Genomic DNA, 72,089 nt, shown 5'->3' with positions numbered 1-72,089 from the left:
GTTGATGACTTGTCATACATACTAGAAAGAGTAGCCATAAGACCCTTTATGGTCTTTCCTTTTGCAATATTAAATGCAACATCAGGGGTAACATCAATCGAATAACTTTGAGAGCTTATCTATCAAGAAAAATCCAATCTTTATTCTTCATGCCCTCTAGTTTGTTTCTTGAGAGAGGTTGATACAACGTTTTATAATACAAATAATCATGGATCTGTATCTTCTAAAAGCTAAAGTCCTCACTATCAAACTTCTCAAAACCATTTCTCCCACTCAAATCTGACTTCTTTTGGATTGTTTATAAAAATTTTAAGAATTAATAGAAATCATCTTCATTGCTCTTGATTTGAGAAGTTACACAAAATTTCTTATAATCATATTTGTGAGAAACAAAACAAATGTGGAATAATAACACACAAAATTGATAACAAAGTTCGGCTAATTATACCTACGCCCCTGGACTACTGAAAATATATTATTGATAAAGGAGAAAATATAAAAATTATGTATTTATAAACAATTAACTCACTATCCAAATATACCTAGAAAATAAAATATTATTTTCTAAACTTGTCTTTTCTCTCTCTTTTTCTTTGTCATAGTTGGAATTGTATTTTGTAGTTATAGCATGGTGTTATTTATACATGCATGTAAAGTTTCTATTCCTCTCATTTTTGTTTTCCTATTTTTCCTCAACAAAGTAATGTGCGCTTCCACGAATTTTTGTTTTACATGATCAAGTCCAACATAACATAGACTGAGCAAAATTAAGTTTGAATTTAGGTTTTGTGTTTATTGGATAATGATGCGTATCTCAACTACAACTTGAACTTGTAATTCAAATGATTTCAAATGTATCTTGTTAGTTTTATTTTGTTATCATTAGTTGTTTATTACATAACAGATATGCTATTTATTGTTATCATTAGCTTAATGAATAGATTTTTGGTAATAACCTTCCTAGAACTTAGGATTAACTCTTTGTATAAATATTATCCATCGAATCCATTATCAATGCATGTGAAACACAACAATCAATTCCTCTATAGCCTTCTTCAGATACATACTATACACACCACAATGAGCACAATATCCTTCATTTAGTTTGAAGGAGGAATTCCTCTGCAATATCATAGTACATGGTTAGAAAAAAATAATAATAATAATAATGGTATCATTACTTGAGCCAAAATTGCATTCACAAGTAGGATGAAGCTGAGGAATTTTGGTTCTTTCAAGTGGAAATGATAACAGTTTTAAGGCTATGAGGTAATATCCGAATAAATCGGAAATTTTAGTATCGCATTGTTTAACACATTCTATATGTTGAGAAGGGTCAAGGATATACTTCCTATCAAACTCTTATACACTTTCTCTTATTAGTTAGAATTTATTGAATACTATAAGAATACAAGAAAGATTCATTAAATAGGACATGGGTCCTACACTTATTTTGTTATTATTAATAAATTTTAACCAATAAAAAGAAAAATGATTAGCAGAGTGTGTAGTTCTAATGTTTTAAACCATGATAAGCGTAACTGCACTTTGCAAATGTCAGTAGTGTGCTAACTTCCATGCATTGCTTCATTGTTCTTTGAGCAAACCAAAATATGAAGAAAATGAACTTTTACACACTTTTACCATCAACTAATTGTCCTTTTTGAAGCTGTGTTGGAGTGTTACATCTTACAAAATCGAAATGGAATGACAATTGACAAGATTGTGGTAACCATATCAAGAGTGACATGATTGATTTCTGGGTATTCTTTTTGTCCTAACTTACATCTTATGCTTCATATTCTATTTTGACATCCTATGAAATGATAGAAATGTAGTTTGGACTGTACAGCTAGCCTATTTCAGTTTATATGAATTGCTCATGAACATTGATTCCTAAATGAAGAACAGGAGAGACACTAATGATGATAATTGATTTCTGAGATCCAGTGGTTGATGTGATCAACATTGGAAGGAGGAGTGCTAGTCTTGGGAAGAGAAAATGGCCATTGAGGTTGGAGAAGCGTGAAGTTTCCACCCTGAGAACTTGAAGATGATGGTGATGATTTGTTGAAGTAGCCTGCTAAGCATCATTTCCCATTCTGGTTCAAGGAATTGGATGAAGCAAGTTGAGAATGCACCCCTAGTTTCAGGCTCAATCCTGAACCAAAAAATTTTCCATCACCCATGTTCTCACTACTTGATCCTTGTCCACTTATAGATGAAATTGCAGCGGCTATAACAGAACAAAGACTTGTGTCTGTGCTTATTGCTTTGGTTAGTATTTCTGCCAAAGGCTCTTGGTTCTTAAAGCATTGTTGGTAGAAATGTTCTTGAAATTGATTTCCCATATTGAATGGATTGATGTAAGTTTTGCCAATAGGAACAGTAGTGCCACTTTTAGAAAGTCCCTTGCGCCAAAACGATAGTGGAATGTTGGATTCTGAGGAGCAAAAGTTTGGACTTAATGATGGGATTCTTGGGGTTGAAGCAAAGCTTGAAGGTAGGCAATGGACATGAGTTGATGAGGATGGAGCAGAAGTCATGTCTAGAGTGATTGTTGGGAGAAAATGTGAGGAAGGGGTTCGTAACAAGGCTTGGTTTGCTCTTGGACGTTGGTCTAAAAGGCCCAAATTTAAACCACTGAACAGTGTAGGAGAATTTGCATGAGATGCAAAATTGTGATCTGTATGTTGGGATATTGAACAACCTGACAACAACATGGAAACAGCAGCAGAAGTGGTGGAAGCCATAGCTGTGGCTGAAGCTGGAAGTGAGTGGTTGTGAGTTCCTTCATATGTGGTGGTTAAGATGGACATGTCCTCAGCACATCTTTGCACCTGTGGTAATACATCCAGTTTTGAGTATTCTAACCCCGCTGTATATCTAAACAGAAATGCTACCAATACTCGTTCTAAAACTCTTTATTATTAACCAAAATTTATTAAAAATCACAAATATTATAAGTTACGTATTTTATTTAATGAATTTCTCTTCTATTTTAGTGATAAAATTCACCAAAATTTATGATTTTTAACAAATAGTAGAGAGATTAGTAGTAAGAAAATGTTAGAGAGAATAACATATCTTAATCAACTTCTTCAATATTGTCTATAATTAAATCAAGGCTTTGATTAGATTAACTTCTCTGTAACACTTACATGACAAGTAAATAAAAAAGGTAAAAATGAATCCAGTTTCTTTCGTAAGCTAAAATCAACTTGTTAGTGTTTGGAAAAGTTAAGTGAGAAGATTTCTATAAAAATTAAGTGCTTAGGTTAATTTTAGTTTAAATAAAAAGCTCAAATTATTTTGCCTTCTTATTTTATTGTTTGATAAGTATTTGCAGAAAAGTTTATTTCAAACATTTTTTTATCTCAAACATATTGATGCATACATGTTTCCTAACCGGGCATGCTGGAGCAAGTGTGCAACGATAGTATGCTCTTGGACATGGATTTCCTTTTGCTATCTTTCGTCCATATTTCCTCCACTGGCATCCATCATGCATCTGTTTGAAAGGCATAACAATTGTTATTTCACAAGCAAAAAGACTACAAAAGGAACTGAGTTTTGAGACTACAATTTTTACATAAACCAAGAAAACACTAGAATGATGGTGATATGATGTATTAGTAGACAGTAGTGGTAATAGAATTTTTCATAAGCACTAACCGTGGGAGTATCACATCTAGCTTTCACACAAACTCTAGCCTTCTTGGTGGGGGGTGTTAGTTCTGAAATTTCATCACCTCCATCTTTGGTCCTTATTAATTTATTTGTTGAATCTTCTTCCTTTAGTCCTTCTGAAGTGTTCATGGGGATCATATCAGATAACTGTTCCTTTGAAGACGCACTTTTGAAGTCTAAACTAAGGGTAAGGTTGGCTTGCAAATCTTCATTTTCTTTTTGTTTGCTATACTTATCAGTTATTTCATCCTTTTTAGGCTCTCTTGGACTTCTTCCAAGACAAAGTGACACAAGTTTAGGTTCCTCCTCTTCATCAAGGGGAGCAGCTGAATCTTCCCCACCTTTCTTGGAAGCTTCTCTTTGAAGGATGTCAAAAAAACGAAGTTGAAGAGAGTGGTATTCCTTTTCAACTTTTTCTAGCATCATCTTCAATCTTTCATTCTCTTCTTTCATCTTACCCATCTCAGCTTTAGCATAATTAAGTTTATCTTCCTATATTTTGAAAACAAGTGCATAAAACTATTAGTCAGTTCACATTTCAAAGACACCTATAAGCTTGAAATTAGAATAAAAGATTCCTTCTTATTTCTTATTTATGCGTCATATTTTATGTCAAGGCCAAACTACAAAGTAGTTTCCTATTCGTATTGATAAAGGACGAGAGATCCACATCACATAAATGATGCCAATGTTTCCTGAGAAATAGCAAACTGAAAGAGCTATTCAATTGAAGTGGAAAAGTCAGTTCGTTACTTCTGTGGTTTAATTTGGTGCAGAAATTAAAAAGATATTCTTCAGAAACTGTCAATCAAAACCATTCATGGAAGCCAAAATAAAGTTTAGAGCTGCAACTTATACCTTACTACCCTTTCCACTACAAAAGTCCTCTTGTGAGCGAATGGAAGCACCTCCCTTATCTTCTATCTCTTGACCGCAAAATTTAGACAATTTCAACATGGCTTCCATCACTATTTTTCACTAGACCTACTACAATCTCATGTACTAAGTACTACTACTACACATACCCTTTTATTTATATAAACCAATCAGCACTCTGCTAGAATTGGAATAAACAAATGTCAACACCAATGCTAAGCTCATGTTTGGGACTTTTTTATTGCAATGATTAAATTTTATAATATGGCCTCGGAAGGCTAAGTCATCAATGAGTTTGAAGCGAAGAAGAAAACTGAATTTTGGCACAAGTTGTATATGTATATACTCATTTCGTTTCAAATAACTGAATTTTAGCATTTGAAAAAATTTAAAAATAGTTAATGTTCTCGTTACTTTTTAATAATATTAATTTTTTTAAAATATCTCTTCATAAATCTTTACACTACCATAATTAAAAATAATATATTTATTGAAAGAGTAAAACTATTTTAATAAAATTGTATTAAAAGTGATATATTTCTTTAAGCTTGACTTACATGTAAAATTCCTAAGTTGCAATATTTTGGAATGGAGGAGTAGTAGGTGTGTTATTAATCCATGGTTGAAGGTTTGTACATATCAGAAGAAGCAGCATGGCTATGCAGTCAAAGTTGCCACATGTAACGGGTTGGCCATGGGCGCATGGCGACCAGTCTCTTGAGTCTGTCAATAGTTTGAGGTTTGCTACACTTCCACGTTGGTTGTACTTGATTTCACTGCTGAGGGATGTCCAATGCCACTGAATTGCTTTCCATGAATGCATGTCATGTATTACTTTTGAATTCAATTAAAATTCTTTTATACACAAAAAAATATATTATAATTTAACTATAAATTGTGGTAGGATTCTTAATTTTTTTTATAAATCACATGTATTATTCGATCTTTATAATTAAGGGTTTCTAAAAGTCAATAAAGTTCTTAGTTTAAGCCTACTTCAAAAAAAATTTATATTAATATTTATATAATTTTTTTTACAGTTTACAATTTAAAAATCATTTTTTGTATTCTTAAAAACTCACTCTAAAAAGTTAGTTTCTAAAAACACATAATATAATTATTTTTTCAAAATTCATCTCTAAAACATTTTTATTTTTTTATTGAAAGATATTATTATTAATTATAAAAAAGTCTCACTTTAAGATTTGTTTTAAGTCTAACAATATGTTAAGTCAATACTAGTTACATCAATGCAACAAAGTTCTCCCACCAAGCAGTATTGTATACTCAACTCAATCTGATCGAATATATTGAAATGATTCCACCCTATTTTAGAACTGACAAAATTGACCCAATTTAATCAAATAGATGGAGCCCATGAAGTCTGGGCCATATTATTTTGGTTTAAATTTACTTTGATGTTTATAGTTTTATGATTGCAAGTTTGGTTCCCAAATTTTTTAATGTAATTGTAGTCTCTCTAATTTTAAAAAATAATAAGTAATGTTAATCTACCCAATGACATGTAATAAAATAAAGAATGTTAATGTGCATGTGAATGATAGTGCCCAAAAGTTATTTAGTCAGGTTAGTTTTCATGTAAAGAACATTTTTTTTCAATTAAAATTTACAATCTATTAAAAAATTGAAAATTTTAAAACTACTATTCTCCTACATGTTTGGGAAACTACATCCTATCTAACAGTATTATTCATAGACACATCAACATTTTTTTATTAATTTTGAATAAAATGTTAATGAGTAGACTAACATTACTTAACTTTAAAAACTATAAGCAAATTTGCAATAAAAATTTTCAGGATCAAAATTACACATTTGCAAAATTATAAGACCAAAAGTTGTGACACTTTGTACCTTGCATACCATAATACATAATATATTATAAACTGAAATACCTCAAATATAATATATAAAACTCAAAATCCATACAAGTAAAAAGAATCATATTTTTACCTAAACTAGACTTACCAAAAATAACAAATTACAACGAAATAAAAATTAAATTACTCAAAGTAAATAGCATGAATCAAATTCTAATTTGTCATAATTAATTTCCCACAGGAACTCATAGGGACCTCAAATCATATAATTTCAATCTAAAACATAAAATTAATCATCCATTTAAATAATTCGTGCAATTAATTATGAGTAAGAAAAATAAGGAATAAAACAGAAACATTAGGAAAAATCTGTGACACCCTTTACCCCGCATATCATAACACAAATAATAAAATTTGAATAACACAATCTTTCATAATTGAAATACCAAATGTGTTTAGATAGAGAGTACCACATCCATGACTTAAACAAATAACTTAATCAACGGAAATTATAAAGATATAATGCTAAGGTTTTCAAAATAATAAGAATAACATCCTAATCTAATCCTATATGCCCCGATGTCACATGTCCTATCAGAGCAAAGCCCAACATTAAAGCCTAAGCTTCATCACCGACATCCTCAGCCTCATGCTGATAATCACCTGTATAATAATCAAGGAAAACAACACAAAATAAAAGGGAGTGAGAAATATCTTACTTTGGCTCACGGTGTAGGAATACACACCGGATAGCCAAACACAAACAAGACATGTATATGTGCATAGCACAGATAGATTAACAACAATATCACATTCCACTATCAAAGGCATAAAAATCACTTTAACATATAACATTAAAATGTACATGTAATGGACACGAACTACATATTATCATGCATGTGGCGCCAGTAACACATATCACATGGCGTATTACCGCGCCAGCAATACACGAGAGTAGTCTAGGAGTACATGACGGGTCACACCCTCTACGCACTCTCACTAGAAAGACATACTACCAAGATCTAGTCGAGATAGCTAAGTCGTGCAAGATACATCCCATGCACACAATAGGTGAGACCGGGACTTCCAAACCGAGCTATCCCCAAGGACTAATCCCCAAGCTTTTACACAAGGGGGCCTTCCCTGGCGGTGTAATCCATATCATACCCTTAAAACATTTATGCAAATGATGCATGTAAATCAAGACTCTATGCATTCTCATATCACATTATCATGTCTCATTATCATATCACATCGTCATGTCTCATTATCATATCACCTCATCATGTCTCATTATCATATAACCTCGTCATGTCTCATTATCATATCACATCATCATGTCTCATTATCATATAACATGATATCTCATGTCTCATATTCACTTTTCACATTATCTCATCATATTCACACAGTCTCCATAGAGCACTTTAATTTATATCAAAACTTGTCTATTTGTGAAATTAAACACATATTCGTACATCTCATCCAACAAGGCATACAACAGAACAATCAGAAAGCAAAACAGAAAATATTCATATTTTGCCTGTTTCTCATAGGGTTCTAATTCATACAATAAACATTTAAAACAATACAATTTACTCATATAATTGCCTCTTCAAACAATCTCCTCTTACCTGGATAAGCAAAAGACTAAGCTAGAGTGGAATCTGGTTGATTTCCTTCTCATGGTTCTCCTTGGTCTTTAGAGAGTGTGTCCAGAAGCAGTGCCAGAGTCTACTATTTATAGATGTCAAAAGTGGCTAGAATGGCCCGTTTCGAATCTAGAATGCCCCGTTCTGGATCCTTTCATCATGTGTTAAATTCAAATCTAGAATGACCCGTTCTTAAAGCAGAACGGCCCGTTCCCAACTAGGGTTTTAGGCATTTTTAGTAGTTTGAAACAGTCCGTTCTAGTTTGGGAACGGTCCGTTCTAGGCTACTAAATCACCCTTATTTTAGTAATTTGGAACGGTCCGTTCTAGTTTGGGAACAACCCGTTCTGGGCTACTAAATCACCCTTATTGGGCTTTGAGCCTTCATATAATTTGTGAAAATTGGGGTGTTACAAAATCTCTCATACATAAACACACAACATACATAAGATTGATGGTCAATCCCACTACCTGGCATACAAACTCATTCAGATGACGTGTGCCCAGTTCTGGGACGATTTCCTAAAGTTAGTGAAAAACACACATAAGGGGGGTTGAATGTGTATGGACGAAGGATTTTAAAAACGTTTTCACAAAGGGACTTCTTTTCCGTCTGAAAATAATATTTCAAGTACTTAGAGACTGTGCAAGATTGTTTAAAAGAAACTTTATGTCTAAAGATCTATCGTCTACTCGGAAATAGTTTCTTAAGTTAAGAAAATATAATTTCGTTTGAATATTGTTTAGAAAATAAGTAGTAGACGAAATTTTTCAGTGTGATATATTAATATAAAATTTCGTTTGTAAGACAAGTAAACAATGCACAGAGTTTTATACTGGTTCACTCGTTCTGAGCTACGTCTAGTCTTCTTCAACTGAAGGGTTTCACTAATCACAACGGATTACAAGTATCCTTAACCATTTCTGATTCGTCAACTTCACTCGTCGACACTAGTATTCTTAAACCACTTTTGGTTCTCCAAGTATTCTCAACCACTTCTGGTTCGTTAACTTCACTTGTTGACGCTAGTATTCTTAAACCACTTCTGGTTCTCCAAGTATTCTTTTACTAGCCTCTTCAGGCTTTACAAACAATGGGTGTTTTTGAGTGTGTATGTGACTCTCACAGAGAGGATAGTATGGTTTCTACACTCACTAAGGTATTCAACCTTAGTTTTACAAGGATATGTGTTTAGAGTGTGTATGTAACTCTCGTAAAGAGGATGGGGTATTTTCTACACTCACTAAGATAAACTATCTTAGTTTTACACTGATATTCAAATCTGAACAAGAAGAGATATAAGTTTGTTTTGACGCTTGCTTTTACTTATTGCTCGTTGCTTCTCTCCTTTTTCTTCTCTTCTTAGGTCTTGATATTTATAGCCTAGTGATAAATCTGCCTGTTGTTTGAATTTGAATGTGTCTGTTGTGGCTCAGCTTCCCGTTGGTGCAGATAGTTGTTCGTTCATGGCTACACAGATCTTTTTCATTTAATTCGTTTGATTTTGCATTAAATGCTTGTTTGTCGAATATGTGTTCCGTGAAGTCCTTTGCGTAATTTGTTCTCTTTTATTTCTGAGTTCAATCATGACCTAGGTATATTCGTCCTTTTTCTGTCATTGTAGCTGCGGAGGCGTTGCCTTTTTCTGAAAAGTAGATGTATTTGCCTTGACACACGCAGCTTTGACTTGTGGATTCGTGCTCTTCTATTTTTCTTCTCATATCACATTTTTTATGACTTTGTGTACTCTTCTCGTGAATGTGGATGATATGTGATGTTCCTCGTTGTGAATAGTAGATTTTAGACGCTTTTCAACATTCTTCGTTTGCGTTTGGAATCTGAGTCTTCGTCTAAGAATTAGACTTTGACTTTTTCATCTCGTTTGATTAGTTGTGAATATGGATGACTTTTATTCCGTCTGGAATATTTCTTTATCCTGTGTTATCCAACGACTGATACTTGTTTTGTTGACCTTTGTGTAATTGACCATTGAGCTTCATCTGATGTTTATTTGGTGCTAAGCCAACTTTGTCGTGGTCTAGTTTTGCTCTTTATTTGATATTTGTTTTGCCTTTGCGTCTGATTTCTTATGTTGCTTTCTGGGTTGTCCTTGACACATCTTTGTCTGATAATTGTTATCGTCTGGCGCTTATTTGGCTTGGTTTGTTTGATCCTTGTTTTAGTTTTGCCTATTTCTTATATTTATCTAAAATACTACTACACAGGTTAGTAATAACAATTGTATTATATTTGTCATATTTAAAACTTCGTTGGGAATTGTTTCGTCTGACTTGACATTTCCTTCCTGCTTCTATTCTCCGAGCTCTAAAGTGTACATGTGAAAATAAAGGTCAAAAAAGAGTCTGATCAAAAAATTCCTCGTTTTTTAAAAAAACCTAACCTCCCTATAACCTTTTAGTTAAAACATATCAACCACAATTATCTTGAAGATCCCTTCCTTTATTAATAAAATATTATACTTTCCTTTAATAAAATATCATATATTATATTATAAAATATATTACATAATTAAAATAAATATTAAATAGTCCCAATTAATATAATAAAAATATCAAAATCATTAATAAAATACTTATATTATCTTTTATGAAAAAATGAGGTGTTACATATAAAGTTAAAAAGTTTTGGTGTAATTTTTTTCTTCTAAATTAATTATAAGGACATTTTAGAAAAAAAATCTATTTAGTCATTTTATTTAATATTTATTTTGTAAATTATATTAAGAGTCTAATAAATGGTAGACATTGACAATGTAAAATAGTTTTAAATATCAACTAATGACAAACTACGTATTAGTAGAATTTTTTAGATTATTATTGTAGAAGTCAATAAATATACCATACATAGAGATTTATGATTAGATGCTAGTGTAAAACTATTTTATATAATCAATGGATATGTTTTTTCTTCTCTTATATTATTTTTTTTATCATACAATTATAAGTTTTTCTTATATTAATCAGTGAGATCGATGCTTAATAGAAAGTGTGATTTAAATGCGCATTTATTATTGAGTATTAGATGATTGATAATGGACTTTAATAATACCATTGATAAGTATTTGAAATTTATGATTTCGTTTATTGATTAATTTACATTCATTTATTCCTTCCTTGGCTATAATTTTTTTTTATGTTTTAGATTTTTTTTTGTTCCAATTTTTTTTTTATGTTTTCTCCATCATTTAAAATTAGACTAGTTATCAAACTAATTAAGATATTAATTCAAGATTTAATGATTTAATCGTGATTGAACCGAAATTAATAATAATTAAATAATAAATAAAATACTATTAAATAAACATAATATCATAATTTTATAAAATTAAAATTAAAATAAAACATTATTTCATATTTTTTATCTTTTAAAATGCATGTAAAAGTGTAAATATAATATTTTAATTTAAATTTTAATAAAAATATAAAAATATATATTAACAATTTTATATTTAGAATAGAAAAATTAAAATTAATATAATATAAAATATAAAAATAAAATATCATGATATAAAAATTATAAATTAATACAAATGATTAAACTATATCTTTATATGAAAATTATTAAAAATAATAAATAACAAGATTTGCTCTACTTTATAATTTTTATTAAATATATTTATTTATTTATTTATCATAAAAAATTATTTTTTAAAAGAAAAAAATCAATTGAAACCAGTTTTTTGGACTAGTTTTTACCCATTTTGAGTTAATCCATCTAATTTTTGACCATCTCTTTTACACATTGATTTTGTAGTTCTTTCAAACCCATAAATTGACCAATTTTCAGTATGATTGGTGAGTTCAGTTTTGACAACACAGTGCTAACTAAACTTGCCTATATTTTAGAAAAATATATTATATGTTAAAATAAAATAAATTAATACAACATTTTTAATTATATAAAATTAATTTCATATATACTTTATTTATATGATGATGTGACCTTTAAAAAAATAAAATTAAAAATTATATATATATATGTCTATATAATTATTACATGTGATTTTAATTATAAGTAATGAATTAAATTTTTATTTGGTCCTAATTAAATTTTTAATTATTTAGAGTTTAATTTGTTTTTACCCCTTATTTATTGTTAATATTATTTACAATGTATTTATTACTTATATGATAATCACTTAAAGTAAAAATTACATTTAAAATAAAGCTTGAATTTATGATTAAATTAATTGAAGTAATTATATTAATTATTTTTCTTAATTTGATGATTTGTCATATGTTGCTTATAATTAGGAATGAAAGTACTAATTAAGTGAGGTAAGTTAAATAAATTTAGAGTATGTTTAAATAAATTTCTTTATAAATATTTTTAGGAAAGATAAAGAAATGGAAAGAAAATATAAAATAAGTTTTTTCTTAAATTTAAATTGACTTATATGCATAAACTAATTTTTATAAGCTCTGTCATGTTATCTTATCTAAAATATTGTTTTTAATTTATGTGTTAACTAATTTTAATTTATAGAGAAACTTATTTTATATTATACTTAAATATGCTTTTAATATCTGCAAAATAGATGAGTTTTTAGTTTGTTCCTGTAAAATTTTTTCTTTATTTTTTATTTTTTAAATTTAAAATTATTGTTTTAGTCTCTATTATTATGTATTATTTTTAACTAGTTTTTTTATTAAGATGTTGTGTGACCCTCTTAAGTGTTACTTATTATAACTATTAGTGATACCATATTAATGTCAATACTTTTAAAAAAAAATTATAAATCTTTAAAATAAATGTTTTATATAGCTTAAAATCTTCGTTAAAGACCAAAAATAATGATTTTAGATTTTAGAATGATAAAAAAAAAAAAAATTACGGCAACTAAAACCAAAATTTACTCATAATATTTTACAAGAAATAAAAATAATGTCTACAAATTTTATAAGGTTGAAAAACAAAAAAAATTACAAAAATCAAAATCAAAATCTCTCATTTTGTGATCATTAAAAATATATTTAAGTCTTATTTTATTCTTGTGGATACTTCTCAAAATAATGAATATCTTACCTATACCTTTGTATCTGTACTAACCGAGTTTCCAACAATTGGCCAAAGCAATGGTCGTGAAACATCTTGCATGCCAACATGATTAGCTGCAAAGAGAGCCAGTGAATCCACTTTAACACGGTTTTCTTAGTGTTACAACTCACAAATACATTTGCAACCCGTAGATTCCAATTAAAGGAGCAAGGTCTTCGGTCAATATGCAACATAAGATGATAGATGTATATGTTAGGTTAAGTCAATCATTTTAAATTATATATGGCTCAACCTACCCCCAAAATGTTTGTCCAGGGGTTATTACCCTTTAGATTAAGGCTTATATTGTGAAACTGAGGTGGTTAAATCCAAGAAAAAAATTCACTAATAAATCATAAACAAATCATATAAATTAACTAAACTCCATATTTTAACTCAAAAATTAAGATATTAAATTTATTAATCTTTCTCACTTATATATTATTTAATATATTCAAAATTTATTCAATTTAAATTTTTCATTACAAGAAAATTATCATATATACACACCTTATAGTGATATTATACATGTTATTAAAAAAATTTACCTACACAATAAATATAATACATGTTGTATATTGTTAAAAAGTGTAGGTATAAGTTATAGTGACACACAAAATATGTTGTTAAATCTCATTCAAAATTAACACTAAAATTATGTGTAATTATATGTCAATTAGATATATACCTACATATATTATACCTCTAGTGACACTTTTTATGTGTCATTATATGTAACATTTCTTATAGTGTTTTATTCACGCTTCTACACCTATAACATGTTAATAATACAATAATGTATTGTATTGTTACAATTTGTTAACATCACTTTTGCATAAGAAAAAAATAGACATGTTTACATATTTTTTGATTTTCAGTTCTAAATAATTAAGTATACTAGATAGATCATTCAGCCACCAGAAATCGGCTAAACCAGCACTAGTACAAAAGAGGTGTATTACGTCGGACATTTTAAGCTTTTTACGTCAGAAAACGTACCGACGTAGAAGTGGGAGACGTAAATTTTACGTTGGATCTTCAAAACCGACGTAAATTTACGTCAGACATTAAGACATCCGACGTAAAAAAGTAGGAAAAAAAACAAAAAAAAACATAAAAATGCCAGCAGAACGCCCCGTTCTCCAAGCAGAACAGAACAGGCAGTTCTGCTTGCAGAACAAGCCGTTCTGATTGCAGAACAAGCCATTCTGCTTCGTATAACAACCCAAAAGAAAACGTCCACTACCTATACAAATAGAACAACCAAAAAATCAAATAAAACAGATAGCCAGAATAGCAATGCGAAGTAGAAAAGTGCTAACTAAACCTTGATTCATACCTGAGAAGCAACAACAATGTGCAAATGAGTAACAAAGAGTTCATCCCTCTACAAAAAATAAAAAAACGATTCAGTAACAAAGGAGAGGGAGAGGATTTAGAGAGAAAAAAATGAAAAGTGATGAAGAGTGAATGGGCGCGGTGTGCCTCGCGCTCTCTTATTCAAATTTGCATCCTTTTTTACGTCGGACCTGGTAGGGTCCGACGTAAAAAGTCCAATCTACGTCAGATGCAACTCACCTCCGACGTAGATTGGACTTTTTACGTCGGACCTTACCAGGTCCGACGTAAAAAAGTTCGCAAAAATTACAAAAATGCCACCGCGTTTTTTTTTACGTCGGATTTTAGTATTTCTGACGTAAAAGGGATGATGTAATATGCTAATTTTCCACTAGTGCAGGGTCCTTCGACACCCCAAAAATCAAAGAAATCAGGCAACCCATCGGCACCCTCAGCAGCTGAAGATTCATGCATGCAGTCCTTCGACACCCTCGGTAGCCGAAGGGTTCATCCTATCCTTTGGCACCCTCATACAACCCTTCGGCATTCTCGGTAGACAAAGGGATCATGTCATCCCTCGATACCTTCGGTAACCAAAAGGATTGATAGATCAACCCTTTCGGAAGTCAATAAGGTCGAATGACATATGAACATGGAAACTCTAGTTATTCTAACCAAGATGATTAGGATTTATCATGAGTACATAATCAATTATTGACATATTACTTAATTGGTAATCTTAACTTACAACTCATCGAGATTAAGGCTCAATAATATTGGTATAAATAATTTGTATCTTGAGGTGAAGTTATTATTCATGATTCTATGTTGAGTAATTTATTTTAGTGTCAGAGTGTCTTTTATAAAGTGTGAGTGTTAGAGTTAACATATTTTCGCTCAATTACATTAAGTATTTAATTTGTATCAACAAAAGTTTCGTATAGTAAGAGTGGGTGAATTAATTTTTCATAAAATTATGATGTGAGCCAGGATTTGAAATTCCGTGATTAAAGAATATATTGATGATATTTGTTTATTTAAAACCTTTTTTAAACTGGAAGATGACCAGCTGAATTATATTGCACAAATTTACACACATACCGGCAAGAAGGGATCCACGTTTGTCATTGAGAGAATAAATACCTTTACTAACTTTTTGATATTCAGCTTTTTCATATACACATTATAATAAAGTGTTCCCACTATTCTCCGTATTTTTATTTTGTAAAACTAAATCCGGTCAATATATTAATTTTTAAGTATTTTTATAGTATATATAATATTAAATTTAGTTAAGTAAAGTTAATAAAGAAGTGAAAATTGACTGAAGTTCATATTATACTAGTGTTTTAAAAAATAAGTCAAAATTTTGATAAGAAATAAATGATTAAATAATTATTTGATTATTTATAGATATATAGAAAGATACTTTTAAAAGTATTTTTTTGTCACCAAATATTTTTAAAATAAGAACTTTCATAAAAATAATAATTGTGATTTATATTGATATTTAAAAAAAAAAATTATATATTTAATGCTAAAAAGTTTATCTACCACTATCAGTACATAAAAATAAAATAATGATTAAATCTGTTAGTGCATGCTGGCCTGGTGTCACTACTGTGAATCAATGGTGTGTATCAGGAAATAGATACTGACCATAATTATTTATTATAGGCTGACCTTTTGGCTTTGGAATTTTATCTTGCAAATTTTGGACAGTGGTAAATGTCATGTCTATCTATAACATATGAAGCCCTAAATATACCTTAAAGGTAGCAAATTAACGGATGTGTTAGAGCCTAAAGATAAATAAGACTTTAAATAAATTTTGAAAGATTTTTTAAATAAAAAAGATATATGTTAAATATTTTTGCCATATTTTTTTAAATAGATTATTTATACAAAGTATTATTAACTTCATTGATGATTAATCTTTGTCAGAAAATCCACAGGTTATCTTTAATAGAGTCACTCCTCCTAATCACATTTCTTTTTATCATGTATAAATCTTCTTTGTCAACATGTGTGACTTTTTTAATTTATAAAATCTAATTGTATTTTTTTTTTGTTGATAAATCTAAAATTTAAACTTTAGTAATCTTAGAACTTGTTTGAATACAAATTAAGCATACTTTTAAGAATTTTTTTACTAAAAATATATAAAACAAGAGTCAAAAAACTTTGAAAAGTATTTTTATACTTGTTTCAAACATGTTATTACTCTTAAGCCAACTTAGGGCATCAGATTTTTTTTTTAAATTGGACTTTAAATATTCACTTATTCAATCATCAACTATTTTACTCTTTCCGTTATATGTGCAAAACTCTATATCAAGTTTTATATAAAGTCTTACTCAGAACTTCAAACAAATATTACTGGTCAATTGGTCAATCAGCCCGGAGTATCTTAAAACTTTCCACTGGTGAAAAAAAAAATACATCTCTATGTATTTATAAGCTTATATACATTTTCTAAATGTTTTCGTATACTTTAATTTTTTGTATGCCTTACCTAATCAATTAGCTCACTCACATATGACTATCATAAAACAACAATCAATTTGAGGAAAATCTTTTATGGTGGTGCAATTGCGTCATTCTATAGAGACCCTTAATATTGTTAATTGGCTTACAGCGACTTCTAATCCAAGTTGAGCTCAGTTTAGCAAAATAGGTCAATGGTTTGGATTAGCCTTTGAATCGAGTGAGTAGCCAAGTAGGTTAAACTGTGATTAATTTGGGTTTTATGCATGATCTCATTTGACATTTATTATCTATGGTGATATATGCATGTTGAAAAGTCACAAACTTTAATTTTCTTTTGGGTAAACAAAGTAATAATTAATCTTTGCCTTTACTAGGTACTGCTATGATCTTAGCTAATTACAATAAATGTTACATATAGTGACATACAAAAAGTATCACTATAAATATAATATATGTAGTATATATCTATTTGGCATATAGCTATACACAATTTTAGTGTTGATTTTAAATAAAATTTAACAATATATTTTGTGTGTCACTATAATTTATATCCACACTTTTTAACAATATACTAACATATATTATATTTATTGTGTAGGTAAAAGTAATTTTTAGTAACACATATTATGTCACTATAAGATGTGTGTTACTATATGATAATTTTCTTATAGTGACTCATTATAATTTTATATATACTAATAATGCACTTGTTTCTAGATAAGGCTAAAGATTAAGGATAAAACCTACAATTTCTCAATTGTAATCGGTATTATTCTACGATCATAATTAAAGATTTGATTCAATAATATACAAATATATTTAACATAAATCTCATTAATATATTTATATATATTATTAAAATGAAATTTTAGTTTTAATTAGAAAATATCACCGATACATTAAAAATCTGTCTAAATTTTGTTGCGAAGGGATACAGATATAGATAAGAACACGATATGTACTCTTTTTATAGCATGAATTCAAACCTTTTGACCGATAGTTCAACTTTATCGATTATTCCTCTCCTTAAAAATCTATTGACAGTGACATTAGGTAAATTAATTTGAATTATCTTTTCGGCAAATCTTTCTACAAGTTCTCTTCAGCTTAAAAAAAAAAAAAAAAAAAAAGTTAGCCAGTCTAACAAGTAAATCGATGAATCCCGCAGTATAATTGACCAATGTTATTGAAAAATAACTAAATCCATATTATGATTCACCAATCTCATAATATATTATATAGTCAAAAATTTGTCTCACTACAAGAAAAGCTGAATAAGCGGCGGAAAATAAGCGTCGCTATTTTAAGATTTAGCGTCAGCTTTTCCGACGCTAAACTTAAAATAAATTTAAATTAAATATTTTAGGTTTAGAGTCGGAAAAGCCGACGCTATTATTTAAATATAGCATCGGCTTTTCCGACGCTAAACTTAAAATATTTAATTTAAATTTATTTTAAGTTTAGCGTCGGAAAAGCCGACGCTATTCTTTAAATATAGCATCGGTTTTTCTCACACTAATTTAATTTAAATTTAAATTAAGTTAGTGTCGGAAAAGCCGACGCTATATTTAAATAATAGCGTTGGCTTTTCCGACGCAAAATTTAAAATAAATTTAAATTAAAATTTATTTTAAGTTTAGCGTCAGAAAAGCCGACGCTATATTTAAATCATATACGTGCTTTCAGAGAGATAAAAATAATTTTTCCAATGTTATATACGCATAATGTGTTCTAGTACACTTGGTTATCAAGTTCACTTAAGACCTCAAGGTTCACGGATCGAGTCCCAGGAATGTTAAAAATACGAACGAATAAATGATAAGCGAGAAAAAGAAGATAAAGAAAAAAAAAAATTTGTGTCAACATAGTGTCGGCTTAACCGACAATAAAAAATTAAAATAAATAAATTTGTTAGTGACGGCTTAGTCAACACAAAAAAAATTGTGTCGACTTATTTAGCGTCGGCCAAAAACCGACGAATAACCGACAATATTGCGTCGACTTTTATGATTTAGAGTCGGCTTTTGACCGACTCTAAATTGAAACATTCTTGTAGTGTCTCCTAACTCTCTCTCTCTCTCTCTATATATATATATATAAATATATAAAAGTTACTAGCAAGAAAATACTTGTTAATGTGAAAACATGAGAACAATCAACAACAATTTTTAGATTAAAATAAATAATTTAGATTAAAATATGTTATTACAAACTAGTATTATCGTAGTTTTCTTTATTATTGTTGTCTTCATTCCCATTATTGCAATTGTCACCACCTCCACCTCTATCGCATTGTTGCCACATGACCACCGTCACCACGATTCTTGCCACCACTACCTTGTTGCTTCCATTATCATTATCACTATTGTCATCGTTGTTACTATCACTACCACCACTATCATTATCGTGGTTACCATCATTGTGATTATAACGGCAATAATATAGAAAAAAAGACTATGATGGCAACAATATGTGGTAATTTTATATATAATTTTTTAATCCTAAACTATTTATTTTAATGTAAAAGTTGTTATTAGTTGTTTTCATGTTCTCATATTAGTCGGTGTTCTCACTTGAGCTGTCTCATACATACATATATATGTGTGTGTGTGTGTGTAGAGGAAGGATTAAATTACTCTAAGACTAACTGATCATGATAAAGTTATTTTCACTGAATAACTCATGTTGTGTGTTGAATTTCAATAATTCAACTGTTAAATTAAAATTTTTAATGCATAAATCAAATCTATAAATTTTTAAAATATTTAAAATAATTTGATACTTTGTTTCATTAATTCAAATTGACAGATAATTATAAAATATTTTATACATTGATTTGAATTTATATAACAAAGTATTATATGATTTTCAAATGTTTTAAAAATTTATAAACTTGATCTATACATTAAGAACTTTTAATTTAATAATTAGATTGTTAAAATTCATATACCATGAGTTATTAAGTAACTTTACCATAAGTTACTATTGGAGTAATTTGGTTCATCTTCATATGTGTGTGTATATACACACACTAATATAAGAACTAAAGACCATTTGTTACTATTACCTTTGCTTAATTTATGACCATTAAATTTTTAATATATGGTTAGGACTTCATTTTGAAACGTTGAAGCAAAATGTTCTCATCTCTCGTCGCTTCATTCATGGAATAACCTTAAGATAGTGTTTTGAGCTCCAATGATTTTCCATTGTATAAGTACTTCTAAATAGTAAAATAAGCATTATAATGTAATAGAAAAATCTTATAGATCCAATTACAAATGTGTTAATGCATTATTAAGTCATGGAAGGGAGTAGGCTAGATTAAAGCATAATAATTATTCACAACAATGAGCACCCGTCTTTTAATGATGACAATCCTGTGAATAAAGTTCAATGGATAACAACAAAATTAGTTGTTGAGTAAAGTACACCAAAATTATTTATCTTGTGGAATAGTTTCGATTCATATTCTTATGGCAGTGTAACTTTTAAATTGTGGTAAATACAATAGGTTGAGGTTATTTGGATACAAACGAGTTTCACATCATTAGAACAAGAATTCCAATAGAGGCATATATAAGTTTCTCCATATAATGAAAAATTAGATTAAAGTACTTCTTAATGAACCAAATGACTATAATTTGTGGAGGTGGTGATCAGAAATCACCTTATTAGTGTCGCAACCCGGATTTTTTCGATCTCGCGACTAATGGTTTAGACATCCTTTTAAAAAGTTTCATCAATTAAGGAATGCCCGGACACCAGACTAATCCTTAATTAATGGTTTTGAAATATGGTTCATGGAGTCGCCACCAATGTTTTACTCAAAACATTGGAAAAAGAAAAGGTTTTTCTTTAAAAAAAGAATCCAATAATGGCCTTGATAACCAGAATTGAGTTCGGGGGTTGGTTACGTGTAGGGAAGGTATTAAGCACCCCTACAACGCCCTTAATTGGTACCCTATGATGAAGTTAGTATTATAAATGATAATAATAAAAATATTAAATCCCCTTTTATTAATGATTATTTACATGCTTTAATTTATACAATTAATCTTAAATGTCTACATGATTATTTTTATTATAACAATATTAATTACAGATAAGAAATAAATAAATAAAAAGGGAGGGAAAAAGATTAATGAAATACCTCTTGAATGAGCTCTATTAAATCTTCAAAACAGGAAGATTTTAGGTGCTTTGTGGCAACTTTTCACACTACAATGCCTCACAAAAATCCCAAGAAATACAAAAGAGAGGGGAAGAGAGAAAAAGAGAGAAATTTCGTGCTCTAAGGAGTCTGGAAGAAATTTTTGGAGTCCTGAGAAATGAGCCCCAGCTGTCTATTTATAGACTTCAGAAAAGGTCCAGAACGGCCTGTTCCAAAATCAGAACGGCCCGTTCTGGATATGGCCGTTGTGGGTTAAATTTGTAACTGGAACGGCCCGTTCTGAAACTGGAACGGCCCGTTCCAGAGACATAATTAACACATACTTGGCTGTGTTGGAACGGGCGTTCCGGACAAGGTTCTTTAGGCTTGTTTTATAACTTGGAACGACCCGTTCCAGTTATAGGTTTAGCCCTCTTTTGAAGAGTTTGGAACGGCCCGTTCCAATCTTGGAACGACCCGTTCCAATCTTGGAACGACCCGTTCCAAATTAAGGTTGAGGGCTCTTTTAAAAACTTGGAACGGCCCGTTCCAAATTGGGAACGGCCCAATCCAAATTGGGAACGACCCATTCCGGTTTTCGGAACAGCCCGTTCCAGTCTTTTAAAATTAGCTTAATGGGCCTTCTAAAGTCCTATCTTGCCGTTTGCATGCTTCAGGAGCTCCTTCCCTTCGTAACAAAGGTCCATTCCCTTGTTTGTATGCCCCTGAACGAAATTGGGTGTCTACAGCTGCCCCTCTTTACTTGTCCTTTGGAATAGTAATGTGTTGCTTTTCCAAGGGCAAGAAAAGACGTAGACATTTCGTCCGGGTCTTCTCTTCGTCTCTTTAGTTCTTCTGCGTTGTTTCCCTTGTGATAATGTGTAGCTTCTTTCGCTCTGAGGTTAGGTAACCCTCTTCGATCTTGTACTAGTTTTGAGGATCTAGCAACCCTTTCACTAAGGTTAGGTAACCCATTTTGTACTATTTTTGAGGATCTAGCAACCCTTTCACTAAGGTCAGATAACCCACTTTGTACTAGTTTTGGGGATCTAGCAACCCTTTCACTAAGGTCAGGTAACCCACTTTGTACTAGTTTTGTGGATCTAGCAACCCTTTCACTAAGGTCAGGTAACCCACTTTGTACTAGTTTTGAGGATCTAGCAACCCTTTCACTAAGGTCAGGTAACCCACTTTGTACTAGTTTTGGGGATCTAGCAACCCTTTCACTAAGGTCAAGTAACCCACTTTGTACTAGTTTTGAGGATCTAGCAACCTTTTCACTAAGGTCAAGTAACCCACTTTGTGCTAGTTTTGGGGATCTAGCAACCCTTTCACTAAAGTCAGGTAACCCACTTTGTACTAGTTTTGGGGATCTAGCAACCCTTTCACTAAGGTCAGGTAACCCATTTTGTACTAGTTTTGGGGATCTAGCAACCCTTTCACTAAGGTCAGGTAACCCACTTTCTTCTTGTACTTGATGTCTTCTTGTTGGTGTTGTTGGATGAAAGACTGCCCCCAAGTGGACGGGCAGGAGATGTTTGATGTGCCCCTGTGTTGGTGGGCAGAGAAGTGGATGACTGGCAGGGATTCCAATGTTGCCCCTGCCACTTGAGTATTGTGATGCCTCTCCAGGCGCAATGCTGAGTCCTTTTGATGATTGATTATTTGATTGTTGGTGGACGGTTGTGGAATGAAAGACTGCCCCTGGGTAGGAAATGTTTGTTGTTGTTCTTGTCGAGGTAAGTATTGTGATGCCTCTCCAGGCGCCTGCTTATGGTAAGTTTCTTTTTCTGAATTTCATTTTTGTCTAGCTTCGACTTTTTTCAACACATACGAAGCTTGCCTTTTTTGTCTATGGCTAGTCATTGTAAGGGATTTACTTGACCTTGTATGATCTCTGTTGTGAGGGGAAAGTTATGCTCCGTCACACGTGGCTCCCATCTGGATTGCTTTCTTTATAGATTTTATTCATGATGCATGCATGGATTAAAATGTTTGCAGCCTACTGCCCTTTTGGATAATTCCCTTTTTATTTCAAGTGCGCGCTTTTCTGTATGCCATACATATGCATTTAAGATTTTTAGAAATCTATTGGTATCAAGTGGCTTCTCATTACCCTTTTTTTTTTTTGAAGATTCGCACATAACTTTTGCTTGCTTTAGAGGCCTATATAGGATTGTCTCATTTATTTAACTGCCTTTTTGCTGGGTTGTTTTGATTTTTCTCTTTTATACCAAAACACGTCATTTAAAGATAAAGGTTGAAAGAACTGAGAAAAATGGAATTTTATTGCCAATTAGAAAATTTCAAGGAGGGTTACAAGAGGAGGTTTTGAAACACTGACTGAGGTTGGACGGTGTCTGGGCTTGAGTGATCATGACTTTAAGAAACGAAGCTTGGCATCCTCCTAGTCGTCTGATTAGCACCGCTTCAAGTAATTTCTTGACTTCTATAGAGGGTGATAGGGCTTCTAGGTCATCAGTTCGTCTTGCTTTAACGCTTTTTTTTTTTTGCGCTTAAGCATAGAACTTCTTCACGGCATCAGAGTTTACTAGGTAAGCGAGTTCTTCACCATCCATGTTAGTGAGGATCAACGCTCCTCCAGAAAAGGCTCGCTTGACCACGTATGGGCCTTCATAGTTCGGTGTCCATTTCCCTATTTTATCCTTCTGTGCTGGTAGAAGTTTCCTGAGTACTAGGTCCCCCTCTTCAAATGGTCGTGGTTGGACTCTCTTGTCGAAGGCTCTCTTGATTCTCCTTTGATATGTTTGCCCGTAACAAATGGTGTCTAACCTTTTCTCTTCTATGAGATTTAGTTGGTCAAATCTGGTTTGAACCCATTCAGTTTCTGGGAGCTTTGCCTCCGTGAGTAATCTCAAAGAAGGAATTTCCACTTCGATAGGCAAGACTGCTTCCATCCCGTATACTAAGGAAAAAGGGGTAACGCCCGTCGATGTGCAAACGGATGTTCTGTACCCATGCAATGCGTAAGGTAGCATCTCATGCCAATCTTTATGTGTAACGACCATTTTTTGAATGATCTTTTTGATATTCTTCTTGGTTGCCTCAACTGCCCCATTCATTTTTGGCATATAAGGGGAGGAGTTATGATGTTGAATCTTGAAAGAGTCACATAATTCGGTCATCATCTTGTTGTTGAGGTTGGACCCATTATCCGTTATAATTTTGTCAGGTATTCCATAACGACATATTATGTTTTTTCTGACGAAATTGACTACCACTTTACGGGTTACATGTGCGTATGATGTGGCTTCAACCCATTTAGTGAAGTAATCAATAGCTACAAGAATGAATCTATGTCCATTTGAGGCTTTGGGTTCAATGGGTCCAATGACGTCCATGCCCCACATCGAGAAAGGTCAGGGCGAGGCCATTACATTGAGCTCGCTTGGTGGGACTTGGATATTATCAGCATATATCTGACATTTGTGGCACTTCCTAGCATACGAGATGCAATCCTTCTCCATAGTGGACCAAAAGTATCATGCCCTCATGATTTTTCTGGCCATGACCTGTCTAGCTATATGGGTACCGAAGGTTCCTTCGTGGACTTCTTTCATTAACAATCGAGACTCCTTCTGACCAATACATCTTAATAGGATGGAATCAAAACTCTTTTTGTACAGGATTTTCTCGTGTAGTACGAATCCAATAGCCCTTCGTCTGATTGTTTTCTTGTCGTTGTCAGATGCCCCGACTGGGTATTTCCCTTCTTTGATGTATTGATGGATGTCAAAATACCAAGGATGGCCATCTTCCTTTTCCTCCAGTGTATAACAATGAGCTTGTGTCTCATGTCGTCTGATTTTGATGACCGGTATTTCACATCCCTCTTTTATAGCAAACATGGATGATAGCGTGGCCAGTGCATCTGCTAACTGATTCCCCTGTCTCGGGGTATGCTCGAAGTTAATGGATTCAAATTGGGACATCAGATCCTGAACATATGCTCGATAGGGGATTAATTTGTAGTCCTTCGTTTCCCATTCATCCCGTAGCTGGTATATCACCAAAGCCGAGTCGCCGTAGACTTCTAGTTTGGTGACTTCGTTATCAAGCGCAGCCTATAGACCCAATATACAAGCTTCGTATTCAGCCATGTTGTTGGTGCATTCGAAGTCCAACCTTGCCGTCACAGGGATATGTTTTCCTTGGGACGATATCAGTATGGCTCTTATTCCGTGCCCCATTATATTGGAGGCCCCATCGAAGAACATTGACCAGGATTCATTTTGACTTTGCTGCTCTAGCTCATCCTCCAAGGTCAATATTCCTTCATCGGGGAACTCCTCCTTGATCATGTGTTCATCCTTGGTTGGTCCGTTTACTAAGTGATCGGCCAGGACACTGCCTTTGATTGCCTTTTGCGGGACATATACAATATCATATTCTGATAGCAAAACCTGCCATCTGGCAATTCTCCCAACCAGAACAGACTTTTCAAGTAGGTACTTGATAGGATCCATTTTGGATATTAACTGGGTAGTATGTCTCAGCATGTACTGTCTTAGCCGCTGGGTGGCCCACACCAAGGCGCAACATGTTTTCCCCAAAGGAGAATACCGAGTTTCGTAATCGGTAAACTTCTTGCTCAAGTAATAGATAACTCTTTCTTGATTACCATTCTTGTTTAACTGTCCTAGCATACATCCCATGGAATCTTCCAAGACCGTGAGGTATAGGATGAGAGGTTCTCCTTCAATAGGAGGCATCAATATTGGTGGATTGATGAGACATTGCTTAATCTTATCGAAAGCGATTTGGCATTCCTCATTCCATTCCATGGGTTGATTCTTTCGGAGCAGCTTAAAGATGGGAGCGCATGTGTCTGTCAACTGAGATATGAAACGAGCTATATAATTCACCCTACCAAGAAATCCCCTGACTTTCTTTTCTGTCCTAGGGGGCGGCATTTCTATTATGGCTTTGGCTTTGTCTGGATCCACTTCTATCCCCTTTTCACTGACGATGAACCCAAGGAGTTTTCCTGATTGGACTCCAAAAGTACATTTAGTAGGATTTAGCTTTAATTTGTACTTACGAAGCCGATTGAACAGTTTTCTTAGGCGGATAAGATGATCATTTCCATCTTTTGACTCAGCAATCATGTCATCTACATACACCTCTACCTCCTTGTGGATCATGTCATGAAATAGGGTTACCATTGCTCTCTGATAGGTTGCCCCTGCGTTTCTCAAACCGAAAGGCATCACCCGGTAACAGAAGATGCCCCAAGGAGTGATGAAAGAAGTCTTCTCTTGATCTTCGATGGCCATCTTGATCTGGTTATATCCTGAATATCCGTCCATAAATGAGAAAATAGTGTTCGTAGATGTGTTATCTACGAGCACGTCAATGTGTGGTAGTGGGAAGTCGTCTTTAGGACTAGCTCGATTTAGATCTCGATAGTCCACACAAACTCGCATCTTCCCGTTCTTCTTCAGTACGGGCACTATGTTCGCAAGCCACTCAGGATACCGAGATACAACCAAAAACCCAACATCTAGTTGTTTTTTGGACTTCTTCCTTTATTTTGAGGGACCACTCTGGTTTGATCCTTCGAAGTTTCTGCTTTACTAGAGGAATCCCGCTTTTTATGGGCAATTTGTGTTCAACAATTTCGCGGTCTAATCCTGGCATTTCGTGATAAGACCAAGCGAAGACATCGACATATTCCTTCAAGAGGTCGATTAATTGATTCCTGACCTCCTTTGTCATCCTCGTGCCGATTGATATTTCCTTTCTATCCTCTTCTTGCCCTAGATTAATCTGCTCAACTTCCTCTTGATAGGGTTGGATTATACAATTCTCTTGGTCCATCAACCTTTGCATTTCGGGGGATAGATTCTCTTCATGCTCGAGCGATACATCACACAAGTTTAGATTTTTCTCAACTTCGTTTCCTTCGGCCATGTTCACTAGGTTCTGTATAATTTTAATGCATGGATGACTAAAGGAAGAAAATAGAGAGAGAAAATAGGATAGACACAACTTCTAAATGACGTATTTTATTATAAAAGAAACAAATTCATTACAGCCCTTTATTGTGGAAAACCCACAACCTTGGGCAGAGTTATGGGTTAAAAAAGCAGTGAAATAATAAAACTCATGATGATAGAAAACATGAATCCCTAATGGACATCCCTATTCAGGCGGTCTTCCAACAGCACCGTTTCACGACCTTTAATCTTCATGCTTGGGGAGCGGTTGCTTGTCGATACTAGGCGTGTTCGTGTCAAATTTTAACCACCCGGCGTTAATTAGGCCTTGGACTCGAAGCTTCAAGGCCTTGCATCGCTCCACAGAATGTCCTGGGGAGCCCGAGTGATAATCGCAACGCTCCTCGGGGTTGTACCATGGAGGGAAAGGGGGGCTGAATTGCTTTGACGGCAGGACTCGTACCAACATGGAAGCCTCTAAGAGTTGAGGTAACAGCGCCACATAGGTGGTAGGAATTTTATCCACCGGCTTCTCTTTCCACGACTCGGTCTGTGTCGCGCCTCTACTCTTTGGAGGGGTGGTGGCTATGGTGACTGCATTGAGCCCATCCTCCTTCTTCTTTCCATAGGACTTCTTGTAGTCGTAACTCCATGGAGCCTTTCCTATTTTACCGCTCTTCAAACCCTGCTCCACCCTTTCGCCTATGGTGACTATTTCAGCAGAAAGGGTCGAGGTATTCCCTATCATCTTATCATAATAGGGGCCAGTTAAAGAGTTGATGAACAAGGTCACCATCTCCTTATCAGAAAGCGAGGGCTCTACTTGTGCGACTAGCTCCCTCCACCTCTGTGCATAAGCTTTGATAGGTTCATCCCCCTTCTTGCTTAACCCTTGCAAATCAGACCTGTCGGGGACGAGATCAATATTGTACTTGTATCGTTGCAAGAAAGCGTCAGCAAGCTGCTTCCATGTCTGGATCCTTCCTCCCTCCAGTTGCATGTAACAATTGAGGGCCACATCCGATAAACTCTCCTGAAAGAAGTGTATCAGGAGCTTCTCGTTGTCCACATGGGCAGCCATCTTTCGGCAGTACATCGTTAGATGCATTTTGGGGCAGCTGGATCCCGTACACTTTTGGAAGTCAGGACTTTTGAACTTGGGCGGGAATTGGATATCCTGTACCAAGCACATTTTAGCGCCCTCCTGGATGTCAAAGCTATGACCTTCCACCGCTCTTAACCTCTCTTCCAAAGCATTTAGGTGATCCTTGGACGCGTCTCCTACGTGACTAGCGTTGTTGTCATCATGTTGGAGCTTGCTCATGCTTTCGCACATTCGAGCCATTTTCTCCTTAAGTTGCTTAAGCTCTTCATTCAGCTCGCGGTTCCTTTCCATTAGTGCCTCCATAGCTTGTCTTTTTTGGATCCTCGTGAGTACGGAGCGTTGAGAAGCCACCTTCGAGGGATAACAATGGATTTCTATAGAGACCCTTAATATTGTTAATTGGCTTACAGCGACAAGTTGAGCTCAGTTTAGCAAAATAGGTCAATGGTTTGGATTAGCCTTTGAATTGAGTGAGTAGCCAAGTAGGTTAAACTGTGATTAATTTGGGTTTTATGCATGATCTCATTTGACATTTATTATCTATGGTGATATATGCATGTTGAAAAGTCACAAACTTTTAATTTTCTTTTGGGTAAACAAAGTAATAATTAATCTTTGCCTTTACTAGGTACTGCTATGATCTTAGCTAATTACAATAAATGTTACATATAGTGACATACAAAAAGTATCACTATAAATATAATATATATAGGTATATATCTATTTGACATATAGTTATACACAATTTTAGTGTTGATTTTAAATAAAATTTAACAATATATTTTGTGTGTTACTATAACTTATATCCACACTTTTAACAATATACTAACATATATTATATTTATTGTGTAGGTAAAAGTAATTTTTAGTGACACATATTATGTCACTATAGGATATGTGTTACTATATGATAATTTTCTTATAGTGACTCATTATAATTTTATATATACTAATAATGCACTTGTTTCTAGATAAGGCTAAAGATTAAGGATAAAACCTACAATTTCTCAATTGTAATCGGTATTATTCTACGATCATAATTAAAGATTTGATTCAATAATATACAAATATATTTAACATAAATCTCATTAATATATTTATATATATTATTAAAATGAAATTTTAGTTTTAATTAGAAAATATCACCGATACATTAAAAATCTGTCTAAATTTTGTTGCGAAGGGATACAGATATAGATAAGAACACGAGATGTACTCTTTTTATAGCATGAATTCAAACCTTTTGACCGATAGTTCAACTTTATCGATTATTCCTCTCCTTAAAAATCTATTGACAGTGACATTAGGTAAATTAATTTGAATTATCTTTTCGGCAAATCTTTCTACAAGTTCTCTTCAGCTTAAAAAAAAAAAAAAAAAAAAAGTTAGCCAGTCTAACAAGTAAATCGATGAATCCCGCAGTATAATTGACCAATGTTATTGAAAAATAACTAAATCCATATTATGAATCACCAATCTCATAATATATTATATAGTCAAAAATTTGTCTCACTACAAGAAAAGCTGAATAAGCGGCGGAAAATAAGCGTCGCTATTTTAAGATTTAGTGTCAGCTTTTCCGACGCTAAACTTAAAATAAATTTAAATTAAATACTTTAAGTAGCGTCGGAAAAGCCGACGCTATTATTTAAATATAGCATCGGCTTTTCCGACGCTAAACTTAAAATATTTAATTTAAATTTATTTTAAGTTTAGCGTCGGAAAAGCCGACACTATTCTTTAAATATAGCATCGGCTTTTCTCACACTAATTTAATTTAAATTTAAATTAAGTTAGTGTCGGAAAAGCCGACGCTATATTTAAATAATAGCGTCGGCTTTTCCGACGCTAAACTTAAAATAAATTTAAATTAAATTTATTTTAAGTTTAGCGTCAGAAAAGCCGACACTATATTTAAATCATATACGTGCTTTCAGAGAGATAAAAATAATTTTTCCAATGTTATATACGCATAATGTGTTCTAGTACACTTGGTTATCAAGTTCACTTAAGACCTCAAGGTTCACAGATCGAGTCCCAGGAATGTTAAAAATACGAAAGAATAAATGATAAGCGAGAAAAAGAAGATAAAGAAAAAAAAAATTTGTGTCAACATAGTGTCAGCTTAACCGACAATAAAAAATTAAAATAAATAAATTTGTTAGTGACGGCTTAGTCGACACAAAAAAAATTGTGTCGACTTATTTAGCGTCGGCCAAAAACCGACGAATAACCGACAATATTGTGTTGGCTTTTATGATTTAGAGTCGGCTTTTGGCCGACTCTAAATTGAAACATTCTTGTAGTGTCTCCTAACTCTCTCTCTCTCTCTCTCTCTCTCTCTATATATATATATATATATATATATATATATATATAAATATATAAAAGTTACTAGCAAGAAAATACTTGTTAATGTGAAAACATGAGAACAATCAGCAACAATTTTTAGATTAAAATAAATAATTTAGATTAAAATATGTTATTACAAACTAGTATTATCGTAGTTTTCTTTATTATTGTTGTCTTCATTCCCATTATTGCAATTGTCACCACCTCCACCTCCATCGCATTGTTGCCACATGACCACCGTCACCACTATTCTTGCCACCACTACCTTGTTGCTTCCATTATCATTACCACTATTGTCATCGTTGTTACTATCACTACCACCACTATCATTATCGTGGTTACCATCATTGTGATTATAACGGCAATAATATAGAAAAAAAAAGACTATGATGGCAACAATATGTGGTAATTTTATATATAATTTTTTAATCCTAAACTATTTATTTTAATGTAAAAGTTGTTATTAGTTGTTTTCATGTTCTCATATTAGTCGGTGTTCTCACTTGAGCTGTCTCATACATACATATATATGTGTGTGTGTGTGTGTAGAGGAAGGATTAAATTACTCTAAGACTAACTGATCATGATAAAGTTATTTTCACTGAATAACTCATGTTGTGTGTTGAATTTCAATAATTCAACTGTTAAATTAAAATTTTTAATGCATAGATCAAATCTATAAATTTTTAAAATATTTAAAATAATTTGATACTTTGTTTCATTAATTCAAATTGACAGATAATTATAAAATATTTTATACATTGATTTGAATTTATATAACAAAGTATTATATGATTTTCAAATGTTTTAAAAATTTATAAACTTGATCTATACATTAAGAACTTTTAATTTAATAATTAGATTGTTAAAATTCATATACCATGAGTTATTAAGTAACTTTACCATAAGTTACTATTGGAGTAATTTGGTTCATCTTCATATGTGTGTGTATATACACACACTAATATAAGAACTAAAGACCATTTGTTACTACTACCTTTGCTTAATTTATGACCATTAAATTTTTAATATATGGTTAGGACTTCATTTTGAAACGTTGAAGCAAAATGTTCTCATCTCTCGTCGCTTCATTCATGGAATAACCTTAAGATAGTGTTTTGAGTTCCAATGATCTTCCATTGTATAAGTACTTCTAAATAGTAAAATAAGCATTATAATGTAATAGAAAAATCTTATAGATCCAGTTACAAATGTGTTAATGCATTATTAAGTCATGGAAGGGTGTAGGCTAGATTAAAGCACAATAATTATTCACAACAATGAGCACCCGTCTTTTAATGATGACAATCCTGTGAATAAAGTTCAATGGATAACAACAAAATTAGTTGTTGAGTAAAGTACACCAAAATTATTTATCTTGTGGAATAGTTTCGATTCATATTCTTATGGCAGTGTAACTTTTAAATTTTGGTAAATACAAGGTTGAGGTTATGATGTGATTCCTCTTGGAAGCACATGAACTCTTCAAGCCTTCACGGAGTTCCTTGGAAGATGCTTCAAGGAATGGAGTTTCCACAAGGCCCAAGGTGACCTAAGCTAGCGTGTAGCCAAGTCCCAAAGAAGAACAAGATCCTAACTCTATAAGGAGAAGCACTCAAGGAGGGTAGAGTAGGATGCAAAGTGACTTCGGAAGTGATGAAATTCAAAGAAGAATATCTCATCAATATATGATCCAAAGTGCTACAATATCCGGCCATGGGAAGATTTAAAGGAGAAATTAGGTTAAGGGTTTAAGTTGGGTTCACCTAGAGTTAAGTAAAACCATGGTATGGTTAACTTAACACTACTAGAAAAATTAATATTTGTGACGAATTTTGTGACGGAAAAAATAGCATCGCTAATAGTGACGGATTTTGTGAGGGAATTTTAAGTTTTGTGACGGACTAGAATTTATTGACTTTTGTGACGGATTTTGTGACGGAATATATTCCGTCTCTAAAAATCCGTCACAAATTTCGTCACTGAATAAAAAAAAAAAAATTTGTGACGGATTTTGTGACGGAAAAATTTTCGTCTCTAAAAATCCGTCACAAATTTCATCGCTAAATAAAAAAAAAATTTGTGACGGATTTTGTGACGGAATGAACTTCGTCTCTAAAAAATCCGTCACAAATTTCGTCACTAAAATGAAACAATTTAGTGACGAATTTTTCCCTCTCAAAATTCTGTCACAAATAGGTTAAAATATTTTGTGAAAAATTTGTGACAAATTGTTTCCTCTCAAAATATTAAATTTTATTTATGAAACTTTTATATTTAAGAATTATGCATAATTAAAGAAAATATGTTAAATTTTTTTTAAGAAAATAATAAAATTAAAAATATTTTATTTCATTAAAGGACTAAAAAAATTATGAAATTCATTTAATTAAATAAAAAATTGTCAATTTTGAACATAAGAAACTAAGACATTCATTAAAAATATTTAAAAAAAAAACTTGTGAAATTAAAAAAAAAATATTAATTTAATTTTGGCTTAATTACATTTTTGATCCCTCAAGTATTGTAATTGTGCAATTTTGATCCCTAAGATTTTAATTGGATAATTTTAGTCCCTAAAGGATTGTAATTGTGCAATTTTAGTCGTTTAATTTTTAATTGAACAATTATAGTCCCTCAAAAATTATAATTGTGCAATTTGAATCTCTCCCATTAAAAATTTAATAATTTTAAAATTTTAATATATATATATATAATAATAATTTAAAATTATACAATTATTTGCTTATTTAAGTTAACATATACTATAATTTTTATTAATGTAACAAATGATATATATTTATTATTACTAAATAAATAAAATTTATATATTATTAATATTTTAATATTGCTAATAAATTAATATCAATAATATTTTTAGTATATTTATAGATAAATTGATAATTTGATAAATATAACTTAGTATATATTAATATACTTTTACAAAAATATAAATATAGTAGATAAGATATGTATATTTATATTTTTGTAAAAGTATATTAATATATAATAAGTTATATTTATCAAATTATTAGTTTATGTATAAATATACTAATAATATTATTGATATTAATTTATGAATAATATTATAAAAATATTATATATATATATATATATATATATATATATTTTTTATGTATTTATTAATAATAAATATATATCATTTGTGTGACACCCTCTACCCCACATACCATAACACAAATAACAAAAATTGAATAACATAATATTTTTCATAATTGAAATACCAAACATGTTTAATTCAAATCAAAACTCATGTATTTGTGGAATTAAATAGATATTCATACATGTCATGCAACAAGGAATACAACAGAACAATCAAAAAGCAAAATATAAACTTGCATAGTTTGTTTGTTTTTCTCAGGGTTCTCTTAAGAACCTACATAGTATTCTAATCCATACAATAAACATCTTACTCATATAATTGTCTCTTACAATTGCATTCTCTTATGGTGTGTTTTGCTGAAGAATTTTACAAATTCAAGGAATTTTAAATTCTTGGTATTTGAATTACTTTGATTTCAATTTCTATCATTCTTAAAATATTTTGTTTGGATAATTAAGTCAATTCAAATATCTCAAATTTTAAATTATTAGGTTAGATATGATAATTTGATTCCATCATGATAAAATTAATTTTAAAAATATATTTATATGTTGAGATTTTTAAAATAAATATTAGCTAATTTTTAAATATTTAATAATTTTAAAAATTAATATAAGATAATATTTACTAGAAAATCTTGTTTTTAATTTTAATGTGTGCAAAATATTTTCATATGACAAAGAAAAAGTTTCCAAGACAATAAATTTCAAACAAATAGTCAATTTATCTGCTAGAATTGAGGATTTAGACAATTTTATAATTTGCCACACAATCTATTATATTTTTCATTTATTTCATTCATTGTCAATATAAATTTAATTATAACATTATTTCCAATTAAATTATTTTGATTTTCACTATTTTTTTCTTAAATTGTTATATGCATTATAATTTGTCACATACTATATTATATATTTTCATTTATAGTAAAAAATATGAATTTAAATTTTAACAAAAATATTCTTTTTTAGAATTTGTTTGACCTTTCTAGATTTGTTTTGATTTCAATTTCAATGTTTACTTAAATGAGTGATGAGTATCCTCGATTTCCATATTTCTTTTAGAATTAGGCTATAAATATAACAAAAAATTTAGAATTAGATTGATTTTCTGGATTTTATCTTCTGAATTTATTTATCTTGATTTCATTTTCAATTTTTATATAATCGGGTGATAAATATGAATAAAAAATTATATATAGTTAGCTTTAATTTTTCTAAATTTATGTGTTGTTATATATATATATATATATATATATATGTATTAATTTCTTTTTTTTATATATTTTAAATTTCACAATGAAGATAAAAACATATTTAACAATTACTTTGATCTCTTGACTTGATTATGTGAATTTAATTTATTTAATTGAATGATCAATATTAAAATATTTTAAGAACTAACTCTAATCTTTTCAAATCCTCGGTTGTTATTTGAGAATAATAATCAATACTAACAGAGAGTTGTTATATGGTATACTTAAGAGTGATTTTTTTTTTAAATCTGTTGATCTAGATTGTGTTTGAGAGAAGGCATTTAAGTAGCTTATTAAGTTATTTTAACTAGTTTACAAGCTAATTCGATTAAATAAGCTTGTTTAGTATGGGTGTTTATAATTTATTTTTATAAATTAATTGAAATAACTCAGTTTGTAAGTCTTTTTTTTATTCTTTTTACTTTTTTATCCTTATTATTTTTTTGAAATTATTTTTTATTCTTTTTAATTTAAAAACTACTTTATCTTTCCTGTCATTTTCTCATCCTCGTTATAAGAATTATTTCTTGACATTTTATAATTATCAATTATCCTACAAAAAACTTCCAATTCAATTAGCTAGTTCACAAACTTATAATTTTTCAGTTCTTAACTAATAAGTTTTCAGTTCTTAACTAATAATTTTTCAGTTCTTAACTAATAAGTTCTTAACTTATAATTTAAAAACTTCCTGTCATTTGAATTATGGGCCTAATTGCAAAACTAATCAAATTTCTGTTTCTGGACAGTTTGACCTTCGCTCGGTTTTTTGGCTCTATCTAGAGCTACAGGACTCCGAATTGAGCAATCTTGGTGGCGTTGGAAAGTTAAGAGAAAAAACTACAAATGTCTCACTAATGTGCATCTCCTAATTCGAAGCCTAAGATGGTCAAAATGGAGCCCGAAAATGACCCACGGAATCTGGAAACGTTTTGGGCCTTGTTTTGCAATGTTCAAATCAGTTTGGGCCCAATTTGACCCAAGCCTTCTAGAAGGGCAAAAGGGTAATTTAAGAAACCCTAAAAGAGGGGAGAAGGGAGCCCTCTTCAACGAAAATAATTTCCCTCGCGCGCGCCCCTGAAGCTGAAACCCTAAAAAGTCTCGCGCGCCCCTGGGATAAGCTCATGACCTTCCGCGGGCACCACATCCGGCCTTACGGGGTGGGAGACTAGTGCTTCCCGCTTCTACTGCAAGAAGGTTCTCGAATCCTACACTGAAGTCTCCGACATCGACGCCATCATCGAGCAATCCAACGAACCCCTCCCCGCCGCCTCCACCACCCTCATAAGCCTGTCAGTCTTTCTCCTCTTCCTTGCCAATGCTCTGTAACGTTTTTCCTTTATTGTTTATCGTTCTCTTATTGTAGGGACTCTGCCTCCGTTCCCATCGAAGCGACGCCGGAAGAAACGAGGAAGCAGCAGAAGCATCCTCATGCATTTTTGCGTTTAGTTGTTTCACTCATTCTTCAATGCTTTTTAAGTGTTGTCCTTTTTATTCTAGTAAATTACACTAATTTTCCTGCATTTCGTGTTCCTCAGATTTCATGGTAACCTCTGCTTTTTTTAATGTTACCCTGCTTTTTAACGTTTATGGATGTCACCGTCATTTTTTCAAACAACTTAAGAGAGTTATTATAAGGGTAAAGAAAAGGTTTATTTGCAATTTTGTGAATTTCAAGGGATAATGGTGTAATTTATTTTTTTGAATTTAAGCAGGCGGTGGATACAGCAGTTCGAATTTTGAAAGAAGGAGGAATGGATGCCATAAAATTGGAAGGAGGGTCTCCTTCGAGAATTTTTGCAGCAAAGGCTATTGTTGAAGCTGGAATAGCTGTAATGGGCCATGTAGGCCTTACTCCCCAGGCCATTAGTGTTTTGGGGGGGTTTAGACCTCAAGGAAAGAATGTTGCTAGTGTTGTCAAGGTGTGTGTCTTGATGCACCTATTTGGTGTTTAATCCATTTTATTGTTGTCTTTTAACTGAAGGAAATGAATTTGTGTAGGTTGTATAGACCGCATTGGCTTTGCAAGAAGCAGGGTGCTTTGCTGTTGTTCTGGAATGTGTGCCTGCACCTGTTGCTACCGCAGCAACAGCAGCCCTTCAAATTCCTACTATTGGAATTGGGGCTGGACCATTTTGCAGTGGACAGGTCAGTTGGCCTGATTGCTCTTTTGGCTAAAGGATGAGTGCGGCCTACATTGGTGGCAGTGGCACCAATTTTGTATAGCTAAATATGCATGATCATTGTTTTATTTGTTTCATCAAATTGTTGTTTTGGACTTTCTGTTTCGTGATTAATTGTTTCTCTTGAATGATATTGCCACTTTCATATGTATGCGTGTAGAAATTATTGAGTTTTGAGAATATTTTAAGATTGGTCTTGAGTCTCTTTAGTCTTTACTGCTTATAGCAAGGGATGGAATTCTAATGTGGTTACCCCTTAGTCATTATTCAGATAATTGAACAAAGCATTGCTTGTGAGTTTCAATTCTACTTTACACTTGTTCTTCTGGTGAAGAGACGAAAGAAATCTTTTCTAGGTAAAGCTTAAAGCAGAAGATTTCTAATTTAGTTTCATTGTTCGTGCAGGTTCTGGTTTACCATGATCTGCTTGGTATGCTTCAACACCCCCACCATGCAAAGGTATTTGTAGCATACCTTAACCTTGTTCTTCTTTCAAACATCGTAGGATTCATTGCTAATTTTGAGGTGATGTATCTTTTTCAGGTTACTCTAAAATTCTATGTTAGTCTGACTACATTCCCTCAAGCTTTTTTGATAAAGTTTGGCATCATATTGTCATCAATATGGTGCTTTTTGGTCTTGCTATTTAATTTTTTTAGATATCTGATTTACCATTAAAAATATTAATGAGCAATAGTTACAATTCCAGAATGATAAATCAGGAGTTAATAACAAGCCTGCTTTGGTTCCCCCTGTCAAGCTCTTTTGCTTGTGGAATTGTTATTGACATTAGGTTAAATATAAACATTGATTTATTAGTTGCTTCTCTTCAGAGAGTAGCAGATGAGAGGACAGCTAAAGCCACAGAACTTGAGCAGAAGGTGGCACTTCTTGAGGTACATGAATAAATAGTTAACGTTTTTTCCTTTTTGAATGTGAAGGCTGATTAGTGATTACTATTCTGAAAGAAAAATCTGCTAAAATGTTTTTGGTAACATCTATTATCAGGTTGAATGTGCAACTTTAAATCAAGAACTACAAGACATGGAAGCCCGTGTGCGCCGGGAACAAAAAAAGTCACCAGAAGAGGCAAATCAAGTAAAACAGGTATTTAAACAGATTATTGAGAAGAAAGTAGGCCATTTTTTTAACTTTATTAGGTTTCCTTATATTTCATACTGTCTACAAAGTTTATCGATAAGTGTATAGCATATTTAGAGTCAATGTCGTTTGTTGTTTATTGCCACCAATTCAAAGCACTTTCGATTTTCTGTATAAATATAACTAGAGCACATATTTTGATTATTTTCTATCTTTTATGCATATTAAATGTCACTGTTTAGAAGTAGACCGTTCCCATTATTGATACGTTTGGTTTCTCTATTTCAGGCTGAAATGCAAAAAATGAGAGTTGAAATGGCTGCCATGAAGAGGGATGCTGAGCATTACTCACGTCAGGTAATAATTATGTGTTCCTTTAATATTCTCTTGAATAAAATTTAAATTCACCAGTTGGATATAGAAATAAATAAAACCTCCGTGTTTCTTTGTGGGAAAAACTTAGACTTAATGGTCATACTGCTGCATTTCCAGTGAAATTTTCAAGTAACGTCCTCGTGTACTACATCATTTTCTGTACTTTTTATCATATAAGCTGTCTTGTTTCTAATTTTGGGGTTAAATAACAGTAAAAACACTTGGTAAAACCATTTCTTTGCCTAAATGTGTGCCTTGTGGATTTTGATCTCTAAATGATGAAAAGTATCATGGCTATGGATATACTCCAATGAAGCTTTATTGTCATAGTTACACTGATAGAGGTCATTCATTATTTTTCATGTGTTGTTTTGCCGATTAAGCACATCATTAATCTTGGGAACTCCTCTTGATGTCTGTATTGTTCTTTTATCTTCATTTTAAATGATATCATGCATTTTCATAAAAAAGACTTGATATTTTTGTTTTGATTGATATTGTTTCAATAATAGTCTCTGGTAATCGATTACAATAAATGGGTAATCGATTACCAGAGAACCTTTTAATAAATAACTTTCGAACATATGATTTCCATTGTCTGGTAATCGATTACATGTATAGGTAATCGATTACCAGAGTTTTAAAACAATAGTTTTCTCAAATTCAGTAATCAAATAGTTAGCGAGGGATTCATCCCAGTTAGTGACGGATAAAATCCCTCTCAAATAGCGAGGGATTTAATCCCTCTCAAATAGCGAGGGATTTTACATACCTCTCAATCCCTCTCAAATAGCGAGGGATTTTACATACCTCTCAATCCCTCTCAAATTGCGAGGGATTTAATCCCTCACAAATTGCGATGGATTTTTATTAATTTCTAAACATTTATTGTTACAAATTTGTGACGGAAATTATATTGTTTGTGACGCCTTAATTCCGTCACTAATTGTGACGGGGAAAATAATCCGTCACTAAATATTTTGTGACGCCAAATTTTGTGACGGAATCATTTCCGTCACAAATTCCGTCACTAACTTTTTTGTGACGGATTTTATGAAGTTTAGTGACGGATTTTTTCCCTCTCTAATTTTAATTTTTCTAGTAGTGTAACTCTAGGCGCCAAAATTTGAATTCTAAAATTCAAATTTTGGTGCCAACCGGCCTCCCCCTCCATGTGCACTTATTTGGATGTGATTTAGTATCCATTTGAGTTGCATTTCGGTCACACCATGTGCATGTGTGCACATGGCCGAAATGCACCTTCAAATGTCATACTAATGACATTCAAATGAAGTGAACATGTGACCTAAATTAACCCTAAATCTTAATAACCATGAAATGAAATTCCTATGCTATATGGCCGAAAATACAAGGCCCAAAAGAAATACAAGGCACCAAGGCCCAACCCTATACTAACCCTAATCTACTTGGGCTTGAGTCAAAGCCCAACAAAACAAAGTGGTGGGCTTTCCATGGGCTTGGGCCCACTCTTCATGCATCCTCCTTGTCATAGCCCTAGTAGTTGGGCCCTTAGCCCATGGGCTTCCTCCATCATCCCCTCCCTCTTGAAGAGGATTTGTCCTCAAATCCAATGCATCCTCCTCATGGGTAGCTAGTCCTGTAAACAAAGAGAGATCAGAAACATTGAAACTAGAACTAACACCATACTCAGAAGGGAGATCTAGGACATAGGATTTGGAAGGGTCCATCTCCTTTAGGACTAAGCTTTGACTTTCTTTTGGAAGGAAACCTATCCTTCCGAAGATGGAGCCAAACCCAGTCACCTTCCTTGAAGATAACTTCCTTCCTACCCTTATTATTGTATTTTTGATATTTTTCTGTTTGGGATTGAATATGATCTCTAACCTTCTCATGCAATTTCTTGACAAACTCAGCCCTAGATGTCCCTTCTTTATGAATAAAGGAAGCAACATCGGGTAGGGGTAATAAATCTAAGGGAGTAAGAGGATTAAAGCCATAAACAATCTCAAAAGGAGACATGTTAGTGGTCTTGTGAACCACTCTATTATAGGCAAACTCCACATGAGGGAGGTAGTCATCCCATGACTTTTTATTGCCCTTGAGGATTGCCCTCAACATAGTCCCTAGAGACCTATTTACTACCTCAGTTTGCCCATCAGTTTGGGGATGACATGTGGTAGAAAATAGAAGTTTAGTTCATAACCTTGCCCAAAGAGTTTTCCAAAAGTGGCTTAGGAACTTAACATCTCTATCTGAGACTATAGTCTTAGGTAACCCATGTAGTCTCACAATTTCTTGAAAGAATAATTTAGCAATGTGACTTGCATCATCCACTTTGTGGCATGGAATAAAGTGTGCCATTTTGCTAAAATGGTCCACTACCACAAATATGGAATCCTTTCCTCTTTGGGTTCGAGGCAATCCAAGGATAAAATCCATGGAAATATCAACCCAAGGAGAAGAGGATATAGGCAATGGGGTATATAGCCCATGAGGTTTAGTGGTAGACTTTGCTTGTAAACAAGCAATGCAACTACTACAAAACCGTTGGACATCTCTCTTCATATGAGGCCAAAAGAATTTCTCTCTCAAAAGTGAAAGAGTCTTCTCAATTCCAAAATGCCCCATGAGCCCACCCTCATGGCTCTCCCTAACCAAAAGTTTTCTAATAGATCCTTGGGGTATACAAAGTTTGTTTTCTTTAAAAAGGAACCCCTCAGAAATATAGTAACCTTGGTAAGGTTTTTGAATACATAAAGAATAAAAGTTAGCAAAATCAAGGTCTTTCTCATACAACTCCTTGATGTCATCAAACCCTAGTATTTGAGAACCTAGGGTGTTCAATAAAACATGTCTTCTAGACAAAGCATCAGCTACTACATTTGTAGAGCCTTTTTTATATTTGATGACATAAGGAAATTGTTCTAAATACTCAACCCATTTTGCATGCCTCTTATTTAATTTATGTTGACCCTTCAAATATTTAAGTGATTCATGATCACTATGTATGACAAATTCCTTGGTTACAAGATAATGTTCCCAAGTTTGAAGGGCACGAACTAAAGCATATAACTCCTTGTCATAGGTGGGGTACACTACTAGAAAAATTAATATTTGTGACGAATTTTGTGACGGAAAAAATAGCATCGCTAATAGTGACGGATTTTGTGAGGGAATTTTAAGTTTTGTGACGGACTAGAATTTATTGACTTTTGTGACGGATTTTGTGACGGAATATATTCCGTCTCTAAAAATCCGTCACAAATTTCGTCACTGAATCAAAAAAAAAAAATTTGTGACGGATTTTGTGACGGAAAAATTTTCGTCTCTAAAAATCCGTCACAAATTTCATCGCTAAATAAAAAAAAAATTTTGTGACGGAATGAACTTCGTCTCTAAAAAATCCGTCACAAATTTCGTCACTAAAATGAAACAATTTAGTGACGGATTTTTCCCTCCCAAAATTCCGTCACAAATAGGTTAAAATATTTTGTGAAAAATTTGTGACAAATTGTTTCCTCTCAAAATATTAAATTTTATTTATGAAACTTTTATATTTAAGAATTATGCATAATTAAAGAAAATATGTTAAATTTTTTTTAAGAAAATAATAAAATTAAAAATATTTTATTTCATTAAAGGACTAAAAAAATTATGAAATTCATTTAATTAAATAAAAAATTGTCAATTTTGAACATAAGAAACTAACACATTCATTAAAAAATATTTTAAAAAAAACTTGTGAAATTAAAAAAAAAAATATTAATTTAATTTTGGCTTAATTACATTTTTGATCCCTCAAGTATTGTAATTGTGCAATTTTGATCCCTAAGATTTTAATTGGATAATTTTAGTCCCTAAAGGATTGTAATTGTGCAATTTTAGTCGTTTAATTTTTAATTGAACAATTATAGTCCCTCAAAAATCATAATTGTGGAATTTGAATCTCTCCCATTAAAAATTTAATAATTTTAAAATTTTAATATATATATATATATAATAATAATAATTTAAAATTATACAATTATTTGCTTATTTAAGTTAACATATACTATAATTTTTATTAATGTAACAAATGATATATATTTATTATTACTAAATAAATAAAATTTATATATTATTAATAATTTAATATTGCTAATAAATTAATATCAATAATATTTTTAGTATATTTATAGATAAATTGATAATTTGATAAATATAACTTAGTATATATTAATATACTTTTACAAAAATATAAATATAGTAGATAAGATATGTATATTTATATTTTTGTAAAAGTATATTAATATATAATAAGTTATATTTATCAAATTATTAGTTTATGTATAAATATACTAATAATATTATTGATATTAATTTATGAATAATATTATAAAAATATAATATATATATATATATATATATTTATGTATTTATTAATAATAAATATATATCATTTGTGTGACACCCTCTACCCCACATACCATAACACAAATAACAAAAATTGAATAACATAATATTTTTCATAATTGAAATATCAAACATGTTTAATTCAAATCAAAACTCATGTATTTGTGGAATTAAATAGATATTCATATATGTCATGCAACAAGGAATACAACAGAACAATCAAAAAGCAAAATATAAACTTGCATAGTTTGTTTGTTTCTCTCAGGGTTCTCATAGTACTCTAATCCATACAATAAACATCTTACTCATATAATTGTCTCTTACAATTGCATTCTCTTATGGTGTGTTTGGATGAAGAATTTTACAAATTCAAAGAATTTTAAATTCTTAGTATTTGAATTACTTTGATTTCAATTTCTATCATTCTTAAAATATTTTGTTTGGATAATTAAGTCAATTCAAATATCTCAAATTTTAAATTATTAGGTTAGATATGATAATTTGATTCCATCATGATAAAATTAATTTTAAAAATATATTTATATGTTGAGATTTTTAAAATAAATTTTATAAAAATAAATATTAGCTAATTTTTAAATATTTAATAATTTTAAAAATTAATATAAGATAATATTTACTAGAAAATCTTGTTTTTAATTTTAATGTGTGCAAAATATTTTCATATGACAAAGAAAAAGTTTTCAAGACAATAAATTTCAAACAAATAGTCAATTTATCTGCTAGAATTGAGGATTTAGACAATTTTAAAATTTACCACACAATCTATTATATTTTTCATTTATTTCATTCATTGTCAATATAAATTTAATTATAACATTATTTCCAATTAAATTATTTTGATTTTCACTATTTTTTTCTTAAATTGTTATATGCATTATAATTTGTCACATACTATATTATATATTTTCATTTATAGTAAAAAATATGAATTTAAATTTTAACAAAAATATTCTTTTTTAGAATTTGTTTGACCTTTCTATATTTGTTTTGATTTCAATTTCAATGTTTACTTAAATGAGTGATGAGTATCCTCGATTTCCATATTTCTTTTAGAATTAGGCTATAAATATAACAAAAAATTTAGAATTAGATTGATTTTCTGGATTTTATCTTCTGAATTTATTTATCTTGATTTCATTTTCAATTTTTATATAATCGGGTGATAAATATGAATAAAAAATTATATATAGTTAGCTTTAATTTTTCTAAATTTATGTGTTGTTATATATATATATATATATTAATTTCTTTTTTTTTATATTTTAAATTTCACAATGAAGATAAAAACATATTTAACAATTACTTTGATCTCTTGACTTGATTATGTGAATTTAATTTATTTAATTGAATGATCAATATTAAAATATTTTAAGAACTAACTCTAATCTTTTCAAATCACTCGGTTGTTATTTGAGAATAATAATCAATACTACCAGAGAGTTGTTATATGGTATACTTAAGAGTGATTTTTTTTTTTAAATCTGTTGATCTAGATTGTGTTTGAGAGAAGACATTTAAGTAGCTTATTAAGTTATTTTAACTAGTTTACAAGCTAATTCGATTAAATAAGCTTGTTTAGTATGGGTGTTTATAATTTATTTTTATAAATTAATTGAAATAACTCAGTTTGTAAGTCTTTTTTTTATTCTTTTTACTTTTTTATCCTTATTATTTTTTTGAAATTATTTTTTATTCTTTTTAATTTAAAAACTACTTTATCTTTCCTGTCATTTTCTCATCCTCGTTATAAGAATTATTTCTTGACATTTTATAATTATCAATTATCCTACAAAAAACTTCCAATTCAATTAGCTAGTTCACAAACTTATAATTTTTCAGTTCTTAACTAATAAGTTTTCAGTTCTTAACTAATAATTTTTCAGTTCTTAACTAATAAGTTCTTAACTTATAATTTAAAAACTTCCTGTCATTTGAATTATGGGCCTAATTGCAAAACTAATCAAATTTCTATTTCTGGACAGTTTGACCTTCGCTCGGTTTTTTGGCTCTATCTGGAGCTACAGGACTCCGAATTGAGCAATCTTGGTGGCGTTGGAAAGTTAAGAGAAAAAGCTACAAATGTCTCACTAATGTGCATCTCCTAATTCGAAGCCTAAGATGGTCAAAATGGAGCCCGAAAATGACTCACGGAATCTGGAAACGTTTTGGGCCTTGTTTTGCAATGTTCAAATCAGTTTGGGCCCAATTTGACCCAAGCCTTCTAGAAGGGCAAAAGGGTAATTTAAGAAACCCTAAAAGAGGGGAGAAGGGAGCCCTCTTCAACGAAAATAATTTCCCTCGCGCGCGCCCCTGAAGCTGAAACCCTAAAACGAGGAAGAAACGAGGAAGCAACGAGGAAGCAGCAGAAGCGAGAGGAGGCGCTCCACGCCGCCAGCCTCCGAGTCCCCCGCCGCTCCACGACACCACTATCCCCATCACGCTCGACGAGATGCTCGTCCACTGCCGCGCCGTCGCGCGTGGAGCTATAACGCCCCTTCTCGTCGACGACGGTTTTTTGGCACCTAAGAATCCGGTTCCAATCAGGTCATCCTCATGCATTTTTGCGTTTAGTTGTTTCACTCATTCTTCAATGCTTTTTAAGTGTTGTCCTTTTTATTCTAGTAAATTACACTAATTTTCCTGCATTTCGTGTTCCTCAGATTTCGTGTTCCTGGAATAGCTGTAATGGGCCATGTAGGCCTTACTCCCCAGGCCATTAGTGTTTTGGGGGGGTTTAGACCTCAAGGAAAGAATGTTGCTAGTGCTGTCAAGGTGTGTGTCTTGATGCACCTATTTGGTGTTTAATCCATTTTATTGTTGTCTTTTAACTGAAGGAAATGAATTTGTGTATCATCCTTATTTGATTTTCAATTATTAATATTTTTCGTTTTCTTATTTATTAATGCTATACTTATCTTATACCTTCCTTTTCCTTTCTTAAAATTCTGACAGATTGCTAGTAAGCTTGAGGTCCTTCCATGATTGCTTTGTGCAAGGTTGTGACGGTTCCGTTCTCATTGCTGGTTCTGGCACTGAGAAAACAGCATTTGCAAACCTTGGTTTAAGAGGTTATGAAGTCATTGATGATGCAAAGACACAGCTCGAAGCTGCATGCCCTGGTGTTGTGTCTTGTGCTGACATCCTTGCTCTTGCTGCTCGTGATTCCGTTGTGCTAGTAATTAACTCAGATTATATTGCAATGTTTGAATCTCATATACTTTTATGTAATGAGTTTATAAATAAGAATTTCTCTATATTTTTGCATGGCAGAGTGGTGGACTTAGTTGGCAGGTGCCTACTGGACGCAGAGATGGACGCATATCACAGGCTTCCGATGTAAATAACTTGCCAGCTCCTTTTGACTCTGTTGATGTTCAAAAACAGAAGTTCGCAGCAAAGGGTCTAAACACCCAAGACCTCGTCACCCTTGTTGGTAATTAATTACTTTAGACATATAAGTTTGTTTAAACACGTCAAATCAATAAATTAATTAATCATCATTAGAATTCCAAATAAAACTCGTGTGGTCACGTACGTAGTATCACTTTGCCTTGTACGTGACAGCTCAGTTCTAACTGGATAATGGCAAAATGCAAATAGAATGACTATTACATCAACTTCATTGTTGACTTTTTCACGTCACTTTTTTATTGCAATTTGTTACGTAACGATCATTATAGAATAATTTTTTCCGTGTTATTTTTCTATCATTATCAAGCGATGTGATGACATTTTGTAGGTGCTTGTGAAATTCAAAACTCAACACTCAAATTAATTAAGTTGAACTAATTGACAAACAAGTTTAGAGTGTCGAATTAACGAATTTATTTTGGTGAATATATATATAGGTGCACATACTATTGGTACTACAGCATGCCAATTCTTCAGTAACAGATTGTACAACTTCACTGCAAATGGCCCTGACCCTTCAATCGATGCTTCATTTCTTCCTCAACTACAAGCACTATGCCCACAAAACAGTGGTGCTACCAACCGAGTTGCACTAGATAGCTTCCTGGCTCTGTTTCGTGTGGGATATGAAGAAGCCATCAAGTATGGTGGCAGAGTAATACTTGGTGATCGCCCTGTACAGGTTGGATGAGATTTTCTTTTCAAAGCATTGGAGATATATTGGATTGTACTAAATTAATGGAGACTCTGGTGCATGAACAAGATCGGTAAGTCCAAGCACTTAGTTTAATTTGCAGTTTCATTTATTACTTCTGTTACCCAACAACTGCTTCCCTTATCCTTTAAAGAAAGTTTTGCTTAACACTTGTCACCCCAGTAGTATGTTTCTTCTAGGAGAGGGGTCCTGGTTGGATGTTGGATATGTTTATGGTCCTTACTTCTTCATATCCTAGCCATTCTGATTATCTAAATCCAAATATCATGGAGGCTTGGACTTCTTACTCTGAGTGCATTCTTTATTTTAGAGCATATTATATGGAAAAACCTTTGAATTGATCGTACTGAGCAGATATATTTTGTTCTTGGGTTGTGGAGGGGGGATATTGGATACATTGTGCTATTTTCATAGTTAAATGGTCCCTGCAGGCAGTTCATGTTGCTGCACAATATGGACAGACAGCTTTTCTAAATCACATAGTAGTAAAGTACCATGCTGATTTTGATGTGCCTGATAATGATGGAAGGAGTCCTCTTCATTGGTATGCCATGAAACTTTTGATTGCTATGCATGGTGAAGAAACCTTATTTTGATAATTACTTGATTGTCAATGTCATGGTTCCACCATTTGTTTCTTTCCTTTGCTTTTGATGCACAGATGCACTCATAAAATTAGTTCAAATCTCTCATTTAAATACATAATGTGGATTATGCTTTGGCTAAAATGTATATTTTTTTTCTAAACTAATTAATTTAATGGAGTATTATTGACCAATGGAATGTTTCCCTGCACTTCATAGAGTTTTGATGTGCTTTAGGTTTGTAAATGTATTGTTCAAATTGCTGAAGCTCACCCTAAATGGTTATTTCTAATAGTAATGGTATGGTTGCTTATTCAGCAAACTAAATCCATTGAAGAGAATGATTTTGTTTTCTTGGTTATTTGACTTATTTAATTCTCATGGCCAGGGCTGCATATAAGGGATTTGCCGACACAATAAGATTGCTCCTATTTAGAGATGCAAGTCAAGGAAGGAAAGATAAAGATGGTATGCCAAGTTGGCATTTAATTTCCTTTACATTTTTATAGGTTCCCAATTATATGTTATATATATATACGAAATCTCTCTTCTCTCTCTAGTTTTTTGTATTTGGTCAAGACAGTCCAGCATAAACATATTTGAAGCCAGCCTATAATATGCTGAGATTAGCTATTCTTTAGGATGGCAGCAGATGTAATATGGAATTCATATTTTTGAATTTTTTTATTAGCTATTCTTTAGGAAATTAGCTATCCAATTTTTTTTGTGTTTTTTTTACCCTCTTTCTCACACCATTTTTGCTACTGAGCATTGAGATGGTTGTCAATTTCCAGAAATGTTAACCATTGTGAATCTGATCAATTGTTAATGTAAAGGCACTATTTTTAGATGTGACATTTATTCTATATTTTGACCTTTACTCGAATGCAGGCTTCAGAATCACAACATGACTACTAACAATGCCTATCAATATTTTGTACTGAAGGCCCAAGAGATAGCTGTTTCAAAAAATTGGAGTCCAGTAAACTGGTATGATCTGTATATATTTGGTATTATAACTAAAGAAAGCTGATTTTTACCCTTAATTTGTCCTTAGCGTATGTTTCAGTATGGCCTTTGAAATTTAATTTCTAACATGGGAATGCTTATTTGGTTATGAATGGTGTTCCTTTCCATTTTGGCTTACTTTTGAGGCATTCTTGAAGGAATTGTCATGATTGGATTTTTATTTTGTTTGCACAGGAAATTGCTGAGTTGTATGAGTCTGAACAAAATATTGAGCAGGCTGTTGTTTACTATGAAAAATCAGCTGATTTTTATGAAAATAAAAAAGTGAACACTTCTGCAAACCAGTGCAAACAAAAAGTTGCTCAATTCTCTGCCCAGCTTGAACAGTAAGATTTTCTATTTTTATAGCTTATAGAGTTTGTTTTATGTGTATGTACAGACAAACTGGAAATGTGTACAAGAACGTGAAGAGGAAGATTGAGAGAGGTGTTACTTTCCCAACTTGCTTATCTATAAACAATGTGGTCTACCATTTCTCTCCACTAGCCAGTGACGAGACAGTGTTGGAAGAAGGTGATATATTGAAAATCTAAGATTTTTGAGCATGGTTTTTTTTTTCTCAGTAGGAATTTTGTTATGAGTGATGGGGGAATGAAATTTGTGTTTTTCGCTATTACTGGGAAGTTGATGGTAGTTTCTTTGGTTGTTTGTAGTGATTTGGCTTGTCATATAGATGGTTTCATCGCGGCTGTGGCTCACACTCATGTTATTCAGGAAGGTCCTGTCACAGGAAGGGCAACTGATGTTATTGCTACTGCAAATACTGCTGCTGAGGTGGCCTTGAGGCTTGTTAGGCCGGGAAAAAAGGTAATTAATTTTAAGAATTTTTTCCCCTGTATTTGAATTTTTGTATGATTTGATTTGGAATTTTCAACATGTTGCCTCTATTAATTGTATGTTTGGTAGATAGGTATAAGGTCATCACTATATAAGCAATCTAGCTTAGTAAAATTAGGTTGCTTCATGTGTATTGTTTGAAGGGGTTTCTTTGCCTAAATGTGTGCCTTGTGGATTTTGATCTCTAAATGATGAAAAGTATCATGGCTATGAATATACTCCAATGAAGCTTTATTGTCATAGTTACACTGATAGAGGTCATTCATTATTTTTCATGTGTTGTCTTGCCGATTAAGCACATCATTAATCTTGGGAACTCCTCTTGATGTCTGTATTGTTCTTTTATCTTCATTTTAAATGATATCATGCATTTTCATAACAAAGACTTGATATTTTTGTTTTGATTGATATTGTTTCAATAATAGGCTCTGGTAATCGATTACAATAAATGGGTAATCGATTACCAGAGAACCTTTTAATAAATAACTTTCGAACATGTGGATTCCATTGTCTGGATAAAATTCGTCGCAAATTGCGAGGGATTTTGTGATGGATTTAATCCCTCTCAAATAGCGAGGGATTTAATCCCTCTCAAATAGCGAGGGATTTTGTGTCATCACAATTTGTGACGGATTTACATACCTCTCAATCCCTCTCAAATTGCGAGGGATTTAATCCCTCACAAATTGCGACGGATTTTTATTAATTTCTAAACATTTATTGTTACAAATTAGTGACGGAAATTATATTGTTTGTGACGCCTTAATTCCGTCACTAATTGTGACGGAGAAAATAATCCGTCACTAAATATTTTGTGACGCCAAATTTTGTGACGGAATTATTTCCGTCACAAATTCCGTCACTAACTTATTTGTGACGGATTTTATGAAGTTTAGTGACGGATTTTTTCCCTCTCTAATTTTAATTTTTCTAGTAGTGGTAGTTCAAGGCAGCCCCATGAAATTTTTCACTGAAATAAGCTATGGGGTGACCACCTTGTAACAATATAGCCCCTATGCCAAGACCTGAAGCATCACATTCTAGTTCAAAAGTTTTTGAAAAATCAGGCAAAGCTAGAACAGGTGCTTGAGTAAGTTTAAGCTTAAGTTCTTGGAAAGCTAAGTTATGTTTTTCCTTCCATTCAAAAGCCACATCCTTCTTGACCAACTCGTTGAGAGGTGAAGCTAATGTAGAGAAGTTAGGAACAAAAAGTCTATAAAAGCTTGCCAAACCATGGAAGCTCCTAACTTCACTAACATTAGTAGGAATAGGCCATTCTTGGATGGCTTTGATTTTCTCGGGGTCCACATGAACCCCATTTTTGCTGACCACAAATCCTAAGAAAATAACATTATCCACACAAAAAGTGCACTTGTCTACATTGGCAAACAAGTGATTGTCTCTAAGGACAAGAAAGACTTGCCTTAGGTGATCCACATGATCACTTAGACTTTTGCTATAGATTAAAATATCATCAAAATAAACTACTACAAATCTACCAATGCAATCCCTAAGGGCATGATTCATCAACCTCATGAATGTGCTAGGTGCATTAGTAAGCCCAAAAGGCATTACTAACCATTCATATAGTCCAAACTTAGTCTTAAAAGCGGTTTTCCACTCATCACCTTCCTTGATTCGAATTTGGTGATATCCACTCTTAAGATCTACCTTGGAAAATATAGACGACCCATGCAATTCATCAAGCATGTCATCGAGCCTAGGAATTGGATGCCTATATTTTATGGTGATGTTGTTGATGGCTCTACAGTCACAACACATCCTCCATTTTCCATCTTTTTTTGGCACCAAGATGACTGGTACAGCACAAGGGCTTAGACTCTTTTGAATCCAACCCTTCTCCAACAACTCTTGTACTTGCTTCTCTATCTCTTTGGTTTCTTGTGGATTAGTCCTATAGGCTGGTCGATTTGGAAGACTAGCCCCAGGCACAAGATCTATTTGATGCTCTATTCCCCTAAAAGGAGGAAGTCCAATTGGACCTTCCTTAGGGAATATTTCATCAAATTCTTCTAAAAGAGTTTTTACCTCAAAAGGTAGAGAAGTTTCCAAAGGAGATGTGGCAGTGCAAGTTAATGTTCCTCTACACATGAGGATATGAGAAGATGGTTCAATAAAGAGAGAAGTTTTGTGTAAAGGTTTTGATTGAAAACTCTCTTCTTGAACTATCTCTAGAGAGGGAACATTAATCTCTCTAGAATCCTCTTTTTCATCAATTTTTAGAAGTTTTTTTTTTTTCAAATTTTTTTTGTTTTCCATTTTCTTGCTCACGTTTGGCCTTCATTTGTACTTGATCTTCTATCACTTGTGAAGGTGATAAAGGATGAAGCACAAACTTTTTACCCTTATGTTTGAAAGTTATTTTATTAGTTAGGCCATCATGATGAGTTTGTTTATCAAATTGCCATGGCCTACCCAATAAAATATGACAAGCCTCCATAGGAACTACATCACATTTAACTTTATCTTGATAGTTCCCTATAGAAAACTCTACTTCTACTTGTTGGTTGACCACCATTACCCCATCATCATTAAGCCAATGAAGTTGATAAGGTTTTGGGTGAGGTGTGGTAGTCAATCCCAACTTCTCAACCATCCTAGTGCTACAACAATTGCACCAAGATCCACTATCCACTATGAGAGAACAAGCCTTGTTTGAAATGTTACATCTTGTATGAAAGATGTTCTCTCTTTGGGATTGTGTATCACTAGGTTGGTTATTGAGGACCCTTCTCATCATAAGAAGTTCCCCATTATAAGGATAAGTAACCTCACATGACTCTTCTTCACTTGCTTCTTCTTCATCCTCACTTGAAGATGAAGAAGTAGTAGCTTCATCATGGCTACTATAAATGTCTTGGCCCCTTAAAATCATCACTTTTTTGTTAGGGCATTGAGAAGCAATGTGGCCTCTCCCAAGACACTTAAAGCATTTTATGTCACTAGACTTTGTGCTAGTGTGTGAAGTGTTTATTTTTTTATCTTTTTCTTTACCTTTGTCTAGATTTTTGGAGGTAAAAGTAGTCTTTTTTTCAAAATCATTTTTCTTACCCTCCCTCTTGTAGTTATCCTTAGAAAAAGAAGATGAGTATGAGCTTGTTTGAAAACCTTTGCGTAAATTTTGTTGTTCAACCTTTATGCAAAGTTGAACCAAATCATCCAAATCCCTATAAGGGAGAAGCTCAACCTTATCTCTTATTTCATAGGATAATCCACTCAAAAACCTAGCAATGGTAATATTTTCCTCTTCTCTAATGCCAACCCTCATGATGTACAACTCCATCGTTTGTCTATATTCTTCCACAGTCATATTTTTTTTATGGAGTCTTTGGAGCTTGTTGATAAGCTCCCTAGTGTAGTAAGAGGGTATATGTCTCCTCCTCAAGGCACTCCTTAATTTATTCCAATATTGAATTGGAAGTTCATTATGGAGACGCTTATCTCTCACAAGAGAGGTCCACCAATACATGGCATGACCTTGGAAACTCAAGGTGGCTAGGGAAACTTTTCTTTCTTCACTCACTTGGTGGCAAGTGAATATTTGTTCCACTTTCATTTCCCAGTCTAGATAACCCTCCACATCGTCTTTTCCATGAAAATAAGGGAGATCTACCCTAGATTCCCTTGTCTTGGAGGTCTTATGGATTCTCCTAGGAGGTGGTTGATAATGATCTCCTAAAGCTAGGCTATCATGCATTGACTCTCCTAGTGTGGAACTATGAACGTAGGAACTATGTTGACCATGATGATGTTTCCTTTTATCTTTCTCCTTTAATAAACGAATTTCCTCCTCCATTAGAGCAAATTGAGCTTCTTTTTCAAGTTTTTGTTGTAATTCTTGCTCTTTCCATATCTTTAGTGATCTTAATTCTCGTGACAATTTAGTAAAACTTTTGTTGTCACTTGAATTAGTATCACTATGAGGAGTAGAAAATTCTTCCATTATAGGTGAAAGATTATTTTTTATGAATGAACTTTGAAAAGCAATTGTTTTTGTGCAAGGTTAAGACTAAGTACTTAGAGGATTATGTATACAAATTGAACTTTGAAGGGAGGTGAGCTACTAAGAGCCACTTAAAAACCAAGTCTCTTCAAGTAAAAATTACTAATCCCCTTTGTAGTTAATCTTTACCAAATTCTTTTCAATGAAAATTATTTTTGATGTTTTATGAGCTATGGCATACTAGTCGAAGGAAAGCAATTAAAACAAAAGATAAACAAGAGAAATAAGCTATCTAAACATGTCCTAGGGTGAGAGCTTGAGAGATACCAAAGATCAATCAAGGACCACTCCCACCAAGTACTAACGAAAATTCTATTCCTAAGGAGAGATGGTTGTGTACCAAAGACACCCCCAAGACACTCCTACAAAGGCCAAATACAAGATATGAACAAAGTGAAATACAAAGAACAAGTGGCTTTAAGAAAAAAATAGAAAAACAGCCACCAAGAATTAGTGATGGATTAGTGACCACTTTGCAACAAAATTTTCAAATTAGTAAGGAAAAATTGGTCTCTAAAATCCGTCACTAATGCTTATGTATATTTTTTTTTTTTACAAACTTAGGAGTTGCCTTTTTCTTTCAATACTTAGAAATCATATAAGTCTCGGTCACCTTATGGAACTCTAAAAACCGGATTTCAAATTTGAATTGCCAAATGACAAGCCAAATAAAATTCAAATTCAAGATAAATGGAACATGCTTTTCATGCTTGTAGTTTTGAATGGCACATGCACATGGTTTTAGGCTCCAAGATTCAAATTCAAATTTGAATTAGTAACACAAATTTTCAGCACACACCACAACATTAAGATCAAACACTCACGGATACACAAATTATTTAAGACATTTTCAAAATTTGGGAAACCTAAAATTCTAAGAAAACTACTAATGATCTAATAGTAGTTCATGAACTCAATTTAAAACAAAATTTGATGAGCTTATACAAACACTTATGGATCTCGGCCAAATCCAGAAAAATTGATTCAACTTTCAAAAGAAAAATTCAAAAGGATCAACAAGCAATGCTAGGAATGATGAACATATAAAGAACTACACAACCTTACTAAACATGGATTCAAAACAAAAATTAAGACTCAAACAATTTTCAATGACCGAATAAAATTCAAGAAGACTCAAACAAATCAAAAAGCTAATAGGCAGAAAATTCCTAATTAAGCACAAGAAGAGAGCATGATTCATGGAAGCATATAACATAGGCGCATATATGAATCATTCAAGCAACAAGAAACTAGATCCATCAAATTTTAAGGCTCAAATTAGATCTAGGAAGGAAGCAACTCTCATGTGACAAGAACTCAAACAAAAATAAGATGAACACAAAATTGACAACAATCAACCACGGATCACACCACAAAAGATAAGGATCAAGACTTATCTCTTGAAGACAAAACCGGATGCTTTTGATACCACTTGATGTGATTCCTCTTGGAAGCACATAAACTCTTCAAGCCTTCACGGAGTTCCTTGGAAGATGCTTCAAGGAATGGAGTTTCCACAAGGCCCAAGTTGACCTAAGCTAGCGTGTAGCCAAGTCCCAAAGAAGAACAAGATCCTAACTCTACAAGGAGAAGCACTCAAGGAGGGTAGAGTAGGATGCAAAGTGACTTCGGAAGTGATGAAATTCAAAGAAGAATATCTCATCAATATATGATCCAAAGTGCTACAATATCCGGCCATGGGAAGATTTAAAGGAGAAATTAGGTTAAGGGTTTAAGTTGGGTTCACCTAGAGTTAAGTAAAACCATGGTATGGTTAACTTAACTCTAGGCGCCAAAATTTGAATTCTAAAATTCAAATTTTGGTGCCAACTGGCCTCCCCCTCCATGTGCACTTATTTGGATGTGATTTAGTATCCATTTGAGTTGCATTTCGGTCACACCATGTGCATGTGTGCACATGGCCGAAATGCACCTTCAAATGTCATACTAATGACATTCAAATGAAGGGAGCATGTGACCTAAATTAACCCTAAATCTTAATAACCATGAAATGAAATTCCTATGCTATATGGCCGAAAATACAAGGCCCAAAAGAAATACAAGGCACCAAGGCCCAACCCTATACTAACCCTAATCTACTTGGGCTTGAGTCAAAGCCCAACAAAACAAAGTGGTGGGCTTTCCATGGGCTTGGGCCCACTCTTCATGCATCCTCCTTGCCATAGCCCTAGTAGTTGGGCCCTTAGCCCATGGGCTTCCTCCATCAGGTTATTTGGATACAAACGAGTTTCACATCATTAGAACAAGAATTCCAATAGAGGCATATATAAGTTTCTCCATATAATGAAAAATTAGATTAAAGTACTTCTTAATGAACCAAATGACTATAATTTGTGGAGGTGGTGATCAGAAATCACCTTATTAGTGTCGTAACCCAGATTTTTTCGATCTCGCGACTAATGGTTTAGACATCCTTTTAAAAAGTTTCATCAATTAAGGAATGCCCGGACACCAGACTAATCCTTAATTAATGGTTTTGAAAAATGGTTCATGGAGTCACCACCAATGTTTTATTCAAAACATTGGAAAAAGAAAAGGTTTTTCTTTAAAAAAAAGAATCCAATAATGGCCTTGATAACCAGAATTGGGTTCGGGGGTCAGTTACGTGTAGGGAAGGTATTAAGCACCCCTACAACGCCCTTAATTGGTTCCCTATGATGAAGTTAGTATTATAAATGATAATAATAAAAATATTAAATCCCCTTTTATTAATGATTATTTACATGCTTTAATTTATACAATTAATCTTAAATGTATACATGATTATTTTTATTATAACAATATTAATTACAGATACCAAATAAATAAATAAAAAGGGAGGGAAAGAGATTAATGAAATACCTCTTGAATGAGCTCTATTAAATCTTCAAAACAGGAAGATTTTAGGTGCTTTGTGGCAACCTTTCACACTACAATGCCTCACAAAAATCTCAAGAAATACAAAAGAGAGGGGAAGAAAGAAAAAGAGAGAAATTTCGTGCTCTAAGGAGTCTGAACGAAATTTTTGGAGTCCTGAGAAATGAGCCCCAGCTGTCTATTTATAGACTTCAGAAAGGGTCCAGAACGGCCTGTTCCAAAATCAGAATGGCCCGTTCTGGATATGGCCGTTGTGGGTTAAATTTGTAACTGGAACGGCCCGTTCTGAAACTGGAACGGCCCGTTCCAGAGACAGAATTAACACATACTTGGCTGTGTTGGAACGGGCGTTCCGAACAAGGTTCTTTAGGCTTGTTTTATAACTTGGAACGGCTCGTTCCAGTTTAGGAACGGCCCGTTCCAGTTATAGGTTTAGCCCTCTTTTGAAGAGTTTGGAACGGCCTGTTCCAATCTTGGAACGGCCCGTTCCAAATTAGGGTTGAGGGCTCTTTTAAAAACTTGGAACGGCCCGTTCCAAATTGGGAACGGCCCGTTCCGATTTTCGGAACAGCCCGTTCCAGTCTTTTAAAATTAGCTTAATGGGCCTTCTAAAGTCCTATCTTGTCGTTTGCATGCTTCGGGAGCTCCTTCCCTTCGTAACAGAGGTTCATTCCCTTGTTTGTATGCCCCCGGACGAAATTGGGTGTCTACAATTAGAAGGGTTTACCGAGTGATCACTCCAACACAAGGTAGACTATAGAGTATAGATGTCATGTCATATGCATCAACCTTAGAAAAGAAAAGCATGGTAAAGAATAAGGGGCAATGAAAAATATATTTGTTGACTTAAGATTTTCCTCATTTTTGTTAGGGTTATTTTATGGTATTCGTTTGAGGGGATATTTTATTAGGGTTATTTTTATAAGATTATTACACAAGCATACTCCACAATGATGAGATATTGTCCACTTAGGGCCTAAGCCCTCATGGTTTTGCTTTTAGTCATCACCCAAAAGGCCTCTCGATCATTGAAGTATGTTTGTGTTATATAAGTTATTATTTGTTGTCTTATTTTATCAATGTGGGACTTGTCTGTATCCCAACAATCCTTCCCTCAATCAAGGGACCTAACCTTTCATGCAGCAGAATTTGTCTTTATATATCACATTATCATTATCATTTTTTTTATAAGGGTTATTGGTTGTCACTGAATCCAACCTGCAGCTCTAATACCACTTTTAGGTATTTATTTGAAGGGATATTTTATGAGGGTTATTTTTTATGGTGGTTATTAAACAAGCATACTCCACAATGATGAGATATTGTTCTCTTTGGACCTAAGCCCTCACGGTTTTGCTTTTGGTCATCACCCAAAAGGCCTCTCTATCATTGAAGTATGTTTGTGCTATATAAGTTGTTATTTGTTGTCTTATTTTATCAATGTGAGACTTGTTTGTATCCTAACAATTTTCAACCCAATTGTGGTTGTGGCCTAACTCTTTACTAATTTTAGGTGTAACCTACAATAGGAAAAATATATCAGTCAGCAAAAAATTTGAAATAGAGTTAAAGCAAACCATCATATATAGTGCTTTCACTAGTTTATACTTCATTGTTAATTTCCTCTCCCTTCTCATGAATATTGTTTTCACTTTAGAGAAACTTTTAAGTTTAAGATTGTAATTGCAATATTTTAAAGTTGTTGATCTTTATCTTTCCTTGGTGAAATTGGCTTTATGAATTTTTGTAATTAGCTTAGGTTTAATGTGGCTAATAAGATAAACAATATCATAATTCAATTTTTGTATACTAGTCATGCACGAGAAATTACCTCATTCATTTCCTCACATGTTTTTAGTTACATACATTCATGAAGACAGACTATATTTTAAATCATGTTTGTTAGTATGTTATAGTTGTTGGTAAAGCCTATTCGACTAGCCCAAAAACAAGACCAAGTTGGGTCTTAAAAAGGATGGCCTAAATAGAATCAAGTCATTTTGGCCTGATCCTCCAAGCCTAACAGGCCAAATGGCCTCAAGTTGGGTTGACTCGCAGGTTTGTGAGCTAACCTATTAAACTAACAATTGAAATAATCTAAATTAACATCATTTTGTAATGTGTTATAAAATAATATAATAAAATATAATACTATTACAAAATTTATAGTCTTTCAATTTTTGTATTTACTTGTGCTTACAAGTTTAGAGTTAGGGTTAGTCGTTTGTAGTAAAGTGTTTTTAATTAATTGAACAAAAAAACTAAAGAATGTGTTTATTACTACTTCGAGCATAATATGTTCGACTTTTGATGTATGGACATCTGTAGCTACCTAAGTCTATGTGATTGTGACTACTCATTATATTGATTTAACTTGGAGGCTAAATAGTAAGTTACTTTCATTTTGTAAATTGGATAGTTCATATGCCAAGTTAAAATTATTTGAAAAATTACTTAGAGCTCTTAAGGAGTGGGGGATAGATGGAAAAATATTTTCTCTCACATAGGATAATGCCTCTTCTAATGATAGCATGGTCAAAATTTTAAGAAAAAGTATGAAGTTTATTATTTGATAGTTGCAGTATTTGATTATTATTTATCATATTGTTATTTGAGCATTAAATTGTGACCAGTGCAATATAATTTCAAAAAATAACCAGGTTAGGCTTTCAACTTTAAGGAAAAGAGTGACAAATGGAATCAACATAATTTATATGCAAATATTGCTAGAAAAACTTTTGTAATTAACTTGTAGTGCTAGGGTGTTTTGTGATTGTACAAAACATAACTAGGAGTTTCATGACAAGATATTGTATCAATTAATCATGTTATACTTTTTGTTTACCTTTTTCATTGTAAAAAAAATTAAATGTATTTCTTTTGATTAAGTCAATTTGGCTCGATGGCCCGACATGGACGAAGTTGGGCTAAAAAATGGCAACCCAAAAAGAATAAGTCATGTCAGCCTAATATAAAATAACATTTAGCCTATGAAGGTTAGGTTAGGTTAGGTCAGTCTGACGTGCTTGACACCTTTAGTTGTTGGGTAACTGCCAATAAATAAATATTTCTTGTTGTATATTTTAGACTAAGACTAAAATAATAAAAGAATAATATTCCATCTTTCCTTTAATGTTATTAATTATTTTTTTAATAAATATTTTTTTAGCAGCAACCAATTTAACTGTTAGAAACAACAACCGAACAATCACGCCTAGGAGCAACAACATCAAGATCATGGCAACTAGTAACCAACAGATGATGAACAAGCTAATGGCCAACAACATCAACATTCACCAAGATATTTTGATTATTGGCTAAACGACCATTATAGTGTAGTTTTACAAACAAAATACCAAAATGAGACTGTTTTGAAACATTTTACACCTTTGGGGTAGTTTTCATGGGTGTCGCTATGGGCCATAGCGACACCCATGACACGTGGCTTTTTTTTTTTTTTGGCTTGGTTGGGCTGGACCGGGCTGGACCACTGTCGCTATATAGGCTGAAGCACCACACCTGATGGGCTAAAAAAAATTATATAGCCCATAGCGACACTAAGCAAAGAAAAAAAAATACGAAATTAATAATAATGTAGAATAAATATAATAAATTGAAAGTTATTATTATATAATTATAAAAAGAAAACAAATTTTTATAAAAAAGTAATTTTAAATAAATAATATGTATCTTTTTAAACTGACGCTGTGGCCCATAGCGCCCTAAAGGAGCTATGGGCCATAGCGCCCCAAATTTTTTTTTTTATTCGTTTTTAAATAATTTTTTTACATTATTTACTTCTTTTTTCAAATTTACATTATTTATTATTTGAATTATTTTATTCCCTTTTATCTGTTAATTTTTTATAAATTTGTAAAATATTTTTGTATTTATAAAATAATATATATATTTTCCTTAACTGGCACTATGGGCCATAGCGCCTCAGTGGAGCTGTGGCCCACAGCGCCCCAAATTTTAATTTTTTTTTTCGTTTTGAATTATTTTTTTACATTATATTACTTATTTTTTCAAATTTACATTTTATATTATATGAATTAATTTTTTCCCTTTTATATGTTGATTTTTGATAAATTTGTAAACAAATTTTGTATTTATAAAATAATATATATATTTTCCTTAACTGGCGCTATGGGCCACAGCGCCTCAGTGGAGCTGTGGCCCATAACGCCCCAAATTTTAATTTTTTTTTTCGTTTTGAATTATTTTTTTACATTATATTACTTATTTTTTCAAATTTACATTTTATATTATATGAATTAATTTTTTCCCTTTTATCTGTTGATTTTTGATAAATTTGTAAACAATTTTTGTATTTATAAAATAATATATATATTTTCCTTAACTAGCGCTACGGGCCACAGCGCCTGAGTGGAGCTGTGGCCCATAGCGCCCCAAATTTTATTTTATTTTTTTCGTTTAGGAATTATTTTGTTACATTATATTACTTTTTTTTTGAAATTTACATTTTATATTAAATGAATTTTTATTTTCCCTTTTATCTGTTAATTTTTGATAAATTTGTAAACAATTTTTTGTATTTATAAAATAATATATATATTTTCCTTAACTGGTGCTATGGGCCACAGCGCCTGAGTGGAGCTGTGGCCCATAGCGCCCCAAATTTTAATTTTTTTTTTCGTTTATGAATTATTTTTTTACATTATATTACTTATTTTTTGAAATTTACATTTTATATTATATGAATTTTTTATTTTCCCTTTTATCTGTTAATTTTTTATAAATTTGTAAACAATTCTTGTATTTATAAAATAATATATATATTTTTTAACTGGAGCTATGGCCCATAGCGACTTGAAATTTTTTAAATTTTTATTAAATAATTTATACAGATGTCGCTATAGGTGATGGAGACTCTTGTAGTATATATACCCCCCTTCCGTTCTATTTAATCACATCGAAATCTCTACTTCATTTGTTGTTTTTGTTACTGTATTTGTTATTTATCCACTAAATCAGTCTGGTTGGTTCTTTGCTCCTGTTAAGTTGAGTTTTAAAATGTTATTTATGATTGAAATATTTTGTAGTTTAAATAAGTTGTATGTATTTGTACTAATATTTTAATTTTTCTGTAGATATTATGGATCAAATTATCGCTTATATTTACACTGGAAGGATGTATGACAGTCCAGAATGTGGTGTAACATTTGAGGGACCAAAAAAAGGGATGTATATTAAACGAGGTTTAACTTTGGATATATTAAAGAGAAGGATTCACAACAAATTTCATCTTAAGTCAAATCAAGTTATATTATCTGTAACTTACAGATTTGTTGTTTCACAGCATGGTGAGAGCAGATATTCTTCATTGGAATTGAGTGACGATGATGATGTACAATGCATGATAGAAGCTTTTATGAGTCAGAATGTGATGCCAATAATGAAATTACATGCTGAAATAGGTAACTTAGAATCTTCAACAATTTCGTTAGAAAATTTGTCAATTCAACGATCACCGGTGATGACAAGAGACAAAGATGAAGATGACGAAGATGATGAAGACTATCATGTTTCATTGTCATATGATAGCAATGATGAATCAAATGAAGATGAAATCGATAATTGTGAAGTATCTGATAGTGACGTGGAGTCAGATGCTATTGTTGAAAGTCCAATGGTTGAACCAATTTCAATGTATCCATCTACTGAAGGTAACATTTGAAAATTAAATTTGTCAACAATTTGTGTTATTTGTTTAAAAAAATTTGTTTAAATTAGGTGGAAGTGAATTTTGGGGTAATTTACCTCACTATACTAATATCAATTGGAGTCATCCCGATGAAGAAGAAATCCCAGGGATGGATGTGGCTAATAATTGGTCTATTGGCGAAGATTTATATGTTGGATTGGAGTTTGAGAATAAAGATGCAGTAAAAAATGCAGTAAAGCAAAATGCAATGAGAATGCATCAGAGTTTTTATGTAGTTGAATCGAAAACGACAAAGTGGGTTGTTAGATGTCCAAATGCACATGATGGATGTCCATGGTACATGAGAGCTATTGAGTCAAAGAAATCTGACAAGTGGAAAGTGACTCAATGGGGTGGACGTCATACATGTTTGAACATGTCTTTGTCACAAGATCATAATAAGTTGGATTCTGAGCTAATTGCATCATTTATACAAGGTAAGTTCTGCAACTGCAACTTATAATATTATATTAATAATAATTTATATCACTGATTTTGAATATTTAATATGTAGGAATGGTTAACCAAGATCCAGCAATCAAGATTAGCCTTATCCAAGAAAGAATAACATCTCAAACTGGGTTTAAGATATCATATAGGAAGGCTTGGATGGCTAAACAAAAAGCAATTGTTAAAATATTTGGTGATTGGGAAGAATCTTATTCTTTTTTACCCCGGTGGCTTAAATACATGAAGGAAATTGCGCCTGGATCTTTTTATGATCTGTGTCATGATGAGTTTTTCGTTGGTAATCGTTGTCACCGTGGTTATCATCAGTTTCACAGGTTATTTTGGACATTCAAGCCGTGTTGTGATGCATTTGATTATTGTAAACCCCTGATACAAGTTGATGGCACTCATCTGTATGGGAAGTATCGAGGCACACTGCTTATTGCCACAACACAGGATGGTAATAACAATGTTCTTCCTCTGGCATTTGCTGTGGTGGAAGGAGAAACATTACTTGCGTGGTCGTGGTTTTTGGCTCATTTGCGGCTACATGTTACAAATAAACAAGGAATATGCTTAATTTCTGATCGACATCGTAGCATTAAATCGGCCATTGACAACGAGGCACTTGGTTGGAGACCGCCAAATGCATATCACAAGTACTGCATTAGGCACATTGCAAGTAATTTTAATACTCGATTCAAGGATGCCAAGCTAAAACAACAACTTGTGAAGTTAGGTAAGGAAAATTATTTTAAAATTATTCGTAATTTCATTATTCTAATTGTGCATCATTCATAATTTGTATGCAGGGTATACACCATGTAAACACATTTTTGATCGTAATCTGGAAAAGTTTTGTCAATCTAGCCCTGATGTTCAAAGGTGGATAGGAGGAGTATCAAAAGAAAAATGGAGCATGGCATACGATGCAGATGGTCGGAGATACGGTCACATGACAACAAATTTGTCTGAATGTGTTAATAAAGTTTTAAAGGACTGTAGAAATCTGCCTATCACTGCATTAGTGCGATCGACTTATACGAGGTGCGCTGAGTATTTCAGTACTCGTGGTAGTCGTGCTTTATCTGAAGTTTCATCAGGGAAAATTTTCGTTTCTAAATTGGTTGAGGCTTTGCAAAAAAATCAAGAAGAGGCTTGTTCCCACCAAGTTTGTAGATATGACATTCAAGCTTCAAAATTTGAGGTTGAAGAGGCATTTGATCCAGTAAGACAAACAGGGGGAAAGAAATGGGTAGTTAATCTAAACGAACGATACTGTCAATGCGGAAAGTTTACAGCATTTCACTATCCTTGTTCTCATGTTATAGCTGCATGTGGTGTCGTTAGCATTGATTACTACCAGTTTATAGATCCAGTTTATACAACTGATTATGTTTTAAGAGCCTATTCTGGTCTTTGGGAACCAATCGGAAATGAAGACTTAATCCCTCCAAGTGATGAGGACTGGATACTTGTCCCAGATCCAACATCTGTGCGTGGGAAAGGCCAACCAAAATCAACCAGAATTAGAAACGAAATGGACTGGGTTGAAAGCTCAACGCGACGACAAAAATGTGGTATATGTAAACAAGAAGGTCACAACAGGCACAATTGTCCGAGAATATGTAACCGTAATGAATAGTGTTTAATTTTTTTTCGATGATTACAATTTTTTAAAGTTAATCAAATAGTTCATAAATATACAATGTCTAATCATCATCCTCCTCATCCTCCTCATCTTCCTCCTCATGATGACCAACACCTCTAACAGTACCAGGAGTGAGAATGCATCGTCGTCGTCTTTCTCTTGCCGCCCTTTGAGGATTTCTACGAACATGTCGCTCCGATGGTGGATGACTAGCCTCAGCTGAAAACTGTGGTCGCAAATCAACCCCTGTAATATCAAATTTAAAATACAATTTTAAATTATTAATAATAAATAAAATAATAAAATAATAGACAAATTAATTAAATTTTATATTACCTGATGTATAAGCATGAGTGATATAAGCATCATCATATGGAATATGATATGGGGCTTGCTGACTATGCTGCGTGTCATCCTGTGGCCCACTTGGTTGTGGAGTTGCAAAAGGAGATTGCCCAAATATGGCCATCATTTCTGACGAAATGAAGGGCTCGGGTGATGCTGCGGGCCTGTGCTCAGGTGATCCTGTGGGCGACTCTTCTAAACCAAGTGTTTGACAAATATTTGTCGTCGTCATCGGAACCGATGTCTCAAAACCTGGTGGGCGCGGTGGATGGTACCAATATGTGTTCTGGGAGACGGAAGGATAAGTGAAATCCTGTGAAGGAACATAATAAATCCCTTCCGGTCTGTCTGGCACGGCAGGGTATATCTGGTCGACAGCCTCAATTGGCGTTCTTCGTCGTCCTAATCCTGCTGCCTCCCTAGAGGATGGAGGAACATTGAATGTCCCCATCTCATATGACTCTGAAGGAGGGGGTGCTTCCTCAGTTGGCTCAACGACACGGGCGAGATAGTCATCAGATATCGATAAAAATCGATTAGTTTGCTCTGTGACTGCCTCCAACGAAAAGTCATCTCTGCCAGTAGGGGAAGTCAAGTATGCCAGACATTCAACTACATCTCCCTACATATACAACAAATGTCATAAGAACTTTATATTTAGACAAAATATTGTATTCAAATATAATTACTAAACGACACATACCAAAACTGACTCTTTAACTTCATCTGGATCAATGTGCGGCTTCCCTTTCCTCCGGTACCATCTCATATATTCTGAATTCGGACCTAATAGTCCGACCTGTGGAGGAGTAGGTGTGAAGTGATATTCATATCGATGACCCCAATGTTGTAATGCTGGACTTAATATTGTAGCCCAGTCATCGTCTACCTTGCCGCGTAAGGTCAATGCATGCACATTTGCAAGAGTCATTGGAGGATGTGGAATTGGTTGTTGGCAACCAAATTGCCTCATCACCCTGTCCGGCTGATGCCATTCACAAACACACATACAAAGTAAGGGAATTACAGAACCCTAAATCTGCATCCCTGTGTGCAGTCAGCGGGCATCTGTTCAGCAGGGGGATATGGCTGCCAAATTATCTGTAAAATAAAGTTTTTAATTAGAAAATTAAAATACAATAAATATTTATAAAGTTTTTTTAAAAATAACAAAATGTTAATTACTTACCGATTTCCTAGTAGTACGATCAAAGTATTTGCGATAATATTTTATATCATCGCTCATACTTATTTTGGTCCCTGTGTTTGACCACCTGAAAAAACATGTTGTAAATAATTAAATAATGTTTTAATAACTGATTAATTGTCAAAATACAAAGTTCTAAATTTGCTCGTACCTTAAACCAATTGGACTGGCTGGAGGAATAGGTGGAAATGGTGAAGAGATAATGGTTGGGAATCGTTCCCATGCCCATAACTGTAATAAAAGAGTAAATCCACCACAGCTTGGGGTTTTGTAATCGGTTGAGGTGCATAAATTCCGATACAAATATCCAAGCACAGCTGCACCCCATGCAAAACCCCTAATAATGTCAAAATCGTGCAAAAACAACAACCATCGTAAGGACACATACGCTGAAGATCTATCCGGAACAAGCACTCCTCCTAGATAACGTAATATCCAGGCTCTAGCATAACGAGCCAAGACATGTACATCATCTATGTCATCAGCAATGTCCCCAAAGATTGCTGCCAACCAAGATAGCCTAACGCGATGTCTTTTTATTTCACACTGTGGTGGAACAACCCCTAACAGCTCCTCAGCTGCATAAAATCAAACCAAAAAATTAACTATTATTAATATTAACAATATACTATAAATTTACGAATAATTTAAAGTCAACTTATAATTACCTAATTCCAATATATTTGGATCGCGTCGAGATACTATCGGTTCACCGTCAACCGGAAGACCAACAAGCATGCCAACGTCTTGAAGAGTAATTGTGCACTCTCCGAATGGCATGTGAAATGTATGTGTCTCTGGTCTCCATTGCTCTACCAAAGCCGTTAGCAAACCAAGACTAACTTTAATATAATTTAGACGCGCTATCCATCCGAAACCAGCTTGATCTAGCAACGAAATTATTTGTGGTGGAACTCCTGCAATTCCACTGCGCGACGGAGCAGCACGTCGTGCTGCTAGTCTCCTGTCTTCATCTCTGTTCCAAACATGTTGTGACACATGCATATTTTGCAACGATAATAAATCATCGTCGACTGGTCCACATGTCACACGCATACCCGTAGAAGATGATGATGATGCCATCTATAACAAAATGTAATAAAATTAATTATTTTAAAACATATAATTTATTTTTAAAATTTCATTAACATTAATATACCAAAATAATAAATAATGACACACTAACATCATATATAATTTTCAAATAAATCACAATAATAAATAAATTCAATAAATAATTTGATAAAGCTTATACCAACTACTTAATTTTAAGAGAAAAACAAATATTTAAACTAAAAATAATAAATACCTGAGATGAAGAAATACAGCAACAAATCCAAATAAACCAACAATAATCTGAAAAAAATAATAAAAATTAACAGTTATAACAAATGTCAAATAAATTATTTAATATCCAAAAATTTAATTTATTTTTTTTTACAATAATTTATTTTATAAACATTATATTTTCACTATAAACAAATAAATAAAACAATTTAATAATTTAAATAAATAATTATAATCATAATCCAAATAAATAACACAATATCCAAATCAATAATTTATATATTAAATAAGGTATATTTAAATATTTAGGGAATTAATTAAAATAAAACTTCAAATATTTTGTTAAATTAAAAAATGACATTCAAATATTTGTTCATATTAAATAAGGTATATTTGAATATTTGTTAATTATCTAGTTTTAGTTTAAAAAACGTATCTTCATAAATGTTCTCAAACCAATTTAAAATAAAAATATAAATAAATATATTTTTTAAATAAAAAAAATAACACAGAAATAAATTAAAAAATTAAAAATTAAAATAAACTGTAATTAAATGAAAATAACACAGAATTAAATTAAATAAATTTGATTATGAAATAAATATAAATCACACAGAAATAAATTAAATCATTTTCAAATTTAAAATTAACTTTCTTTTAAATAAATATAAATTACACAAAATTAAATTAAACCAATTTATATTTTAAATACAATTATTTACGAAAAAAATTTATCTTAAACAGAAATAAAATAAAGCAATTTCAAATATAAATAAATAAAAATTACACAGAAATCAATTTATCAATTTAAAATTTAAATATATTTCTTATTTTAATTAATCTCAATTATACTGCAATAAATCAAATCAATTAAAAATTTAAATATAATTAATTTTCATATATATATTATTGACACAGAATTAAGTTTATTCAATTTAATATATAATTCACAATTACAGTAAAAAATTGACTTACAACTAAAATTCTAAAAAACACATATTTAAAACCAAATAAATTGCAGAAAATTACAAAATTTAAAACATAATAAATCATAAATACCTCGTATGATATAATATCCCAAAAAAAACACCAACAACCTGAAATAACATAAATATATTATTACATAAAATTTTTAAATTAAATAAAAATCAAAATAATTAATTTTAAATAACAGTTATAACACTTATAAATATCCTATAGCGACTTCTAAATCAATTATAATCAGAAAAAATTAATTAAATATCCTATAGCGACTTTTAAATATTATGAAAAAAAATATAACCTCAAAATATAAAATTTACCTGAAACAAACAACAGCCACAGAACAGATCCAAATAAATTAATACCTATTTAAAACGTTTAAATTAAACCCTAAACCTAAACATAAAATAAATATAAAATATTTAATAAAATAAAATTATGAAAACGAAAAAATTAACAGAACAGAAACTTACCCGAAGAAGAAGGAACGTGAAAGTGAAAGTGGGGGAGGGGACCATCTGTTTCATTTTATAACTGTAAAATTAAATTTTTTTACCCGAACTGCAACATGTGTCACCATCCTATTGGCCACGCCTGCGGTGAATTTGAAAAGGCTGGGCCACGTGTCACGTTGTAACTGGTGGCGCTATCAGCCACAGCGCCTGTAAGGCGCTACAAGCCACAGCGCCCGAACTGCAACACGTGTCACCATCCTATTGGCCATGCCTGCAGTGAATTTGAAAAGGCTGGGCCACGTGTCACGTTGTAACTGGTGGCGCTATCAGCCACAGCGCCAGTAAGGCGCTACAAGCCATAGCGCCCCCTTTTTTTTTTTTTTTCCTTTTTATTATTTTTTTCCACATTACATTACTTTTTTTTTAAATAACTAAATTTTTTCTTATTTCAGTTCTTTTTTCTGCTTTTTTATCCGAAATTTTTTTTTATATTAATTTATCAATTCTTATTTTTATAAAATATTTTAAATAAATTATATTTTTTGGTTTATTTATTTTTAAAGCAGGCGCTACAAGCCCCAGCGCCCCGTTTTTAAATTTTTTTTTTGTTTTTATTAATTTTTTCCACATTACATTACTTTTTTTTAAAAAAATGTTATTTTTTCTTATTTTAGTTCTTTTTTTTCGCTTTTTCTGGAAAATTTTTTATAATTCATTTATCAATTTTTATATTTAACAATTATTATAAAAAATTTTAAAAATGCGTTGTGACTCATAGCGCCTTTGGGGCGCTTGGAGCCACAGCGCCTCATATTTTGTTTTTTTATTTTTTCGTTTTTTAATTTTTATTCACATAATATTTGTTCATTTTTAATTTTTTTTTCTTATATATTACATTAAGTTATTTTTATTCCTTTTTCTTCACATAAAATTTTCTATTTTTAAAAATTTATTATATAAATGGGGTAGCCAAGTGAAGTCGCTATAGCCTATAGCAACTTCTAAGGGTCGCCACCAGCTACAGTGCCTCCTTTAATATGGCGTTCATGGCTTAGAAGCAGACTCAAAATTGCCACGTGTCATCGGTGTCGCTATGGCCCATAGCGACACCCAGTTAAAGAGCCCCAAAGGTGTAATATGTTTCAAAACAGCCCCATTTTAGTATTTTGTTTGTAAAACTGCATTATAATGGTCGTTTAGCCCTAATTATTAGATTTTAGAGGACTCATGTTATAAACATTGTAATGGTCGTTTAAAAATTGTATTATTGTTACAATTTATTGTTTAATTTTAAAAAGTTAGACTTTACTTTATTATATTTCATTTTATTGTCTAGACAAAATGTTATATGAATGGTTGAACTTATTTCAATTTATATTATTTGATTAGATTTTATGGTTTAGGGTTATATATATATATATATATATATAATATAAGAACATTATAAACAAATTTATTACTAATTTAATAAAAAGAAGATTTTAAAATGAATTTAAAAAAAATATGGATGTTACTAACATATATATGTGTGAGAAATTACACATAGATATATTTACATGTACTATTTAATTAATTTCCCATAGATATACAAATAGATGCATTCATGGGAAATTATAGACAGATGAATTTATGGAAAATTATCAATGGATATATTCATTTGTAATATTCCATGAATATATCCATTTGTAAGGTCATGATGATACAAGCAAATTATGTTATTGATAATTGCATCAAAAAAACTACTCATTGTTTGAATTTGTCAGTAACAATTTCATACAAGCAATTTATCAATGGAATATTATCTATCGATAATCCATTGAAAACTTGATGTTACCCATGGATTTTTTTGATTACAGAAAAAAATATATATCTATAATATCAATATTTCTTGTAGAGTGAGGTGAGGAAGTCGCTAGTGTGAAATATGGGCAAGTATCTAAGTGATGTTCAAGAAATATCAAAAATAAAGATAAGATAATATGATGGATTGCCCTAGAATCTAAAATCCAAAGGGTCAAAGTTACATTTATTAGTTGTAAAGGTGGATAAGGTATGTGAATTGACCAAATTTGATGAATTTGAAGTGGTAGATGGGTTAAATTTTGAAATTTTGCTTCAGAAAAACCAAGAGTAAAGGACTAATTTTATATAGCGAGCATTAGCAACATCAATAGTGTTTAAAGACTTTTTTGGTCTATACTTTGGAGGGAAGTCATATTTTAAGAAACAATGATCAATAGTGTTGTTATACAATTTCATCAATAGGTTTCCTAATGGAAGATTTGTTGGTATTGGTTGTTGGTCGATTCTTTTGCTAAAAATTATCAATACAAGGTTTGGACTGAAGAGAAAGAGTTGTGGGATCAAGAAGAATTCCCACATTTAGTTTTGTTCATGTTACATAATTCAAAGATAAAACCTTGGTGATATTAATTTGGAGGATCAAGCATCAAAATTTGAGTTTTAATTAGGGAATAATTCTCATTTAATTCTTGTAACAAATAGAGAACCTAATCATCATCAAAACATTATTGAAGAATCTTATAAGCATTACAATATACTATTTTAGTAGAGGCAAGGGGTTGAAATTGTTTAGCTCACCCAAAAAGATTTGTATTTTGGTGAAATAAGTTGTGACAGGAAGATCAATTTGCCTAAGAGAAAAAAGTCATATTGAATCTAAGAAATAAGAATATGATCTCCTTAGAAAATCTAGCTTTGAGATTTTTTCGTACCTCAGAAGTTGTGTATCCATGAGATGTTGATGGTAATTTCAAAAGAAATAGATAAATTAACCAAGATAAATTAAGAGTATTAGACCTTTTTCAAGCTACAAGAAGTTTTGTTTAATCTAATTCTCAAATAGATTTTCTATTCATTGAGAGAGAGAGAGAGAGAAAGAGAGAGAGAAAGAGAAATGGTCAACCTTTGAGCAAGAATGATTGTTGAAGCTTTCAAATGGTGGAGAAACAAGAACTAATGTTGGATTTTCATTTGGGTATGTGTAGTAAGCATTGAATGTTTCTTGGAGAACAAAAGTATATTCTTCTTACTCTTGGATAAATATTTCAAACTGGTACTATACTATTGTATTCTTCTTAGTCTTGGATAAAGGTTTATTGTAAGTTTTCTTTTAATGATAATATAACGACTCTTTATATAAAATTGAAAGAAAAAAAAAAAGTTCTCCAACACTATTGTTTATAAACATAAAACATAAAAAAAAACTAATACTATCTCTCAATGACTTAGTCTCTTGAACAATTGTTCAACAATATCCTAATTTAAGTATAATGTTTCCGACAATTCTCTTTGTCTTAGTTACTATTGAGACAATTTGAATTTCAAATTTTTAAATTTTTTTTTTATCATTTTTTTTCCTTGAGTAACACCACCTTCACATTCTAGTTCAATTTCTCCTTCAAGTACAATATCATTTCATGACTTCATTAACTCTCACATATGATTTTTTTTCAATCATGTTGAGTTTTTCCTTCATTGAATTTATTTGTTTCTTGTTGATTATAGCTTCTTTGTGACATATAGGCTTTTTGATAGA

General features: G+C 32.2%; 3 protein-coding genes and 1 long non-coding RNA gene across 5 annotated transcripts; 3 read left to right on the top strand and 1 right to left on the bottom strand.

The window, feature by feature from the left end:
• Nucleotides 1–1,638: 1,638 nt before the first annotated feature.
• Nucleotides 1,639–4,800, bottom strand: LOC109788554 (WRKY transcription factor 72A). Of its 2 annotated transcripts, none has more exons than XM_029269268.2 (4): nt 4,549–4,800; nt 3,676–4,182; nt 3,410–3,511; nt 1,639–2,840 (listed from the first exon to the last, which is right to left on the bottom strand). In XM_029269268.2, exons 1-4 carry the CDS (start codon nt 4,654–4,656, stop codon nt 2,091–2,093), a joined length of 1,467 nt encoding a protein of 488 aa, XP_029125101.2. In that variant the 5' UTR covers nt 4,657–4,800; the 3' UTR covers nt 1,639–2,090. The 2 variants fall into 2 exon arrangements, with proteins under 2 accessions (XP_029125101.2, XP_020202889.2); XM_020347300.3 differs by having other exon boundaries at nt 3,398–3,511; nt 4,549–4,740.
• Nucleotides 4,801–36,829: 32,029 nt separating this feature from the next.
• Nucleotides 36,830–38,957, top strand: LOC145954646 (golgin candidate 1-like). Its single transcript, XM_083069332.1, has 6 exons — nt 36,830–36,842; nt 36,925–37,043; nt 37,484–37,537; nt 37,912–37,974; nt 38,087–38,185; nt 38,468–38,957. Exons 1-6 carry the CDS (start codon nt 36,830–36,832, stop codon nt 38,579–38,581), a joined length of 462 nt encoding a protein of 153 aa, XP_082925458.1. The 3' UTR covers nt 38,582–38,957.
• Nucleotides 38,958–45,398: 6,441 nt separating this feature from the next.
• LOC109805312 (cationic peroxidase 2) lies at nt 45,399–46,958 on the top strand (the record flags this gene model as incomplete). The annotated part of the gene is made up of 5 exons (XM_083069331.1): nt 45,399–45,493; nt 45,610–45,723; nt 45,902–46,124; nt 46,220–46,382; nt 46,798–46,958. Coding segments are annotated over exons 1-5 (756 nt in total), but the record flags the coding sequence as incomplete, so codon positions are not given.
• An 8-nt stretch (nt 46,959–46,966) lies between these two features.
• On the top strand, nt 46,967–48,129 carry LOC145955229 (uncharacterized). The gene is made up of 3 exons (XR_014431875.1): nt 46,967–47,127; nt 47,507–47,619; nt 48,048–48,129. It is a non-coding gene; the product is annotated as an uncharacterized LOC145955229 (long non-coding RNA).
• Nucleotides 48,130–72,089: the final 23,960 nt, after the last annotated feature.

The sequence above is a fragment of the Cajanus cajan genome, chromosome 2, assembly GCF_000230855.2.
Source record: "Cajanus cajan strain Asha chromosome 2, NIPB_CcT2T_4, whole genome shotgun sequence".
NCBI lineage: Eukaryota > Viridiplantae > Streptophyta > Magnoliopsida > Fabales > Fabaceae > Cajanus > Cajanus cajan.
Note: the sequence above shows the minus strand (reverse complement) of the source record. Positions and strands in the feature narration are given on the sequence as shown.

Excerpts from the sequence above, each read along its gene's own strand:
- LOC109788554 (XM_020347300.3), bottom strand. The coding sequence starts at position 4,656 with ATGGAAGCCATGTTGAAATTGTCTAAATTTTGCGGTCAAGAGATAGAA. Across the intron at positions 4,183-4,548 it reads GTAGTGGAAAGGGTAGTAAG|GAAGATAAACTTAATTATGC; the intron begins GTATAAGTTGCA and ends TTCAAAATATAG. Across the intron at positions 3,512-3,675 it reads CTAGATGTGATACTCCCACG|ATGCATGATGGATGCCAGTG; the intron begins GTTAGTGCTTAT and ends CCTTTCAAACAG.
- LOC145954646 (XM_083069332.1), top strand. Across the intron at positions 37,044-37,483 it reads GACCATTTTGCAGTGGACAG|GTTCTGGTTTACCATGATCT; the intron begins GTCAGTTGGCCT and ends TTGTTCGTGCAG. Across the intron at positions 37,538-37,911 it reads AACACCCCCACCATGCAAAG|AGAGTAGCAGATGAGAGGAC; the intron begins GTATTTGTAGCA and ends GCTTCTCTTCAG.